General features: G+C 50.1%; 1 protein-coding gene across 1 annotated transcript; it reads right to left on the bottom strand.

Moving 5' to 3' along the window:
* Nucleotides 1–6,413: 6,413 nt before the first annotated feature.
* GPR26 (G protein-coupled receptor 26) lies at nucleotides 6,414–32,375 on the bottom strand. The gene is made up of 3 exons (XM_042908779.1): nucleotides 31,708–32,375; nucleotides 22,196–22,309; nucleotides 6,414–6,645 (listed from the first exon to the last, which is right to left on the bottom strand). Exons 1-3 carry the CDS (start codon nucleotides 32,373–32,375, stop codon nucleotides 6,414–6,416), a joined length of 1,014 nt encoding a protein of 337 aa, XP_042764713.1.
* Nucleotides 32,376–66,992: the final 34,617 nt, after the last annotated feature.

The raw sequence follows: 66,992 nt of genomic DNA, 5'->3' as shown, positions 1-66,992 counted from the left end.
AATGCAATGCATTTTGGTCCTTCCTTCCTTCCTTTGTCCCTTCCTTCCTTCCTTCTCTTCCTTTTCTTTTCTGGTAGCTCAATGCATGTGGATTTCCCCCACGTTTTCTCTTTCTAAGGGACCTGATTTTGGTACTCCCTAACTTCAAGACTTGGATCATCTCCCATGGGCCACAGATCACATTCATTCTCTCGGGAGACACTTTCTGTCCTCGGCGCTCACCCGATATCATTCCCGGACACACACGAAGCTCTAAGCCCATTAGACTCCTTCCCAGGCATGTTCACGTCCCCTCTGTGTCCTGTCATATGTTCTTGCCGACTGCAAGTTCTGGGCCGATGTCATTACCTCTAAAAATCCTTCCGGGACCCGCCCTTCCCACTGGCCAAGAGCTTCAGCCCTCCTCAGCACCCCCCAGCAGGGTGCACACCCCCCCGGGGCAGCCCCGTCTTACACTATAATTTCTTGTCTCCGCCAGAGGCTGACACAGCACAGGGCTGGGCACACAGAAGGTGCTCCATAAATGTGTGAGGAGTGACAGGCAAGTATTTCTGCCATTGCCACGTGCCACTCCCTGAACTGCTCCAGGACTCTGATTTCCGGGACTCCCCCGCTTCCCGAAGATCACTGCTTCTGCTCAGTGATGTCTGGGTCAGGCTGCACAAAACCCTGGGCTCTCACCACGTCCCTCCCCCGATACAGATTCCCTGGAAAGATGGGCAATCAATCCCATGCCGTGGACTTCTCTTTCCTAGAGAGCCGACCTCCAGAAGGGTCCAGGTCTGGCTCCTTCACCCTGTATTTATGGAAGGAGGCATGAGGAGGGCTTTGACTTCGTGGCTACATCCGCCCTGCAGAGGCAGCAGCAGGCCCGAGGCCCCCGCGTGTCTTCCAGGCCAGGGCTTCGGCCAACAACGCAGCCAGGGCAGCTGGCTAAGGGGTGGACCGGCTCTTTCCGGGCTAACAGGCCACTTGGCCTGGAGAGAAAGTGGGAGCCCGCTGGAGACGTGAAGAAGCTTACAAACCACACTGCTCCCAGCCAAGTTCCTCCTCTGAACCCCTAACAGCAAACCAAGGACACCGCCTGCGCCCATCCTCTCCTCGTGGCCAGCTCGGCCCGGGGTCCTAAGCCAACACCGGGGTGTTCCATGAAAACCCTTCTGGCTTCAGGGCACGAAGAGGCTGACTTTGGTGCCGGGACAGTGCTCCGCTCTATTAATGTCATAAAGGCTCTTGGCTCAGGCTTTCAGGAAAATTCAGGTTGGCGGTGAGCCCCTCAGACACCTGAAACACCGAGTCAGGTAGGCTTCTTGTGGCTGAAAAGGGCCCGTGAGCCATAAATTCCGGGTACAGAGGATGCTGCTCAGCACCAGCCCCCACCCCACCCCTCCCATTTCCCTAGAAACAGGTACAGAGAAAGAGGAGTCTGCGGGAGTCCTTTCCAAGCAAGTGGTGGCCGGACGATGGGAGGGGCCCCAGGGCCCAGCTGGTGGGTGTGGGTGTTTAGCACAGAAGCTGGAAGGCAAGGGTGTTCTGTGCTGCTGACGGACAGACGCCCGCTGCGCCCACAGCTGCCCCGAGTTGGGTGCATTTGGAGACTCCCCATTGGCACCAACCTACCGTCCTGGAGACCATGGCCCCTGTTTTGTGCTGCCCCTCAAGAGTCTCTACCTGCTGCCCCGGGACTCGCAGATTGTCCCAGATGTCTGAAAAGGACACACTAAGAGTACCTGCATCCTAGGATTATTATGAGGGTTAATGGAAACACCACCCCAGAACACTCAGCATGGGGCCTGGTACATACTCTGTAGGGCACACCAGCTGTTAGAGGACTATGGGCCACTCATTACCAGGAGCTGCTCCCGGGGGACCCGGCAGGGTCAGCCTTGCTGGAGGAAGCGGGGAACCCAAAGCAGACCCACCCCCAGAGCTTGGCATTCAGCGTTGTCTCTCTCTGGCTCTGCCTCAGCCTGGCTCCACTCCCGGGGTATGAGGCGGGGTGGGAAGGGTGTCGGGCTAACTGTGGTTAGCGGCCGAGGGGCCAGATGCCATCGGCTCCCACAGCCAGGCTGCCGGGGGCAGAGGTGGAGTCGGGACCCGAGCAAGTGTCCCCGTGGGGCCCTCTGAGTACCGGCTTCCTTCTCTCGAACCGAGCGTCCTGGCCCCGAGCCAGCCAGTGCTGACATCCTCTACCAACAGCCTTGTACATCTGTGTTCACGACCTGAACACAGTGTCACCGGATGGGAAGAGGCTGCTTTGTAAATACCTTGGGAGGGGTGGGTGGCAGCTTGTGTTGGTCCCTCAGAGTCTTCCGAAGACAGGTTTTGAGAATTTCGTGGAATGAGCACTCTGTGTGCGGCTCTGAGAACAAAGTGAGTCAGCCCTTGAATGAGGCTGCAGACTGAACTATCTGGAGAATTAGGGAGAGATACAGGCCGACTGAAGCGGAGATACTTAGGAAGGCCCAGCTTTCCGCAGAGTTTTATCCCGGTGTCCAAGATCACCTTTCTCAGGGAAGAGTGGGGAGGCCGCCCGCAGCAGTCCCCTGGGCACTGATGTTTGAAAATGCAGAATCCCGGGTCCTTCCCAGACCTTCTTGGACAGATCTCCGAGGAGGGAGTACAGGAATCTGCATTTTGAACAAGCGCCCTTGGTGATGCTTGTGGATAATGAAGTTCAAGAGCCAAAGGCTCTGTTCCGGGTGCTTTAGACCTTGCACAAAGGTGGTGGGAGCCACAAATGTATCCAGGACCTCACTCTTCCCTGTGGTGCTCGTGGTCCAAAGGATATGAGCTGATGCAGGGAATATCTGGCACCTGATAAAATATCCTCATTAAAACCACAGGCAAACTGGTTATCCTGCATTTGGGTTAAATTCTAGAAATGCACAGCCACAGGCCACACCACAGCACTGGCTACCTGCTCCCATGTGTGTAAAAGGGTGGCAACCAGACCATGGGCACGGTCTGTTCCTTCTGTCTCCTCTCAGAGAGAAAGGCACCATGAAAAAGAAAACTAATCTCACAAACATGAGGAGAGAGGTTTACTGCTCAGGGTGATAGAAGGCTGAGCTGAGAGGCGCCTGGGTGGCTCAGTCAGTTAAGCATCCGACTTGAGCTCAGGTCACGATCTCACGGTCTGTGAGTTCGAGCCCCACGTCGGGCTCTGTGCTGACAGCTCAGAGCCCGGAGCCTGCTTCGGATTCTGTGTCTCCCTCTCTCACTGCCCCTCTTCTGCTCATGCTCTGTCTCTCTGACTCTCAAAAATTGAATAAATGTTTAAAAAACATTTTTTTTAAGAAAAAGAAGGCTGAGCTGAGTCCCACAAGGAATGTTCCATTGGTATCAGGTGGCTGAAGTCAACTTCCCTCGTGACCCGGCCATTTCTTAGTAAAAACAGGTTGGCTCTTAGTGAAACATCTTTGGGAGGTCAGCCGAGCATGTGATATACAGACCCTAGAAGCCACGACCCTCACCTGAGCTAACAGTTCCTTTAGTGGGTCTTAGGACCCACTTAGTGGGTCTTACCTCCTTCCAGAAGTGTAAGAAAAAGCTGGAATAATTGCAGAGTGACTGAAAAAGCCACCAGGGGCTGGGATTAAACCTATATTTCCGATCATGTCGGGCTAGAAACAGAGCCCTTAAGTGTGGGGTTAGGAATCGGATGGCCCCTCCAGGCCAGGCTTGATTTCCAAGCTTCCTGGCATGTTCTCCCACCTGGTCCGGCTGTCCCCCAGAGTCTGGGCCTTGAACCTTGCGCCTCATGCTAGACTAAAGTCAAGTAAGTAATCCTAGGCCCCCTGCTCTCGCTGTTTCTGAGTGTTTTACCTGAGAAACCCATGTTACTTTTGATAAATTAAATCACCAAATGAGGTAGATAATTCGCCTGGGAAAAATGAAGCCAGGGGAAAATTTTATAGACTGCGTATGGATAAATACCAACATCCAGGTAAAGGTAATTATAACAGAGTTGGTTGGTGCTGCCCGTCAATGTGGTGATTTTCTCCTTACTTCTCCTTGGCTTTTAATGCCTGTCTAAATGGTAATGAAAACACCCTCTCAGCTTATCTGGCCTTTTGTCTCCAGGATGCCAATATAACTGGTTTTATTGTGGGGTTGTTGTTTTTTTTTTTTAGCAGTCCTAGGGGTCTGGCAAAAGTTATGACACGTATCTTTAAGATACACGGGGGTGTGGGCGACACGTCTTTTGTTTCTTAGCTGAAGAAGAGCTAAAAGAGATCCAGTTGCTTCCAGGAGCTTAATACGTTGCCCACGTGGAATAAGCAGGAAGAGGAAGTGACATTGATGAAAACACATTTTGCTGCTTGAACTTGACTGTCTACTAACCTCACCCACTAGGTCGCTACTGCTCTGTTGGCCAAGTTTGAGGATATTTGTGTGAAAAGGGAGCTAGGCGGATTCAATTGTGCATATTTTCCTGGCTCCTTACTTGTTTTCGACCTCATCGGTACTTGTTTGGCGTTGGGACAAGGCGGGGGCGAACAGCTACCTGTCACTAGGAAAGAGCCGCAAAAATGAACGTCTACTCGTGCAGCCCAACGTGCCCTGTATCAGGGAGAGTTTCCAGTAACACACAAAGTCACGCCTGGGCAGTGGTGTGCTGGTAGACGCTTCGACAACCAGCTCTCAGGGCAGAAGTCCTTCCTTGTAGCCTTTGTGAATTTTCTTGGTGTAAATATTCTCACCACGGCTGATTTCAAGCTACCAACGTGAGATCCCTGAACATGGAATTGGGAAGGGACGTGCCCCACTGGCCCCCCCAGGCAGGTGTGAGCACACCTCCAACTATAACCGAACGGTGCCAAGGCATCAGAGGCTACGTCTATTCCCGTTCTAACCTGCATGACAACCTTGAAACTAGGCAAGACGAGGCCGGGATCAGCTCTCTGTTTGTCAAAAAGGGGAGCTGAGGTGAATAAGACATCTTTGCAAATAGATTCACACAACATTTCCCTGTCTTTCCATACGGGGGCCACCTGGCAGTAAAAAGCGTCGGGCTCTTCCCAGTTGGTCCCTGTTGGACCGTGTCCTCCCCTCGGTACTTCCAAGGTCAGAACACACAGGGCTGGGAAGAGAGAAGGAGCCATCGGAATCTATTGTTCCCCATCCTTTCCACCCTGGAGGCATCAGAAGGGAGCGCTGAGAAGTAACTGTTCTTAGCCTCCACAGGTCATCTGAAATGGTAAACAAAGATGGATGGGCAGAAAGCATGGGCCACACACCTTGGCTTTTAGTCAATCAAGAAGGGGCTGCGAATGGATTGGCATAGTTCTTGAAGTTACAGTTTTCAATGAAAATGTCACTCTCCCTTCATTAGCACAGGGCACTTTCTCGATCACCTGGGACAGCCTCTACTCTCTGTTGACAGACTCAGAGAATAGGAATGGAACCCATAGGATGATGGAATCCAGTGCCTTAGAATCAACGCTAAAACCCTGCTCAGGCCAGTTCTTGGGGGTGCATCACACAGGATGTGCCGGACAAGACGTGTGCGACACGAGGTGAAACGCCTCCTGCAAATTCAGGTCACGACCAGGGGTGGGGGCACCAAACAGCTGCCTTCCTCCTGCCTCTCCTTGGCTCCAACAGTTATGACATGTGAATCAGAAGGTGACTTCAAGGTCAGACCTCCAAGAACATTATTACATGTATCGCCTGCCTATTTAAGCCATTGTCATGCTAAGATTGTCTACACACACAAACATCAGCTTTTGGGGGGAAAGAGAGGGACCAGAGTTTAATCCAATATAACCGTGTCTCAGACAACTGCTTGGCCACAATTGGGTAGCCACGAGTTGCTAAACATTTTCCCCTTGGGCTCAGGGTCCCAAGAGTCCCGGCTGAGCACAACTGAGCAAGTACCAGCTGGATGATATTTGGGTCAAAGCAGCCACCGCGACCATGTGGAGAACAGCAGCCATGCCAGACGTAAGGCCAAACGGCCACTGCCAACCTTACTTGCAGCACGACCGATGTCCCACGGAGACCACCTCTTTTCTTCAGCATGGAGCCCAACGCCTACCGGTTAGGAAGCAGGTGGACGCCATGCTTTTCCCACCTGCCACCAGCACTGCGTGTCCTTGATCGTGACTGGACTCAGTGTCACTCCTGGGGAGCCTCTGGGGAGCCCAGGCCCTCAAAGGAGCTTCTCAGAAAGAAAAGCCAGAGGAAGCAGCCACAGTCATCCTTTGGTGCAAAATAGGGACAGTCCAGCCTCTGCCCTTGAGGAACCAGGAAGCAGGCTTCAGAGCCCCTACAAGCCAGGGAACCGGGACCGCTGGGCCGGCCAGGTGGGTGGCGGCTGGGGGTGCCCACCCAGGACCCCGAGCCCCCCCCATCCCCGCTTCTCACCAGCTGTCTCCTTCCTCACTCTCCAGCAGGAGCGGCGGCCTTCACTCAGAGACCGGCAGAATGTTCTGGCTGTGGGAGTCGCCGGTGAGGCCCGAGGAGTGGAGGGAGCGCCGGTGGAGGATCCGGTTCAGGATCTCTTTGCAGCTTTTGCGGTACTGGTGTCGCAGCAGGGAGTACACAAAGGGGTCAGACGCGGCCTTGCTGTAGGCCAAGCACTTGGACAGCACCCCCCAGTGGGAGCCGATGGGCACCGAGGAGGACAGCTCCACCAGCCTGCGGAGACACGGGGACGCCGTTACTGAGAGCACAGCCTCCTGGCGAGCCTCAGCTTCCCGGGGCTGCGTCCTCAACAACAACGATGGCGACTGCGATTTACAACAGTAACAGTAACGGGCGGTGGACATTCGCCAGGCACTTAGTTTGTTCCGGCTACTGGACTCACTGCATACTTTACACACGTGACTTCTTGGACCACCTGCCCCCCCCGCCCCCGGAGATGTGACTATCTCTGTTTTACGAGTGAGGAAATAGATGTCCAAGGAGGTTAAGTAATTTGCCTAAGGTCTCACGGCCAGCAAATTATAAAGGCAGGATTTGAACCCAGGTCTGTCTGACTCTGGAGCATAAGCTTACCTGAGAAATAGGCTAGTGGCTAATAGTGTCCTGGCCGCAGGCTCCGACTCGCCTGCTGTCCTGCTGTGTGACCCTGGGCAAGTCGCTTCCCTTCCTTGGGCCCGGAGATTTTAGATGAAAACCGAGGCAGTTAATTAAGACCATCTCTACACTGTAATCGGAAGAGGCTGATTCTCTGCTTCGAGTCCAGCTCTGCCCTCCTGAGAAGGTGGCCTGGGAGGGAGGTCTGCGAATAATTTTGCAACCATTCTGCCAGCTCCCAGTACATCTTGCATCAGGAAGAATCTACAGATGGGGAAGGCCTCTTCCTAGGGTTGGGATTCGGGGGGGCCCTTGGCAACGGCAGCAGTCAGGTACCCTAAAGTGACCCTCACTCTTTGGGAGGGGACAAGGGGAGACACAGCCCATGTTTCAAAGGGGTATTTTTCTGTAGGTCCCCCAGTGCCCATTGAACAACTCCATTTAATGGTGCCAATGCGAGACTGTGAGGAAATAAAGGCCTTCCTCTGTGTAATGGAATCCCCCCCCCCAAATCAAGTCCCTTACTCTCCTTTCTCTACTGTGTCCAGCACCGTTGGCCATATTTGGACATTATGCAGCATTGGCACAAGGTAGAAAAGGCCACAGACTGAAGATCATAAGTTACCCTCTGTCCGCTGTCAAATGAGGAAATTGAGGCCCAGAGAGGAGACGGGGTTGCCCAGCGTCACACAGCAGATTGTGAGAGAGGAAGGTCCAGCGTCTGTGCCTTGGGATCTGGCACCTGTATTCTCCGGGGGGGGGGGGGGGGGGGGGGGGTTGCAGGATGACGGGAAGCAGTGGTTCTCAGTGTGGCGGGCCGCCCAGGTTTGGCCCCGGCTTCAGAAAGGACTGAGCTTGGGCTGTCACTCTGTGCGGCCAACCTGCGTGCTTTTCCTGGCTTCGGGCCGAGGCTGTGGGGACAAGCTCACGAAGGGAAGGAGGAGAAAGCCGGCAGGATCTGAGCCTCCTGTGCAATGCCCCTTTTTTGAACAGCCCCTTAACGAGCCCGTCTGAAGCCCCCCATTTGGCCTCCTGTTTCTGGTGCCATTGGCTACCCTTGCCCTCTGACCTCGTGGGGGGACGTGGCCTCGTTTCTGCCCATGTCCTTGTTAGCCCGAATGGGGAAATGGAGTTGTTAGCATTTGGGAAAGCTGTACTTTAAGAAACCTATTTTGGGAAGTGAGGACTTGAAGGGGACAAAAACCCTGAATTTAGAATTCACACCTAATAATGACAATGGAGTAGCTGAATGCCAACACATTGTCGCTACACAATGCCAAACGGCCTTTCCAAAATGTCTGCTCTTCTATGTGTCGCTGAATTCAGTTCTTTGCATCCCTGGCCCTCCCAAGAGGATTCTTGAAATCAGAGCCAAGTATCATTAAACCATCCGGCAAGATCGGCAACATTATTATTTTGTAGATTTCACAGGCTAAAACTATTCAGGGCAATGTAAGATTTCACCACTAGATAATTAAGAGATAAAATGTACTTCAATCGCTTCTCGGAGATTTTATGTGAAGTCTGAATCCTCTGCCTGGTTCAGTAATAATCATCGCCAGCTGAGTATCTACTTTGAGCAAAACAACTGATGTGCACAATCTCTCCTCTTCCAATTATCCTGTATCCTGTGTCCTGTAGGAGGTATCATTATTCCCATTTTACAGACAAGGAAATCAAGGCTCAGAGAGCCAGCGAAACCCGGTTCCACGCTACTGCTGCCCAAGTCCTGACTAAAGGCCGCGCTGGGATTCAGATCCAGCCCCGCAGACGGGACCCGATGAGCTCTGCATCTCTCCCAGCCCCGGGACCGCTTCTCCACGGTCACGCGCTCCCCAGAACCTTGTCGCTTGCCCCCGTCCACAGTACACACAATGACTCCTGTTCCAAAAAGCCAGTGTGTGGCCCTTGTCAGGGCACATCTCCGGGCAAAGAGATGCTCTGGATCAGCACAGGCCTGGACACTGGTGTGGCTACTGGGCCAGCCTGAAGTGGGGACACCCCTTCCGTGCTCGGGTGTGGCTGGCTGACCCACTTCCTGCCTTTCCTGTGCACATGGGACCCCCCGCCCCATGCTGTGCACCTGCTGTGGCTAGCTTTGCTCGGACCTAGCTCTGACAATTCCAAGTCTCCGTTTGTTTGAGGGCACCGAGAAGGGGCAAGGATTTCCACATTGCCACAACGGCTTCTTTCTAATTCTAGATCTGGGCAGGGATAGCACGTGGTTCCCTCCAGCTGACCTTTGACAGAGGGAATCCCCCAGCCCATCTCACACCAAGTCTAGCTCCGCTCACCCCCTCCGAGCGCCCTCCCCTCCAGGAGAGGGAGATTGCCAGTTCTGATCAGTCATATTCTCCTCGTGGGCAAGGTCACTGCGTGCTAGAAGGTTCCTGCCATGCTCTGCCTCTTCTCTCTTTAGTGAAAGAAAACTCCACTTGGTGGATTACTGAACTCCCCTCTCCTGCCCCTACCGACAGCTCTGACCCACGAGCCCTGAGTTTAGGGATTATCGGGCTTACGTGTAAAGCAGTCCTTTGTTTCCCTTTGTTATATCGCCTCCTGGGTTGAATTATCTCCCCCAAATTCATATGTTGAAGTCCTAACCCCCAATACCTCAGAATGTGACCTTACTTGGAAATGGGGTTGTTGCAGATGTAATCAGTTAAGATGGGGTCAGACTGGAGTCAGGTAGGCCCCTAACCCAGTGCGCCTGGTGTCCCTATAAAAGGGGGAAATTTGGACACAGATGCACAGGGCGAGAAGGCCATGTGAGGATGATGGCAGAGATTGTGTGATGCTTCTCTAAGCCAAGGAACGCCAGAGACTGACAGCAGACCCCCAGAAGCCAGGGGGGAGCCCTGGAACGAACTCCCCCTCATCCCTGGCCTCAGAAGGCGCCAACCCTGCCATCACCTTGATCTTGAACTTCTAACCTCCGGAACTGACACGAGGCATTTCTATCGTTTAAGCCACTCGGTGAATGGTAGCCTGAGGAAGCCCATGGGCATGTAGGAGGCTGTTAGGCAGGACTGGTTGTTGTTGCCTTTAACAGCACAACGTGGCACCGAGCCCCCACCCCAGTCCTAGAGCCCCGTGTGCAGCAAGGTGGATGCCAGGGTTACAGAACCGTGAGGGCACTGCCTCTTCTTCTCTGAGCCTCCTGCCCCCAGCCCCTGACCTTCCGTTAAGCACCGAAGTGACTCTCCACATACTTACTGTCTGGGATGTGAACCAGAAAGACCTCTGCCAGCAGGCCCTGTGCAGGGGGAGACATTTATGCTTCTCTGCTCAAAATGCACCCAGGCCTCCTCCCAGAGCCCCCCCCCCACCCCGCACAGTTCCTTGTGCATATCCCCTGGGGTGAGAGCCCACACTCTCATCAGCAGGGCAGGGGGAGGAGAGGGGAAGGGGGCCAGGAATCTGCTTTTCCAAGGGTTCCAGGCGACTCTGAGGCAGGTCGGGTCAGAGTTGCTCTGTGAGCCCCTGGGGGCGTCCCAGGATGGTGGGAGGTGTGAAATGCTACAGGGTGTGGGCCCGTTCACAACTCGGAAGCACAGCACAGAGATGTGTATTTTTCTGACTCAGGGCGCTGCAGAGCAGATCCCCGCAGATCCCCCGCCTCCACTGGTCCAATGTGCCCGCCCCCCTTCTACACCCCTTTGTCCTGCATTTGTTGCAGGGGGTGAGGGATTCTTCCTGGGAGCCACGCTCTTCTCTCTTGGCAACAAACCCTCTGATCTGGGTCACTGGCAGGTCTCTGTCCTGGCTGTCACAGCCGAGGGCTGGAAGCCCTCCCCTCTCATCCCTCCCCTGCAGGCCCCACCCCCACCCAGCGTCCGGGCCAGTCCCCGCCTCTGGAAGGAGGATAGGGGTACATTTGCCAGAACTCCATTCTCCGGACGCCCAGAGAGACCAATGTCTCAATTCTGCTCGACAGTGAGAGTCCCCAAAGAAACCAAGTTCTGGGGTGAGGATAGGAACAGTAATACCGGCAGCTGTAGGCCCGGCAACACTTCTGGGTCCCCCAGGGCTCAGTGCTTCGATAGCCACTTCACAAACACTGCCTCAAGCCCCTGAGAGTGCTCCCCCTACGGTACAGAGGAGGAGCCATGGCAAAGTGATGCACCAGTCCACATGGCCTGGACGTGGAAACACCAGGATTTGAAGCCGGGGCTGTGGGCGCCAGGCTGCCCCTCCCACCTCCTGGACCCCGTTCCAGGGTACCGTCAAAGACCTTTACCTTCAACTCTCACACTTCACGTGGTAAATTGGCTCTTTCGTCCATTTTGAGCTTATTTTGTGTCGGGTGTAAGAAAGTGGTCCAGGTTCATTCCTCTGCCTGTCGCTGTCCAGTTTTCCCAGCACCACTTGCTGAAGAGACCGTCTTTATTCCATTGAATATTCTTTCCTGCTTTGTCAGAGATTGGCTGACCATACATTTGGGGGTCCATTTCTGGGTTCTCTATTCTGTTCCACTGATCTAAGTGTCTGTTTTTGTGCCAGTACCACACTGTCTTGATGATGACAGCTTTGCAATGCAGCTTGAAGTCCGGAATTGTGACGCCTCTGGCGTTGGTTTTCTTTTTCAACTTGGCTTTGGCTATTCGGGGTCTTTTCTGTTCCATACAAATTTTAGAATTGTTTGTTATAGCTCTGTGAAGAATGCTGGTGTTGCTAGATTGCTTTGGGTAGTACAGACATTTTTTCTTCCAGTCCATAAGCATGGAATGTTTTTCCATTTCTTTGTGGCTTCTTCAATTTCTCTCATAAGCTTTCTACAGTTTTAAGCATATAGATCTTTTACCTCTTTGGTTAGGTTTATTCTTAGGTATTTTATGGGTTTTGGTGCAATTGTACATGGGACCTATTCTTTGATTTCTGTTTCTGCTGCTTCGTTGTTGGTGTATAGAAATGCAACTGATTTCTGTATGTTGATTTTATATCCTGAGACTTTGTTGAATTCACGTATCTGTTCTACCAGTTTCTTAAATACAGAGAACTAGCTGGGGGTTCCAGAGGGGAGCTGGTTGAGGGGATGGGCTAAATGGGCGATGGGCATTAAGGAGAGCACTGGTTGGGATGAGCACTGAGTGTTGTACGTAAGTGATGAATCACTAAATCCTATTCCTGAAACCATTATTATGCTATATGCTAACTAACTTGGATTTAAATAAAATTAAAAAACAAAAACAGAAATAAAATATCATTGGACATAAAAATGAAATAAGTGGTAAATTGGCACCCTCTCTTTCTATCTTACATGCCTCCATCATCTCTCCTGCCCCCACTGCCGTGTGCACACGCACACGTGTATACACACACATGCACACTGGGCACCAAAAGCAACACGGGCCTCAGAACATTCTTTGGGAAGCCAGCCTCAGGTCTGGAGAACCTGGTTTGTGTATTCGAAGACCTGTAAGTAATAAGCTGACACTTTACATTTTCGTGAGACATGAGAACGGAAGGCATTTTATTAAAAGAATATTAACACTGGACAACCAGCTGCATATTAAACCCCTCTGCCATCTACATAATTCCATGACTTTGAAAAGCCACAACAATGGTGCTGTCAGATCCACTAATGCTTCAAAGCCCCACTCTGGTGATTTGGGACAACCATAATTGTTTCTAAGCATATGTTGCTGCAAAGATAATAGCCTTACAAATGCTTCTAGACATGTGAATTTTAATTCAGAAAAATTTAATTAGAGCTTTTGGACGAGAATCCGTTGCAGATCTTCAGACTCTGCTCAAACACTTGGAAAAAGTCAAATGTGACCTAGCAGGGCTTTGAGGGACACAAGAGCCAGTGTCTGTAATAGAAGGTAGTGGGGGCGCTTGGGTGGCTCAGTCGGTTAGGCGTCCGACTTCGGCTCGGGTCATGATCTCTCGGTCCGTGAGTTCAAGCCCCACGTCGGGCTCTGTGCTGACAGCTCAGAGCCTGGAGCCTGTTTCAGATTCTGTGTCTCCCTCTCTCTCTAACCATCACCCGTTCATGCTCTGTCTCTCTCTGTCTCAAAAATAAATAAACGTTAAAAAAAATTAAAAAGAAAAAGAAGGTAGTGACTCCTATTTAGAGTGAAGGTGGAGATTTCCAAGTGTTCTCCACGGTCATCCGACATGCCCCAAGGTACAGGTGCCAGTGGCTCTTTGGTAGGTACAGTTCAGGGACCTGTCTTTCTGAAAGGTATTTGCTGCACAGCCAGCACTGTGCCAACCAAGTCTACTGATGGCTCCAGCTGCCAGAGCTGATGGCCTCTGGGTCCTAGTCTAGGTCTACCCAAGCTGCTGTCAGCCGTGTGGGAGGCCAGAGGTGACTCCATGCAAACCCACCACTTCTTCTAGTGAAAGGTCTCACGTGCCTACCTATCTTCACCTGTGGGTGCTGTAGGTGCTACGCCGGGTTCACACCGAGGTGCTTGGGCATAGGAAGTTAGATGGGTACCCACCCTGCAAATGGGCATCTCTGTATTTCCAGTTGCCTGGTCCCCAGGCTTTGGACATGTAGCATGGCTGCGAAGCTAAATGATTGCCAATAGGCTCGACACTGACCTTTAACCCTCGATTCTGCCAGTAGCTACTCTTGTGACCATAGATAACTCATCTCACCTCTCTGAGCCTCTGTAAGGTAAGGATTCTAGTGCTTACCTTGCAGGAGAGCTGTACTAGGTGCAACCAGGTAGGCATTGGTACCTCCTAGGTGCGTTACAGGTGTCCAATGACAGGTGACAGGTGCAGTTATGAAGACTTTTTGTTCTCCAAGAAGGGAAGCCTGAGAACCTATTTGAAGACCCGAATGGTTCTTGACTCAAGACTGATGCTTTCTTACCTGAGAAAGTTATCAGGCGGATGTGACTGGGGACAAAGAGAAGGACCCCCTCCCAGCCCACCGGGTCTTGATCAACTCAAAAAGGTGGCAGAGGTCACAGCAGAAGCCCCCTCTCTTCTCCAGTGTTCCAATTCTGCCAGCTCCCGGGGTTCACCACAGGGGTCCTGATGTTGACCTGAACTCTTGCCCGTGTCCTCACTTGTAAGGCTGGAATGGGTGGAAGTAGCAAGACAGGCCACCGGGACAGTCACTGCAGTGGTGGGAAATATTAGTGTCTCAGCTAGCGGCTCAACGTCGGGTTTAAGTGACACTCGAACAGCTTGCTCCCAATAGTCTCCAAAACTGCACCATTATGGTTCTGAGCGGGTCAAGGCACAGCGTGCCTTCCTACAGCCTTATGGGAGCAGAGTGGGAACCACCATGTTCCCAGAAGAGAAGCAGATCAGTGCGGCGTGAGGCTTTGCACAGGCTTTGGTTTCAGGCAGACCCGAGCTGGAACCCTGGCCGGGTCCATTGCCAGGCAAGGCTAGTTCCCGTCTGAGCCTCAGTAGCCTCATCTTGAAATGAGGAGGTTATCGAGGCACGAAGAATGGCACAGCCCCGGGCACAGAGCAGGGACTTAACAGGATTATTCTCGGAGACACGGGGCTGGTTCTTTTCCTCTGGATTCCACACGGTCAGCCAGTTACTGCCTCAGTGGTTTTGACTGTTATTTCCATGCACAGGAGGGAGGCAGAGCATAATCCAGGAGACATCTAAGCAGATTGCCCTCCCCAACTGGGTGGTCGTTAGCCATTCCGTTGACGACTTGAATAGAGCCAGCATCAGAGGGAAGAGGAATTCGCCCCTTGTTTCCCCCTGCCCCACTGGTTGACTCGAGATGTCTTAGCTCAGCTTCTCCAGCCCTTGGACCTGGTCCAGCCCTTGGACCAGGACTTATACCATCAGCTTTCCCAGTTGGCTGGGCCTTCAGATTCAAGCTGATGTACACACACCAGCTTTCCTGAGTTTCCGGCTTACAGAGGGCAGATTGTGGGACTTCTCAGACTCTTTCTTTCTCTGTCTCTCTCTGTCTCTGTCCCTCTCTCTCTCTCTCTCTCTCATCTATCTATTATCTATCTATTATCTATCTATCTATCTATCATCTATTATCTATCTATTATCTATCTACCTATCTATTATCTATCTATTATCTATCTATATATATTATTTATCTATTATCTATCTATCATTATCTATCTACCTATTATCTATCTATTATCTATCTATCTATCTATCATCTATTATCTATTATCTATCTACCTATCTATTATCTATCTATTATCTATCTATATATATTATTTATCTATTATCTATTATTATCTATCTATCTATTATCTATCTACTATATATCTATTATCTATCTATCTATTATCTATCTATTATCTATCTATCTATCTATCCATCATCTAATATCTATTTATTATCTATCTACCTATTATCTATCTATTATCTATCTATATATATTATTTATCTATTACCTATCTATTATCTATCTACCTATTATCTAGCTATTATCTATCTATCTATCTATCATCTATTATCTATTATCTATCTACCTATCTATTATCTATCTATTATCTATCTATATATATTATTTATCTATTATCTATCATTATCTATCTATTATCTATCTACTATCTATCTATTATCTATCTATCTATTATCTATCTATTATCTATCTATCTATCCATCATCTAATATCTATTTATTATCTATCTACCTATTATCTAGCTATTATCTATCTATCTATCATCTATTATCTATTATCTATCTACCTATCTATTATCTATCTATTATCTATCTATATATATTATTTATCTATTATCTATCATTATCTATCTATCTATCTATTATCTATCTACTATCTATCTATTATCTATCTATTATCTATCTATCTATTATCTATCTATTATCTATCTATCTATCTATCTATCCATCATCTAATATCTATTTATTATCTATCTACCTATCTATTATCTATCTATTATCTATCTATATATATTATTTATCTATTATCTATCTATCATTATCTATCTATTATCTATCTATCTATCATCTATTCCACTTGTCTGTTTGTCTGGAGGGTCCTTATACAACACAGTCATTGACAAGCCTTGGTAATCTACCCCTGGTGGGTAAGAGGGTTCTGGGCCAGGGGCTCACGGAGCCATGTCTGCGCGCCAGGCACTTCTCTGCCACAGCCACAGACATGAGTGAGAAGCAGGGGAGGACCTTTCTGAGAGCTTGAAGAGCTGGTAGACAGCCCACTGAGGTTGGAAGCCCAGCCCCACCACTGACTCAGTGTGAGACTCTAGGCGATGCCACTGCCCCCCTGCAACCCTGTCCTCGGTTTCCTCCTGGGTGAAGTGTGTGTGTGTGTGTGTGTGTGTGTGTGTGTGAATGACAGAGAGAGACAGAGAGAACTGGAGCTGTGGTTCTCAACACCACTCATGACTGGAATCTTCTAGGAGATTTTGAAACCACCAATACCAGGAGCCACACCTGGCGATTCTAATCTCCAAGTTGGCAAACCACCGTGCCAGATTAGGAACTGAAGACGGCACAGCCCGTGTCTCACCTCCTCAGGCAGGGGAGACCTTCCTTCACTGCGCGCCCCCGCCACTCCCAGCCCGGCTTCACGGTGCCTCTCAACACATGCTCAGGCTGGCCACCGACGCTTGGTCCCAGCTGGCCTGCAAGGTGCCACCGGCTTATGCTCCCTGGATGAGACGCCCACGAAGGGACCTCCCACTTCCAGTACCCACGGCTCTAGGTTCTCCATAAGGAATCATTTCCTGCGAGAAGTTAAATTCTCAACTACATTTCCAGAGCAGGGCCCGTCTTCAGCTTCTTCTGAGATGGGGGCTCGAGTCTACACTTGGAAACCAGCTTGCGAAGAACAGAAGAATCAATCGCCCCCAGAAGCGCTAGCAATCTCCATGCCAGTGTTGGCGGGGATAGACTGCGCTGCGTTCCCTGCATGGGTTATCTGACATATGCCCTACCAGCGATTGAGTTCTGCAGGCAATCCACGTGTGGTTCTCAGCCTGGACCCTCAGTAACATGGGACACTTTGGGGCAGGTTCTCTGGGAGTGAGCATGAGAGTGAATCCTGCCCCACTCTGACCCCACCACACTCTGTGTGGCCATGTGGACATCTGACAGTGGAAATGTAGTTCTGATGGGACCCTGGCCATGCCCGACACATGCCTAGAGCCCAGAGAGCTCCCTACGTGTGATGAGCACATTGGCATATGTCCATCCCCCTGGGGTGTGCCTGGGACCTCCAGTGACCATAAACACAATACATCTCACTAGAATCTCTTCTCCCCTCAGTCACAGAAGGGATGTAGGGGAGGGGTGAGGAGGGGGTAGGTGGTTCCAAGAGGGGTGTAACTTCAGGGGGACTAACCATGAGGATCTGCCAGCCACAAACTCCCCTGACACCCCTGGCTGGGATCAGATATGTCCCCTCATTCAGGCCCTCCAAGAGCCCCTGCCTCAGTGCACCTGTCCTGGTGGAGGGAGACAGTGATGTGGCCACTCTGTATACGCTCCTAGATAAACTCTGATACTGAGAAGGACATTGACCGTGGAGGGAAGGGAGGCAGGGAGTTCTGAGCACTCTTGCAGGGCATCAGGAATGGAGATCCCAGGGGGTTCCTGGTCAGTGAAGGATGAGTGATAAGAGCAGCCAGAGGTCAAGGGAAAGAGGGTGCTGGGAGGAAGGTCATCGACACAACTCATACCCCAGACCTCCCTGACTACAGACCAGTGCTGTTCAATAGGAAGAGAAGGCAAGCCACAGGTGGGAAAAGACGCAGGTAAAATTAATTTTAGCTGTATATTTTATCCCAGATATCACCATTTCACTGTGGAATCAGTACAAAAAAGCGTATGTATGCTCATGCCAAGCCACGAAACCCAATATGCATTTACACCTATGGTACATCTCAATTCAGACAGGCCATGTTCAAGTGCTCTAAAAGGACCTGTGACCGGTGGACCCTACACAGGGCTCTAACTGCCTCATGCTGTCCCTTCTGCTTGGATTGTCCCTCCTGCATAGCCGAGCCCACTTCACAAGCCTGGTCCAGGAAGCTCCCTCCAGGAGAGCCACTGGACCCTGTCCCTATCAGATGACATGACATGGTGTTCTGTTTGGGTATGAGGGCCATGTCTACAGGGTCAATGTCCCCTCAGAGGGCATCTCTTGCAGGACCGCACCAACCCATGCCTCCTCTGCAGGGCCTTTTATACGCTGCGCACAGAGAAGGTGCCAGAAAAAATGTGTGTCAAAATGAAATGAGGGTATGTTTGCATATTGGATGAGGTTTGCTTAGGATGGCTCCTTTGTGCCTATAAGAAAGCTAAGACAGGAGCCGGATAGGGTAGTGACAGCGGGGGAAAGATAGTGCCTGCAACGAACGGTCCTGGGAAAGTTGGGCAGCCACGTGCAAAAGAATGAAACCGGACCGCTTCCTTACACCATACCCCAAAATAAACTCAAAATGGATTAAAGACCTAAATGTCAGACCTCAAACCATAAAACTTCTAAAAGAAAACACGGGCAGTAATGTCTCTGACATCAGCCACGGAAACACTTTTCTAGATCTGTCTCCTCTGGCAAGGGAAACAAAAGCAAAATTAAGCTCTTGGAGCCACACCAAAATAAAAAGCTTCTGCACGGCAAAGGAAACCATCGACAAAATGACAAGGCAACTAGGGAACGGGAGAAGATGTCTGGAAACGGCATATCTGAAAAGGGGTAACATTCAGAGTATATAAAGAACTTCTATAGCTCAACACACAAAGAACAATTAACCTAATAAAAAAATGAGTGGAGGACCTGACTTGACATTTTCTTTTTCAAAGAAGATACACGGATGGCCAATAGACACGTGAGAAAATGCTCAACATCACCCATCATCAGGGAAATGCAAATCAAACCCACAATGAGGAATCACCCCACACCTGTCGGAATGGCTAAAATCAAAATGACCAGAAACAGCAAGTGTTGGTGAGGATGTGGAGAAAAAGGAACCCTCGTGCACTGAACTGGTGCAGCCGCTGTGGAGGTTCCTCAAAATATTAAAAGTAACAAGTACCATTTGATCAAGTTATCTCACCACTGGGTATTTACCCAAAGAAAATGAGACCACTAATTGGAAAAGATATATGAACACCTGTTCATAGCAGCATTATAGGTTCAACAGTCAAGATAAGGGAGCAGCCCAAGTGTCCATCGATGGACGAATGGAGAAAGAGGCGATATATACGTACAATGGAATATCACTGAAGCATAAAACAGAATGAAATCTCGCCATTAGCAACAACGTGGATGGATCTAGAGGGCATTGTGCTAGGTGAAATAAGTCAGTGAGAGAAAAGTACTACATGATTTCACTGATGTGTGGAATTTAAGAAACAAAAGGAGAAACCAAGGGAAAAAGAGACAGACCAAAAAAAACCAGACTCGTAGGTACAGAGAACAAAGTGGTGGTGGCCAGAGGGAAGGCAGGTGGGGGGACAGATGAAACAGATAAAGGGCATCAAGAGTTCATTTGTCCTGGGGCGCCTGGGTGGCTCAGTCGGTGAAGCATCCGACTTCAGCTCAGATCATGATCTCACAGTCTGTGGGTTTGAGCCCCGCGTCGGGCTCTGTGCCGACAGCTCGGAGCCTGGAGCCTGCTTCGGATTCTGTGTCTCCCTCTCTCTCTGCCCCTCCCCCGCTCACACTCTGTCCTTCTCAAAAATAAATAAAAACATTAAAAAAAATTAAAAAAAAAAGAGTTCACTTGTCGTGATGAGTACTGAGTAATGTACACAATTGTTGAATCATTATACACGTGAAACTAATATAGCACGGTATGTTACTTATAACTCAACAAACAAATAAAATTAAAAATTTGCCACCTCCCCAAAAAAGAAAGAAAGGCAACAGCTGGGTAGATGGTGGTAGTGACGCTGAGGGTAGCTTCACCAGAGCCATATTTTGTATTTGTGAGGTTTTCTCGGCATATCTTTTTCTCCTTAGTACGTTGCCATTCATCCCCATCAAGGATGAACGGTTCTGTGAATATTTTTAAAAATCCCAAATGCATCAAATCCATTTGGAGGGAGCATATTGCATTGCGAATCTACCATCAATTTTACTGAAACGTTATTTTCTGGGCACCATTAGAGCAACCGAGCTATAATCAGAAAAAAGGAAAATTTTGTTGGGAAATGAGATTAAGCCAGAGAAAAAGCCAATAGTTTAAAGTTGGAGCCACATTACCTATTCTCCTCTGAGGGTTCAAGTTCCCGTCATTAGCCCACAGGTCCCCTTTCCTGTGGGATCTAAGAGGAGGGGCGCCTGCCTGCCCTCCCCTCCCGGTGCCTCTCTCCACAACGGATTTGATCCCCTCACTGCACGCACCAGCCAGTCCCAGGTCGGCCCAGGGGTGGGCGGAGGGGGGGGTGGGGGCTCCAAGGACGAGGGAGGGAGCGCCAACCAACCATGCCAGGTCTGTGCTGCCCACGCTCAAATCCCATCAGTCCTCAAAACAACCCTAAGAGGCAGGCACTGCTCACTTGGATGGGACTGGAGGCAAAGAGAGGCGATATCACTGGCCCAAGGTCACACAGCAGGAAGGAGTGGAGCTATGGTTTGAACCCAGTGGGCACGTTCCAGAGCCCATGCTGGGAACCGTGCTGTGGCCCCGTCCTTGGACAGCAACAGAAACCTTCTCACCTCTGTAACAGCCTGGGTTTCGTGTCCCCTGGAAAACCTGATCTACGCAAGCTCTGGCGTCCTGGCTGGATGTGGAGTGTCTAGACCAAAGGTTCTCCACCAGGGTGGAGGCTGATCCCCGGGGCCGTGTCTGAAGACATTTCTAGTTGTTAAAACTGGGGAGCAGGAGGGAAGTAGTGGGTGAGTAGGGGACACGGTGCCCTTAACACCCTACGATGCACAGAGCGGTCTCCCCACAAAGGGAGTTCCACACAAGATGTCAGTAGTCTTGCGGTCTAGTGGACGGTTCTAGAAGGAAGAATTGATGGCTCTGCTCTTTCTAGATCAGACCTATCCAGAGACCTGCAGACGGTCCTAGGTCCTTCGTTCAAAGCGAGATTTCGCCCAGAGGAAGCATCTGTGAAAAGACAGTGAAAGACGCTCCAAGAGAAGACAGGGTGGGGGCTGCCGTGGTCAGGGTGGGGGGGGGGGGCGGCAGGACCCCTAAGAGGAGGGGACAGATGCTCCCCTGGGCCAAAGAAAGAGGACAGCACCACAGGGAACCAGATATCAGCTCAGTAGAAGTATGGACGGGAGAAATGGGGAGACCTGGCTATTGTGGGCAAGCCCACTCTGGGAGCCAGTGAAGCCGGGAGTCCCTTCCAGGTCCCTGCCAGCTGGGGATGCCGGGATGCTAGGCTGTGTTCTCTTACAATCTCTCTCTCTCTCTCTCTCTTTCACACACACACACACACACACATACACCCACATACACACCTGCACAGATCCTACTTCCCAGGCTCAACATCCGCTTCCTACTCAAACATCAAAATCCCTTTTTTTATTGTCAACTTCTCAAATAGTTAAGCCATTTTGGATACAGAGTCATGGGGCTTTTTTTTCCCCCCTCCAGTGTGCAAAATTGATTGGGTGATACTTTTTTTTTTTTCCCTCCCCCTGGCCAGACCACGGGAAGGAAATTCTGCAGCTAGAGCAGGCTGGCTTTTGGTACACACAGCCCTGAGGCCAGCGTGTCGCGCCCCGGCAGCAGTGGGCGGGTCGGTGAATGGGAGAGAAGGTCACCAGCTCACAACACCCGTACCAGAAGCAGGACACCCCCGGTGTGGCAGAGCAGACGGCATGTGGCCCCTGCTGTTGACCAGGGTGTCCTGGCTGAGGATGCCTGGGGGCTGGGCCGCACTGTGCTCAGTGGGCAGCGGGAACCCAACCGGGGCAGGGCGTTTTCCTCCTTCCATTCTCCCCTCCCCTCCCCTCCCCTCCCCTGTCCTCTCCTCTCCTTTCCTGCCTCTTGGGGCCAGAGCCGAGGCCAAAGGGTTAGATGATGAATGAGCTGGCAATCAGGGGGAGACTCTTTCACCATCCCCTTCGGTTCTGAGTCACCATCCCCAACTGGAGGCTGAAGAGGCAAAGCGCGCGCCCTCCTTGTCACCAAACCCGTCCCGTGTGTCGCCCCCAACACGCTCTCTGGAAACGCGAGTCCGAGAGAGGCGGGTGCCTGCTCCAGGTTGCGCGGCTCCTGCTTTGCCCTCCAAAGCGAGAGGCCCGCAGGTCAGGCTCACCTGGTAATCACGTAGGGCGCAAAGCACACGAGGAAGGTCCCTATGAAGGTGCTGATCTTCTTGGTGGCGCGCTGCCGTCGCCTCTTCTGCTCCTCCAGACAGCGTTCCCGCACACTGCACGGAGAGGGGGCGAGAGGGCTTGCCGTTAGCGAACACAGGCCGGGCGCTGCGTGCAGGGACTCAGACAGGAGCCAGACAGACCCGAGGTCAAGTCCTGGCCCCAGGCGCGTGACCCTGGACACGGGCGTGACCTTGCGAAGCCTTCAGGGTCACCGTCTGTAAAATGTGCGTAGTAATAGAATAGAATGCCACCAAGGGCTCTTTTGAGACTTGAATGCAAAAAAGCACACAGATGCGTGAAGGCGTTCAACGCAGAAAGCACAGAAAGCAATTAGCACAGTGCCCACGTGCAAATAAACTCATCCTTATTCCTCATGAAATGTCACCGATCACCTGCAATATGCCAGCACCGGAGTCCGTATTCTCTAAGTTATATCCCTAATTCTTTTTTTTAAATGTTTTAATGTTTATTTATTTTTGAGAGAGAGAGAGAGAGGGAGGGAGAGCAACTGGGGGAGGGGCAAAGAGAGAGGGAGACACAGAACCCGAAGCAGGCTCCAGGCTCCGAGCTGTCAGCACAGAGCCCGACACAGGGCCCCAACCCACAAGCCGAGAGATCGTGACCTGAGCCGAAGTCAGATGCTTAACTGACCGAGCCTCCCAGGCGCCCCATTAATATCTCTAACTCTTGTCTTTACCAACATAGATCCTTCCAGATGTGTTTTACCTGCCCTGTTTCACAAGGAAGAGCAGGAACTCAGAGAAGCCCAACGATTTGCTCAGCTGGTAAGTGGAGACGTGACTTGAACCCTCGTCCATGTTTCTCAAAGCTGGTCCTTTCGACCCGGGGTGGGCTGGACTCTGGGCACGCAGTGTGGCATGGGGCTTCCTTTCCTCCATGTCTTCAGCCCTGCGTCTTCCATCAAGAGCCTCAGCCTTGCCTGGAGCCACAGACACTACGTTCTGGGGTCACTGAAGGAGAAGTCACTTGATTCCTTCAGTGAAGCCAAGAGACTGTCCCAACGAGGGACACGGCGTTGAGGATGGAATCAGGAGCCTGCTGTCTATGCTTCCAACCACACCCTGGTCCTGATTCCACTTGTGCTAGGACCTTTCGGGAACTGACATCTCACGCCAGCTGAGAGAAGTGGTTTGCGTAACCCCTTTCCGGCAGCCACGGGGTAATTCATGAGCAACAGCGAGCTGTCCATTACCACCGTCAGAGAGCCAGAAAGGCAAGGCCAGCCACGGGCTTTCCCACGCCCCATCCCCTGGCATTCCACGTGGGCATGTGTTCCTACCGTTTCTTTTTGAAATAAATCACATCACTCCGAAAATGAGCAAGGAGGAAGACCGTGGACAGAGTTGCCCAGGAAGTGGAGATAACCTAGCAGATCCAGGCCCGTGCTGCAGTGACCTGGCTCCACAACGAGGCCAAGTGTGTTCAAGGAAAGCAAGGTGCGGACAGAAGGTGCACGAGCCAAGTTCCCAGCAGCATTAACGCCGGGGCACCCTCCCCTGCCCCCCGCCAGGACTATCATTTTAACACGGAATCAAAACCCTTCTTCGCCCTGTTTCTGATCACAGGTGGGCAATTCCACATTAGACTGGATTGAAGGCGCTTGAAATTCTTGCAGGATTGTTTCCCCTCGGCTCAGAATGTGGAGCTGGGAACTGGAGTTTGGCTCGGTAGGTACAGGTTTCACACTGGCTGAAAAATGATTACTGTTAAGTCACGTTACTCATTTCTAACAACCAACGTTAGTAACAACCCACGTTCCTTGCGTCTTTAATTCGTGCCCTTTGCAGACACTGTGATGGAGGCTCAGGTGCTTGAGTGTGTTTGATGCTCACAATGTCTCTAGAAACGGAGGACTGGTACAATGGTAGCCTTCTTTTCGGATAAGGAAATGAGGCACAGAGAAGATAAGTAACTTGCTCAACATCACACAGCTGGTGAGTAGTGGTGGTAGGGTGACCAGCTTGTCCTGGGTAATCGGGACTGTCCCAGTTTTTTAAATTGATTGATTGATTAATTGGAGAGAGAGAGAGAGAGAGTGCGCAATCATGGGCACGGGTGTGGGGGAGGGGCAGAGGGAGAGAGAATCCCAAGCAGGCTCCACACTCAGCACAGAGCCCGACACGGGGCTCGATCCCACGACCCCAGGATTATGACCTGAGCCGAAATCTGGAGTCAGATGCTCAACCGACTGAGCCACCCGGGTGCCCCTGGACTGTCCCAGTTTTAAGACGGAAAGTGCCAAGTCTGAGGAATTCACCCCCCACCCCCCAACACCACCTAGGACAAACCAGGACAGTCGGTCGTCCTAGGGGATGGCAGGATCTGAGCTCAGGCCATCTGGCTCTGGAGCCTTGAGTGTCACCTCCCAAGTAGTTAGGGTCATCACATACCCCTAGGGAGGCCCCAGGACATCATCTCATCCAGAAAAATCTGAAGAATACAGCTCATGGGGCAGGAAGACTGGGGGGACTTTGCCTGAGGCCACAGAGCAACAGTCAGTCTTAATCGCCTCGCTTTCCATTTTTACGTGGGTCTCTGCAGATTCTCCTACCAATGTCCTCTGGCTCCTGTGACATGTGCGTGATATGGGTGGGTGTGGAGAGAAAGCGTAGGTCCCTACCCAGGAGGCCTGGGTGCAGTGAGGTAACCAACTCATCTTGATCTGTCTGGGATGTCCTGATTCTAACACCCAAAGCCCTGCATCCTAGGAAAGCCCGGTCAGTACTCGGCAAACCGGGACAAGGGTCGCCCTAGGGCACAATGTGTTTGGCCCAGTCTCCATAACACAGGCCTGTTTGTTTCAATATTAAGGTATTGCCCTCCAAACGTTCACGTAATTGACTCGAGAACCGTTGGAGATTTGAGACCTGAGCCGGATGTCCTGAGCCATCATGGTATACTCACCCCACGAGAGAAGCAGAGCATTCTGGGCATCCCCTAAAAAACGAGCGCCAAGTTCATATAAATGAGGGTGGCACCGGGGCTGGGCCCTCCTCCAATCCTTGGCCCTGACGATGCTGTCCATTTCGCAGATGCTTTGGAATAACCCCAGTGAATGAAAGAGCTGTGGGTTGGATGTCCTAGTCCCAGCTCCGCCCTCACTGCTGTGTGGCCTTGGGGAAGTCACTCAATCTCTCTGAACCTGGTTCCTCATTTATCCAAGGGGAATCTCATAATAGCTGTAAGCAGAGCCACCATTGATCAGGGACAGAAATGACTCACCAGCTACCAAGCTCTGGAGGAGTGAGGAGCTTCCTCCAGTACTCCCCCGGAGGAAACGAGGTCGCTGCTGCTGCAGGGCTGAGGACCCCGACGGTCTCCCCTCTCTCCCTGCGGCACCAGATAATCCTGCCTTAACCCCATGAGGAACACTTAAAAGCAGATGTTGGCAAAAGCTTTGGAGGCCTTCAGAAGGACAAACGGACGCATTGCAGTGACCCAGAGGAATAAAATGGACACTGTACAGGCTAGAATGATCAATGTCACTCCCGTTCACTGTAAAAATCTACGGGGAAAATTTTTATCTGTTCCTGCAAAGTTTTGGCAGCAGGGAGAATTAAACAGCAAGCACTCTGCAGACATGTTACTTCCGTGGGTGCCCCCAGTTCAAAGCTCGACATCTCACACCCAGAAAGCACCCAGTGAGTATATGTTAGGTACGTACACGTGTACATTTCCTCACACCTCTTAGGAAAAGTGAGTCTCCACTATTTTTTTAAGTGACTTCCTCAAAAGAGATGCTAGAAACCTGTCTCTAAAACAGATTCTTTTAAGGGAGCCTTAAAAGTCTTGAGCCTATTAAAGGACAAAGCACGGCTCATCGATGGATGTTAAGGCCATCACTAATAGTGAAGTACTAAGCATGTGGCACCCGGGCCAGACTTCTGGGTTCAGATCCAGGCTTCACCCTTCCATTGCTGTGTGGCTGTAGGCAAGTCACACAGCCTCTCTGTTCATCAGCTGCCTCATCTCTAAAATGCTGGTTATAACAGTACCCATCTCACAGGCTCCTCTCGAGGTGAACACCCACAAAGTATCCAGGGCGGTGCCTGACTCAGAGTAAGCACTCAGTAAGGGCTAACCATGATGAGTATGTATTCAACACGTTTACTGAACAATTACCATGTTCTAGTACTACCTTGAACTCCAAAATCACAGGGCTCCCTCCCACTGCAAAAGTTTTCTTTCTGCCCTGTTTGAGGGAGAGACAGACAGAAACAGGTGCACCCGGAAGCTTGCCAGAGGGGCTGTGAGCTGATCCTGACTCTTATGCTGCCTCGGTGACCCTCTGTGGCCTCCAGGAACCCGGTGGCTGCTGTCCTAATGGCACCTGGCCATCAGCACCTGGCGGGCTGTAGGTGTCTGTGCTGGATGTTGGCTTCCGGTGAGCATCCACGCGGGCCGGGTCATGTCTCTGCTCTGAGACAGACTGGCTAGACTCCACGGTCACACAGTCACGCGCGGTACGGAAAATCCCGCATCCACCCAACCCAGCTCACGGATGGGGAAAGTGAGGCTCAGAGAAGACAGGGACTTGACCCTGATGAGAGAGTGAGGTGCCGACAGAACTAGAACCTGGTTGCTGACGCCCAGTCTGGCGCTCCTGGCCAGGAACCACACGGCTGCTTCCCTGAGCCCCTGCAAGGGGACGGACCCATCCTCCCTGCTCGGAGCTCCCCCGATTTCTGGGGAAGGACGGGGGATGGCAGGAGAAGGAGGGCAGGGCAGCAGGGCAACCCTCTTGCTTATCATTACTGTTAAGCGCAGTAGGAGAGCAGCTCGCCCAGAACAACATCATAAAATCATTCCGCTCTCGCTCTCATTTTTTTCCCCACCATAGATTCCCCTGGCCAGGAGCATTCACCCAGAGTCCGAGCATGTACATCAGTGTGGGGGTTCCTGAGGGCCGCGACAGGACACAGGGCTTCCTTGTGACAGAGAGATGGGCTCTCCAGCATTGTGACATGTGGAGCCGGACAGCTGCTTCCCAGGAGGCTTCAATAAACGGCAAAGGGAATGGAGAAGCCAGGTAATGTCTGAAAAGTGAGTAAATGAGGAAGTCACGGCCAAAATCTTCCAGTCCCAGACACCTCCGTGCCCAGCACGATGGTCTGGGCCTTCGGTGGCCCCCGGATGACTGGAGTCGGTCCTGAGCACACGCTCCGAGTACTCCCCGGGTGGTCCAGATTTGTGTTCTGGGCTTTTAGAATAAAACAAAAGGCAAGGGGACAGGCTGAGCCACGGTGGAGCAGACCTTGAGGCTGGGGTCAGCACACTAGTGCGAAAAGTCGTGTCCTCAGACCTCACACGAAGGGGCCCTGTCCTGGGTCCTGGACATTGGAGGGACGACGCCCCTCTCATGAAATGAAGACTTCATGTGCCCACCCAGAGCCCACAGCATCCATTCTAGACCAAGTACCTGGAACCTGGACCCCACGTACCTGGAACACAGAACTCCCTGCCCAGATGCCCTGATCCTGCGTCCAGAATGTGTGCCGGCATTCCTCCCCGGGCCCATTCATCCTCACAAGGGTGGACGATGCCAGATGCGTGCCCGGCTCGGGGCCTGAGGAGCGGAGGCTCCCTGCGGTACTGGGTAGGGGTGGGGAGGAGAGGCAGGGGCTGTGTGCTCGGAGCCCGTCCAGCTCTCCCCGCCATGTACGAGGCTGAACTCCAAGGAGCTCGAGAATTCTAAATTTGAACCCAGGCTTGCAAAGTGTTATAAATATACACTTGTCAAGGTAGGAGGATAGAACATATTTCATTTAACAGTTTGTAAGCTTAATTTAGAACTTCTAAATATTTATATAGATGGTTTGTGAGCCTCTATGGGCACTTTTGTCCCACCCATAAATCTCAGGGGCAGAACTGGGCACAAGTTTGGACTTGAGCCACGTTCTAGATCTGTTCAATTAGGAAGTGCCCTACCTTCCTTCCCTGGGTCTCCCAATTTCCTCACCTATAAAATCAAGGGCACAGTGGGGGTCATCTCTACAGGCCCTCGCAAGTCTATGCCACAACTCCAACGCCCTCCAGGGTTGGCACTTAACCGACCGTTGGCCGACCCTGACCACGAGGATAAGTATGCTTCACCAACATTCTGCTCTGTGAAATCACTGACCTGTGCCAGCCAAGTGGCAGCCCTCAGCTGCATTGGGAGATGCAGGGATCCAGCCTCGGTGCCCCAGCCCCCACCTATGTCCCACGTCAGAGGACAGCCCAAGTCTCTGGCAGCATGGGGGACAGGACCGGCTACAACTAGTCCAGAGCTATGGTCTGGGAGAACAGAACCACACAGTCTGAGCAATCAGAGGACCAGGTAGGTAATAAATATTAGGAATTCCTAATTGCTTTATGAATGTCACAACTTGAGACACCACGGTAGAAAGACAGGAGTGGGAAATGTCTCTTGGGACAGATTTAATTTAAGACAGAGGGTCCCCGACCTTTTGACGGTATCGAAACAAAGGAGTCCAGACCGCCACTTGCTGCTACGTTAAACACTCTGTGGGAAGAACAGGCACCACTGGGGAGCTTCCTGACATATGTCACCCGGGCCTCAGGGAATTGAAAATGGGTCCCTTCTAATTAAGTCCCAGGAGGCCATTAGTGTGGTGGCTGTTAAGTAAAACCTCCACCGAGTGGAGCCTCCACCTGCCGCCCTGGCCGTCCAGATAAGGAAACCCGGGTTCTGCTGATCCCCAGGTGTCCTGGCTGTCAGCACTAAACCAGCCCAGGAGGCTTGGCTGATATTTCTGGAGGCTTTGCGCCTAGGACCTGGAGGTTCTAGATGCAGCCTTCTCCATCAGACCACGCTAGCTGCACAGTTTCTCATTTGTGGCGAGGAAGAGTTTGGAGATGCCAAGAAAGAAGGCTGTGGATCAGCTGTCAGGAGGCTGTTGCCCTCCTCTGTGGCCCATTACCTACCCTCTTGCTCTGGGGACCTGGGGACAGAAGGCAGATTGGGTTCATTGAAGGGACAGTGCCATCATATCTGCCCACTCTGCCGTAACCTCTTGCCAGCCCTCAGCCAGTGGGGCCTGTCTGAACTGGCCAAAGGCAATTCCTGTCCCAGAAGCCCTTCTTTTTCCCAGTACGGATTAATGCAGGCCCTGCAGGCCCCATGGCATCAGAAGTAGGAGCTTCTGAAAGCATCCTGGAGCTTAGAAGTGTTCAAGGTTCCCCTCGAGGGGATCAGAGAGAGCATAGGGGACTGGAGGCGAGCAGAGCAGCAGCCTGGAGTCAGTGACAGATCTGCAATGTTTGCGAGAGTGGAGATGGCCCTATATCCTACATGGGCTAAAAAGGAGCCACAGCCCCTCCTGTTCTGGAACATGGAGGGACAGGAGGGATGGGATTTGTACTGGTCTGAATAAGGACAGATTCCTCTCCTGATTCAAACCCTCCTCTACTTAGACTCATGGTTAGGGACCCTGCTATGGGAATCTATAGTGTTCAGCAACATTGCCTACAGCATCTAAAACAGCCCTGGTCAAGTCCTAAGGATGCACCTGTTTTTTTTTTTTTTAATTAAGTTTTATTTATTAAGATTTATTTATTTCTTTATTTATTTAGAGACATGGGGAAGGGCAGAGAGAGAGGGAGAGAGAATCCCAAGCAGGCTCCATGCAGAGCCCGACACAGGGCTCGATCCCACAGACCCTGAGATCATGACCTGAGCCCAAATCAAGAGTCAGACGCTTCACCGACTGAGTCACCCAGGCGTCCCCTAGAGATGCACCTTCCAAAGCAAGGTCCTCACACCCCAGGAGGTCGGAACGGGAACAGCTCTGCAATTATGGCTGCAGAATATTTCCTTAAGCGACTCTGAACCATGAATAGACACAGGCAGTGAGTCAGCCCAGGTCAGTGTGCATGTATGTCCCCTGGGACATGTGCACATGTGGTGCCCTGTCTGCTCGACACGCGGTTTACACATGACCACATGCGATTGGGCAAGTGAAGCTCACACATTTGCACACATGGGTTCATATGCCCTGGTGTCTGTGCTATTGGTCATTCACATGTACATACTGTGAATGATTCCATAAGGAAGATTCTGTGGCTAGAAGCTTTGGCCCAGCATGTAATGCGGAAGGGCCATTCTGGGGGGTGGGGGGGGGGGGTAAGCAACGAATACATACACGCATGCCTGTGTATGTGCGGGCACAGTGAAGTTTAAGGACTTTTCTTTCTATGGCTCAACGGGCAGAAACAACTCACACTGAAGGAACCCTCGCTCAAACTGACACCTCCAGTCTGACCCCTCTCAGTCACGAGCCTGCTTCCCCTTGGATGGGGAGGGGCATTCACACCCTGAGGACGGAGCTCCCTCACTGCCCCCAGCAACCCTCCCCCTTAGGAGCTCTCTGTCTACCTCACTTTCTGCACCATCTGGAAGCCACAGCCCCCTTACTTAGGACCCGGGCGACAGAGGGGGCGCCCGTCCTTCCCTGGGACGATGGGATCGAAAACAGCAGAGAAATCAGAGACACCACCAGCCGTTTCCTTCCTTGGTTTCCTACTCTCATAATAAAAACCAAGGTGAGCTCAGGACACCTCGGCTGAGAGTCTCCCCCTTCCCTCCCTGAGATGCTCCCAAGGATGGCAGGAGCTCCCAGGGCGTAGCCGCACCTGAGCCACCCACCCTGATCTGCCTTTCTGAGACAGCGGCAGGTGACGGTGGAGGCGGTGTGGACAGGTTTTGTCCCAGGAGCCTCGTGGGTGACGCTCTCCCTCTGCAGGGACCTCCGGGCTCCAAGTCTGGGAGACACGGGACAGTGCTGTCCGGGAAGAGCAAGATCCCCCCTCCAGTCCCCTTAGAGCCCCTCAGATGCTCCTTTAAGGTCCCACAGAGGAAGGTGCAGCCTGAGGACTCACACAACAGGGGATCTGGAGACAGCAGCCGCCCCCGACCCCAGAGAGAGGAAAGACCCAGAAGAGCAGCACTTCCTTGCTGGAAGAGCTCTAGAGGGGCTCCTCAAGCGACTAGGCCACACTCTCGGGGCCTGATTAGAACCTATTCAAGCAGTGAATAGAGATCACTGCCCTCTCTGCAGGCTTTCTAAAGTGAAAACGACAAAGACACGCAGGACTCTCCGAAGCCCGACGAAGTGCTGACTCTGTGCTTTGTACCCCGATGCTTCAAAAACTGCACACACTGTGTCACCCCTGCTTTTGGTGGCCCTGCTTTGTGGACGTTCTAGGCACCTGTCTCAAGACTGGCAGCATTGGGCCCTCCCCCCACCTCAGTTTTTCGAAGAAAGAAGGGAGGCACCGTGGCAAGGGGGCCTGCCCGAGGTCGCACGCTGGGGCGTGGGGGGTGGGGGGTGGGAAACACAGGGACCCCCCTTCCTCCTGCCACGAGCCCTCCCGGAACCGAGTCCCCCGCGGCCCTCCCCAGGGCCCTCCCCGCGCCCCGCCCCCTCACCTGGGGTGGATGTCCACGAGCAGCACGAGCGTCTGCATGGTGATCACGTCGATGCGCTTGCAGTGGAAGCGAGCCACCTTGAGCACCTTGAGGTACGTGCAGCAGAGCACGACGAAGGACAGCAGGAAGCTGAGCGCGTGGAAGGCGCCCGTGAAGACGGCGAAGCGCAGGCGCTCGTCCGGCCGCCGGCTGCACAGCGTGCACGACGCGTACAGCTGGTGGAAGCCGAGCCAGGACAGGGCGAGCGCGGCGGCGGGGAAGGCGAGCGCGTGCAGCCACGTGTAGGCCACCATGAGCGCGGCGTCGCGGAGGCGCATCTTGGCGCGGTAGCTCAGGGGGAAGACCACGGCCACCCAGCGGTCGATGCTGAGCGCGGCCATGCTGAGCATGGAGTTGGTGGCCAGGAAGGTGTCGAGGAAGGCGGCCAGGCGGCACAGCCGGTCGCCGGCCGGCTGCCGCTGCGCCACGACGCCGGCCAGCGTGAGCGGCATGTTGAGCACGGTGCACAGCAGGTTGCCGCACGTGAGGTTCAGGGTGAAGAGCGCGGGCGCCTGGCGCCGGATGTCGGCGCTGTGCAGGAGGCAGAGCAGCACCAGCGCGTTGGCCAGCAGCGAGACGCCCATCGTGCCCACCAGCAGCCCCGCCAGGCCCGCGTCCCACGAGTTCATGGTGCGCGCCCCGCCGCCGCGGCGCTCAGGGCCCGCAACCCGGCGCCGCCATGGCGCCCCCGCCGCCGCTCGGCCCCGCGGCGCCGCCCCCGCCCCGCGCCCCCCCGGCCCCCGCCCCCATGCCCTCCCCCCCCCCTCCGCGCCCGCGCCCCGAGCTGGCCGGCAGGCGCCCCCCGGCCCTCACCCCATCCCTCTCCGCGCGCGCCCCGCCGGCTCCCCGGGCTCTCGCGTCCTGCGCTCTCCCTGCTCGCTCTCCCTTTCTTCTCTCCCCTCCGCCGGCTCTCTCCCTCCCGCCCTCTCCCCCTCTCTCCTGGCGGCGCTTCTCTTCCCTCTCTCCCACTGCTGTTCTCTCCGTCTGTCTCTCCCACCCCCAATTTTCTCCTCCCCTCTCGTTCTTCCCCCTCCTCTGCTCTCCCTCTCTGGAACCTGGCTGCCTCTATCACAGAAATCCCCGCTGATGCGCACACACTCGCTCACACGCCGCCGAGGGAACCGGCCCTGAAGGCTCCGGTGCAGGGTGATTGGCTCCTCCTCGTGGCTCCCCCCGCCCCTCCAGCCCTCCAGCGGCGTGTGTGTGTGTGTGTGCGCGTGTGCGTGTGTGTGTGTCTCGAAGACAGGCTGAGTCAAGGAAGTCTGTCTGAGAAAAGGGACGGATGCCTGGGCACCTTCACGCCTCAGTGCCACCTGCCCCGGCCTGGGCACCGGCCCAGACAGACCTTGACGTGGAGGTCCCACCCCCCTGCGCCGGCTGAGCTTCCCAGGGCTGAGGCCCTCCCTCTCCAGGCTGTGCTGGGGGGACTCGGTAGGGGTAGGCTCCTTTGCTGGGGGCGGAAGGAACCCGTGTTCCTCCGTCCTGCATGACCAAGGGCCCAGCTCCAGGGCAGCTGCTAAACTCCTGGGGGCGCTCCGTTTGCTGGGGCCTTTTTCTATCACCTTGCGGCCAGAGCTTCTCAAGTCTGCTGCAGGGAGGCCGAGACTCACTGTGACATCCTCTGGGCGTCCCCTCAGCCAGGATGAGCACTTTATTTGACCCTGAGCGCTCACAATTGGGCCGGCCTGTCTGTCCACAGCCAGCCTCAGCAGAGCCACGGGGTGGCTCAGCATTCCCGGCCTGAGTTCCAGCTGCTGCCATCTGTCAATCACACGCCATCTGCCCTGGGTCCGGTGAGACAGCAAGTTCCAGTTTGCCAAGGACCTGGACAGCACCACGTGCCAGAGCTCTTCAGAGAAAGGGGAGCATGGAGGGTGGCGTGGTATGGTGGCAGCCTGGGGGACTCTGGGCGTGCAGGGGTCTAAGCCCACCCTCAGGAAAGTGCACAGAAATGGCAGCCCTTGTCTCCTTTTACCAAGACCCTGTGAGGAACGTGTGGGGGTCAGGGCTTCCTTCCCCCACCCTGAGAGCCTGCTTGAACACTTACCGACACACCACTGCCGTCCTAGGACACTGGGCAAGTCACGGAAGCCGGCTGAGCCTCAGTTTCCTTCTTTACCTTTCAGAGCTCTGGTGGGCAGTAGCTACGACGTGTGCAGAGCTCGGCCTTCCAGAGGCAGAAACGGAACCAAATGCCAGCAGCCCCCTCATCGCTTGGCCCCCTCGCGTGGCCCACAGAGTTCAGAGTTGGATACGTGTGTTCATTAGATACTTGGTGTGTGACATCAGAGTGAAGGGCTCACCGGTGCAACTCCCCTGCTCCCAAAGACTGCCCCCATAAATAGCCCGTGGCGTGAGACAGGTGCCCATGTACTGCTGTAGAGTAAATGGACCAAGGAATATGTTTCTGGGGGCACCATTGGGTCCACGATTCTCACACTTTGGTGCTTATCAGACTCACCTGCTGAACTTGGGGTGCTGGTTATAGATTGATATCCCTGGGTCATGCTCGGGGTTTCCAAATCAGCAGGTCTGGGGCTCTGCAGTGTTAGCGGGCTCCTTAAGTAACTCCGGTGAGGGTGGTCTATGAGTATGCTTAGGGGCACATTCTCCGAGAACTGGGCCAGCGGGCCAGCTGGATGTCTGCACATCCTCTGGGCACATCCTCCAACAAAGGCCTGATATTCTGGCCTGGAGGCGCTCGCTGAAGGGTCATCAGTATGTGCAGGAAGCACAACGTCAGGTGCTAACTAATACCCTCATAGCACGTTGGCATTTACAGAACACATCTGTACATCATCACACTGTATTTCATCTCTGCAACAGTGACAAGAAAAGGACACTGAAGCTAAAAGAAGTGAGAGAGTTGGTAAGGACAGAAGCCAGTACCATTAGCTTCATAGATTTGCTCCTTCTGCATACTCCAAAAGTTCCTCAGTCACCTTCTTAAGCAGGTGTCCTTGGTCTGGAACTTGAAAGAACTTAACAGCATTCAAATGATGTCAGTGACCATGTAACCAGGTCTAAGAGCAATAAGTGCACACACACGTGCACACACACACACACACACACATCATTTTGAAGATCATTTGCTTTCTGAATTCTTAAAGGCAACATTGAAAGGTTAAAATGCCAGAAAAATACTCTGAATATTTTAACTCTATTTCCTGAAGAACAGAGTTGATTTTCTTCTGGATGTGAACAATATTTCCTGCTTCTAGTGGGGCTAAGGGAGGGCTGACCTCCTTGGTGACCAAGTCCCCAGCCCCCGTGGCTTCATCCAGGCTGGACCTCACCAGACACAGGTCGTGACATAGCCCCAGACACCAACAGTATGGTCATAGTCACCAAGGAAGGGAGAGGCCTGTCCCTCTCCAGGCCTGGATGCTGGATCCCCCTTGCCTCTTGTGAGGGGACTCAAGCATCTGGCACATCTGATCAGGGGACATGAGGTGTCAGGGCTTGGAGTATGTCCTCTGGGGGCCACACTGTGGCCAGGTTTGTGTGTCTGCATGCTTCTCTGAGCTGGACAGAAGTGATGGGATGTTTGTGACAACATTAACATGAGCCATTAAATAGTGCAACTGGGCCCGGAGGGCATGCTCAAAACCAGAACTGAGTCTCATCCCTTTAGATGGTTGAATACAGTTCTACGTAGAGGCAAGCACATGCACACGTGGCTGGGAATTGTTGCCAAAACCGTTCAACATAAATATCATGATTTCATCTCAACAAGTGAAGGAGCCAAGACCCAGAAAGACCCACAATTTGTTCAAGGTCGCTCCAGGGAGGCATCAATAGATAGGGCGGAATGAATTAAGATGGCAGAGCCATGATTAGAATCCTTATCTATCGGACATTAAAACTCATGTTCTTCTCACTGGGACACTATATTTATCACACACAATTTGTCACACAGGTGACGCGCACACACAACACACATATTCACAATGAGAGGTGGTCCTTTCCATAGCTATCTTTAAAAAGATGTGAAAGATTTATATAAGCTGAACAGAACCTGGAACACCACCAATGCCCTGAGAGGGGTCTCGCTGAAGCGCCACAGCCACAGACAGCACGTCCCTTTAGGGAATTGGAGGATTCTGGATTTTTGCAAGCAGAGGAGGAGGGCCTAGGAGCTGGGGGGAGGGAGGCCCATTAACAAATGCCTAGAGGCCAACGTCTGGCGCATGTTCGTGGTTCTGAAGAGAAGGTGGGACAGAAAGAAAGGGGGTGGCAAGTCCTAACTGCCAGGCTGAGGACAGAAAGGTCAGTCCCTTCCAGATGATGACTTCTAGGACCTGGAGCATCCAGCCATCCTGGATAGACATCTCTGCCAGCTCTCCACCAGCTGAGCCCACCAGCAGGTCTCCATTTTCAAAGCACTTACACACTGCTAATTCCAGCCTCTCTGCTGCTGACCTCTGCCCTCTCCCAGAGCGGGCACTACCTCTGCGGTGGTACCTCTCCTGGAAGGATGTTTATGCATACCCCATGGCCCAGCCTCCAAGCTGGGCAAGCAGAAGCAACCGAACCAAGTTTTTCCAACAACACCATCGGGCCTCTGGCTTACTTGCCTATTAGTAGGGAAGAAAGGAATTGGCTGTCTGGACAGAGTTTTGCCACTCATGAATCTCCATGGGTGTCCCAGGCCCCACAGGCCAGGTATAAAAGGATGTGGGCCCAGCAGAGAGAAGAGGAAGGCTGCTGCCTGGCAGTCTTAGCTGGTGATCTGCAGGGAGAGATGAGTTGACCTCTGTCTGAGGGGACTCATGATGATAAAACATGTATCAGAGGTTGGCGATGATCCAGACCCTCTGCCTACCTAATCTCATTTGATCTTCACAGCGACCCTGTATGAGAGGCTATAGTTCCTGCCATAATACAGATGAGGAAATCGAGGTTTAAAAAGTTAAGCAGTGTGCCCAAGGTGTCAGTTAATGAGGGAAGGGAAGGAGGCCCTTTGTATGTAATCACTGCGATTCTGTTCTGCTGCCCAGATTTGGTCTCTTCCGATGATGTTCATCAACCATCCCTCCCATTCTTCCCTCCTCTACCTTTCCTTCCCAAGCTGGACCCTTGGGGTGAATGTCAGCTGGGTGGCGTAGAAAGTCAGTGTGTGAAACACGTAAACTTGAGAGCTCCTTGTGGGTCAGGAGCTCTGCTGAGCACTTTATGTTCATTTCCCAACCTAACAGCTCGTAGGACAGAAATAATCGTCATCCCACTTGTGCATGAGATGACACAGTCTTGCAGCTAAGTAGCTTACCTGAGGTCTCCCAGATAGCCGCAGTAGGTGTGAGATTACAGCGCCAATCCCCGCCCCCACCCCAGCCCAGGGCTCTGCTATCTACATCACAGTTGCCCCCGCACTTGGGCAGATAGAAGGAGCCATAGTCCAGCTAGCTAGTCTGCCCGGCCAAAATATGGAGCCTTTCCTCTCCTCTGAACTCACTGTGCCTACACAGCCAGCCTGTGAGGTTTGCACTTTGCCTTGAAAATCCATGAAACCTGCCCATGGCAGCAGCAACTTCTTTATTTGCAACCCATACTGGCTCCAGGAGGACAGAAGTGTGTGATTGATCTTCCTGAGTGTTAGACTGTGAGGCATTGAACCGGTCCATGAACAATGGCTTCTTGGAGTTTGGACTGACTTCTAAGGATGTCTGGCTTCTGTTCATTTCCTGTCTCTGAGCTGCAGTGGAGCAGTGGAGCTTGTCTTATATCCCCAGGACTAGAATATTCAGCAAGAGCTATTTCTCCCAGTTTCTTGTCCCACTTCTGTCCTTACTCCCCCACAATTGCTGACTGGAGGTTTACCAGGGGTCCTGAGCGGTTGGAAGGCTCTAGGCTCTTGCCCAGCATTGAGTTCTGGACCGATCAGCACTGAGACAGTGGACAGCTCCTCTCCTGCTGTCTGATCCCTTTCAAGAAACACTGGCGGTGGAAACCCAGAGCTGGCCTCCTGGTGCTGTGTCTTTTGAGCTCCAATACCAGGTCTTTAAAACAAGACGGATTCAACTACCATTTGTTGAGCAGAGCAGATTCTAGGCTATTTTCTTCCACTTAGTAGACTCAGAAACCGAGGCTATGGCCACACATTTAGTGAGAGGCAACATTTCAGCCTGTTGGATTCCAAAGCTCATGCTTTTAATCACTGAACTATACTGCTCTATCATTTTGGAAGGTGGACTGTTTGGAAACCATGTCTTCCACTTTCTCTGCCCATCAGCAGCTCCGGTGACATATACAACCCTGAACACATACCAGACTGCCCCCTGTCCTATGTGTGGCCTGATTTGATCTGACTCCACCAGGTTTCCTGAGGGCTGTTCCCATGACCTGTACCTCTGTGGGTATGTTCCCTGTGGCCTGAAAGGGAGACCTCCTTTACTGGTGATTCTGAAGGTCTTCCAGGATTGTGCCTACCCCAAGTCTGGGGCCACAGTTGCATGATACCCTCAGCAAACCATGGCAGGAAACCCTGGTCTAAGTACCACTTTCCAGTAATTCCCAGTGGGAATGAGCCCATCTCTCTGATGAGAAAGAGACCTTGGGCTGACAGTATCATACAGCAGACAGTACCTTGCGCTGGAAGACAGGAGTTCAGGATTCTAGTCTAGTCACTGCACTAACTGACCATATGCCTTTGGGCAGTTCTTTCCCCTCCTGTGGCTCAGACTCCCCATCTGTGAAATGGAGTGGGTGGATGAGGCAATCTCACTTGTGAATTTAGGCTGCTTGAAGATGCCACACCAGGGATTTAATAAGGGGAGAAGGAGCAGGGAAGGGGGTGCAGAGACAGGCATCGTGGGGCTTTCCTTCCCCACCTGGCTGGAATTCAATCTCTTCCCCTGCAGTGGCATCAGAAGCCCATGCACCACTTTAGTTTAAGAGGTCTGTGTGGGCGGGTGTGGGGAGGAAGATTCACTCCCCTCTGACTGTGTACTGGTCAGAACAATCACGGGGCTCATCTCTCTGCCCTCACCACACCTAAGGGGACTGTGTATGCATATCAGGTGCTGTTCTGTATATGGTTCAGGAAGAGAGCCTCCCTGTGAGTGGGACAAAGGCTATGTGTGTGTGTGTTGGTGGGGATAGCGGGGAGGGGGGTGAGACAGAGAGAGAGGGAAGGAGGGAGAGAAGGAGAGAGAGGGAGCTGGAGAGAGAGAGAGAATGAGTCAGACTGGCTAAAGATGTGAAAATAATCTTTTCTTATGGTTTGAGAACAAGGGAAACTGAGGCAGGCATAAATCTCTTCTTAAATGACTCAACTCTTTTGGGGGCTTAGCAAGATTTAGAAATCAGGAAAAACATCATTTATTTTGCGTGGTTACTGAAGGGCACTTCATGGGAAACCAAACCATTTGCTCTTGGTGGAGAAATAGGGAAGGGGATGTTACAGAAAGGAGTGTGCCTCTCTCACACCCAAGGCTGATCATACCCTCTCAATTACCACTTGGTAGCACCAGAAGTCACTCTCCCAACCAGATGTCATAGTTTTGGCACTTAGGGATCCTACCAAAAGGTGTCATACTGGCCTGGCCAACCCAGATGGGAGTGGAAGGCTTTGCCCCCTCTTCAGCCTCCTGCATTGGTGAGGCAGCTCTGTAGCCAAGCAGATTGCTGGAGGCATTCTGCTCATGTGCTGTGACTCTGATTTTGGAAGCTTCTTTGTTCCTGTGTAGATTCTTTTTTTTTTTTTCTGACCAAGATTTTATCTACATAGTGAAAGATACAAATCATACTACTGATGAGTTCTGATAAACGCATCATCCATGAAATCCACACACTAAATTCAGAATGTTTCTATTGCCCTAGAAAGTTCCTTCATGCCCCTTTCCAATCCTCCCCTGACCCCAGCTAACTCCTGCCCTACTTTCTATCATAATAGATTAATTTTTCAAAGAGTTAGAACTTCGTCTGCATGAAACCGTATGTGTGTGCTCTTTTATATCAGTCTTCTTGTCTTATTTTGTCTCATTTCATTCAGTATAATATTTTTTAGGTTGACCCATGCTGTCGTGTATTTAAGTAGTTCGTTCCTTTCTGTTGTTGGGTAGAAATGGATTATATGAATGTATAACAGTTTGTCTAGACATGGTCCTATTAATGGGCATTTGTTTTATATACAATTGGGGGATATTCTCAATAAAACTACTATGGACATTCCTGTACTAGTTTTTTTTTGGGGGGGGGGTTCTGTTGCCTTTTTTTTAGTATACATATGTTTTAGTTCTCTTTAGTAAATACCTACATTTATATTTAACTTTTATGAGAAAGTGCCAAACAGTTTGGCAAAGTGTCTGTACAATTTTGCAGTGCAACAACCAACATTAAAATAGGCTGTTTGTCTTTTTCTTATTGAGTCGTAGGAGTTCTAAAATCTATTTTGGATATAAGACACTTATTAGACTTATCTGTTGCAATGACTCTCCTCATCTGCAGGTTGTCTCTTCCTTTTCATAATGGTGTCCTTTGATGACATAAAAATTTTAGAATTTGTTTGCCAATTTTTTTTTAAACATGCTGGACTTTGATGGGGATGGCAGTGAAACCAAAGATTAGTTTGGGAAGAATGTCACCTTCTGTATTTTCTCCTTCATAATGTTAATCTAGTGAAAAAAATTAACTTTCTAATGATAAACCACCTCTGCATTCCCAGTTGGCCTTTCTTTTTCCTAAGATTTCAAAGTTTTTTGCATCTATGTTTTTGAGGAATATTAGCCAACGGTTTTATTTTCCTCTGCAGGCTTTGTCTGGTTTGATATCAGGGTTGTGCTTCCCCATGGAAAGACTTGTGAAATGCTCCCTTTATAAAAAGCTGTCATACTGTTTTTCAAAGTGGTTATGATATTTTTCCATTGTCATCTAAAATATATGAGAGCTCGAGTTTCCCTGCATGCTTCTGAGCCCTGGGTATGGTTGGTTTCAAAAAGTATCCAATCTAGTAGTGTATAGAGAGGCATCTCACTGTGGTTTTAATTTGCATTTCTACATTGAGTAATTATATTGACCATCTTTTCATTCCTTATTTACCTTTGGTAAAGTGTGTGTTCAGATTTCACTCCTTTTAAATTGGATGTTTTTTCTTCGGATTGTTGAGTTTTGAGACTATTTTGTAAATTCCACATACAAGTCCCCTGCTAGATATGTGACTTACAAGTATTTTCTCAGGATCTGTGGCTTGTCTTTTAGCAATGTATTTCACAGAGCAAACATATTTAACTTTGATAAAGTACAATTTCTCATTTTTTTTCTTTTATGGATAGTACATTTGTTGTTCTAAGAACTCTTTGTCTAATCCCGAGTCACAGAGATTTTTCTCACACGTTGTAAAGTTGTAAACTTTTTTTTCATGTTTATTTATTTATTTTGAGAGAGAGAGAGAGAAAATGAGCAGGGTGGGACAGAGAGAGAGGGAGAGAGAGAATCCCAAGCATGCTTCGCTGTGTGAGCGCAGAGTTTGACATGGGGCTCAAACTCATGAACCGTGAGATCATGACCTGAGCCGAAGTCAGATACTTAACTGACTGAGCCACCCAGTCAGTTTGATTTTTTTATGAGGTGTGAGCGATAAGTCAAGATTCATTCTTTTGCATATGTATATCCAATTGCCCAAGCACCCACATGTTCAGAACACCATCCTTTCTTCGTTGAATTGTCTTTGCGATTCAATATATTTTCATTGATTTGTGGGTCTTATTTTGGATGCCCTATTTTATTTCACTGATACACGTACGCTTTCACTAATATCACATCTCAATTCCTATCATAAGTCTTGAAATAAACTATTGTGACTCCGCTTTGCTGTTCTTGCTTCTCAAGGTTATTTAGACTAATCTGTTTGCTTCTTCCCACACAGATTTTGGAATTCGCTTGTTGATATCTACAAAACAATCATATTCAGATTTGATTGGGAATGTGTTGAATCTGTAGAACATTCAAGAAGAATAAATATCTTATCAACATTGAGGTTTCTAATCCATAAACACAATATATCTCTGTATTTAGATTTTCTCTGATTTCCTTCATTAATGCTATCGAGTTTCCAGATACAGGTCCTGAAAATATTTTATTATATTTATACCTAAATTCATTTATGCGTGAGTTCATATTTTGACGCTATTTAAGTTATGCCACGTTGCTATGTTAATTTCATATTGTTCCTTGCTTTTAGATGGATAGGCTAGATAGGTAGATAGATGGATAAATAGATAGATGATAGAATTGATTTTGTATGTTGACTTTGAGAACTTCCTAAGTTCCTTTATGGTTTCCAGAAGATTTTCTGCAGATTCCATGGGATTTCCTCCTATGTAAGCACTCTTACCGTCCATAACATGGATTCCTTTTATTTCTTTTTGGTTGTCATATCTCACTGGTTTGGAGTGAGCACACTCACCTTGTTCCCAGTCTGAGGTGGAAACATTTAGTCTTTCACCATCCATTGTGTTTACCTGTAAGTGATTTGTAGATGCCCTATCTCAGGCTAAGAGGGTTCCTTTATATTTCTAATTTACCAGTGGTATGGATCATGAATGGATGTTGAGTTTTGTCAAGTCTTATCTTGCATCTATGGAGATGATCATATATATTTTTTCTTTTAATCTCAATATAGTGAATTACATTGATTTTAAATGTTGAATCAGCTTTACTTTACTAGGGAAAAATACTTGGTCTTGATATGCTATTCCTCATATATTGCTGAATTCCTTTTGCTTGTGTTTTGCTGGGGATTTTTACATCTATGTTCATGAAGGATATTAGTCTACTTTTTTTCCCTTGTAATATCTTTGCCCAGTTTTGATATCAGGGTAATACTAGCCTCAGAAAAATCAGTTGTGGGGACACCCGGGTGGCTCTGTCAGTTGAGCGGCTGACTCTTGATTTCGGCTCAGGTTATGATCTCATAGTTCCTGAGATCCAGCTCCGTGTCAAGCTCTGTGCTGACCTCTTGGAGCCTGCTTGGCATTCTTTCTCCCTCTGTCTGCCCTTACCCCACTCACACACATGTGCCTTCTCTCTCTCTCTCAAAATAAATAAACACTAAAAAAAGGAAAATCAGTTAGGAAGTGCTCCTTCTCTTCTAATTTCTGAAAGATATTGCATAGACTTAGTATTACTTATTTGGTTTTTTGTTGGAAGGTTTTCAAGTGTGGATTCAATTTATTTAATAGAAAGAAGATGTTTCAGGTGCTTTGCAAATGTCATTTCATGAGCCCCTCCCAGTGCTCCATGAGAGTGTTAGAGAGAGGCAGCCTAGATGGGAGAGGCAGTAGGGAAGAAAGCAGCAAGGTTAGAGTCTTCCTTGAACTTGTGGTTGGGAAATGCTGGTCCACCTCACCACACACACTTCATTGCCAGGCCAAGCCCTCTATGAAAACTGGTGGCAGAAAGTGTCTGTCCCCACGCCTGACACCACAGTGTAGGGGAGCCAGGCTGCACTGACCAGAGAGGACCACCATAATAGTATAAAATCAAGCATGAAAGAGAAGAGCTTGGGGGCCAAACACAGCAGCCAGGGACAAGCATCCTTCATGCCAGGCTGAGATAATTTGGACTTCGTATTGCTAAGCAGCTCCTGGACCCCAGAAGAAAGGCTCAGGACTAAGCTCACCTGCTGCGTAAAGAGGCAAGTGGGCCACACACAGGCTCTCAGGGATTCCTCCTACATCACACTCAGAAGACTTTCCACATACTGACCTTCTAGTGCATGCATTCTCCAATAAGATTAGGGATCTTATTAAATTAAGTATTACTAATCCCATTGGCAAGCACTGCTTTCACTTTGATTGCCTAGCAAAAGACAGGCTGGTATTATTATGCCCATTTTACAGATGAGCTGGGATTTGAACCTTTATCTGCTCTTCCCACCCCGTCAGCATCATCCCCTGAGAGGGTTTGATCTAATGTACCACCAGCAACAGCTGACCTAGGAGAATGCAATGTATTGGCCAGGTTTGGAGCGGGGAGCCTCATGGAGAAGTGGGCCTCAGGAAAGAGCAGGGTTCTTGGCAAAGCCCTTCCATGCTTTGAGAGAAGACTTGCATGCCTTTGGAAACTCTGATTGTTCTGGCCAAGCCAGCACAAAGCTCCAACTGAAGCTTTCTATTTTGTCAATAAAACCTTTTTTTGTTTGTTTTTTTTAGCAAAACACTTTTGTTGGGGTTGCGTGTAGCAAGAGCCTTCTGGTTATTGTTGGCAACCCACAGTCTTTCCTTGAACGCATGGTCTCATAGTTCCATGCCCAAATTGCTGGGGAGGTGAAGTCTGGATTTTGAATGATCTGGTGCCCCCGAGGCATCTCCGGCCTCCTCCCCTTCAGATGGCTCAAAGCTAAGTCCTTCATGAGGCAAGCCCATATCATGAGAGCCATGGCCATAGAAAGCCAATATGACCCTGAGAATAATCTACAGCAGCCTCCAAATTTTACAGATGGAAATTATGAGACTAGTGAGGGTTGCACTGGGATGTAGAATCTAGTCTCCCCACCCACACCCCCCGGCATCAATGGCTCTCTCTTTACTTCCATTTTATAAAAGAAAAGACAAGACATGAAGTGAATTGATCCCCCCATCCTAGTCCCATAGCTCCTGAGAGATTCGGGATAAGAGCTACATTTCCCATGAAGAGAGTGTAACTTACTTGCCTTCAAAAAGAACACCCTTAGTAATGCTGAGATAGTGAGATATGCATCAAAACAGCTGCCAATGAGAAGTCTCACAAACAGGGACCATCAGGGGCCAACACTGATGGATGAAGAGGGAGAAGGTTGGCCAGAAAGCACTTGGGCTCCAGGTGAGTCTTCTCTTCCTTTTGAGTCCCTGTCCTCCTGGGTGGTTCGCTTCAGGGTGTATTAGCAGCAATGAAGGACTCTTTTAGGAATGGACCACGTGTCTGTGGACAGAGGCCAGAAGGGCCTGGTCCCTCAATGCGACCCTGGAGGCAATCAGGAAGTGATATTGTCCTGGCTGAGATGGTCCCAGGCCCCCAGAAGAGCTCATCTGGCTGCAGCCCAGGAAAATTGGCCTTGAGACAAGTTCCTGGCTTCTTGTGGATACCAACCTCCTTCTGTCCCTTGCAAGACCCTCTCTCCTTCCCATCTGTTACACGCCCAGCACCCAGATTCCCCAACTCCCATACTAGGTGATTCCATTCTATTTTGTCATTCTACTTCACAGCACATTATTGTCCCCATTTCACAGATGGAGTTTGGGAGAACAGGTCCAAGTTCTGCAATAAGAATTGGCAGGTCCAACATTAGGACCGGGGTCTATTTAGCTCCAAAGCCCATATCCTTTGCCAAGTGGCCTCTAGGCTGGGCCACCTCTTTTGTCGACTAAAAGAGGGAACGGGAACAGTCAGCTGTGAATTCGGGAGAGCAGGCTCACGGCCGCCGGCCAGTTCCTCCCACTACTTCCAGAAGCTTTCCACTCGCTCTATCCAGGCTCAGGTCAGTTGGGTCCAGGTGGACTTGGCAGTGGTTTCAGATATTGCATCCTGTCCATCAGTGGGTACGCTGCCCACAACAGAATTGCAGGCCAGTCTGATGGTCCTGAAGTCCTGCAAAACTGCCCTGGGCTGTCTCCTACCCTATCACTGCAGCTTCCAACTACGGGAACCCAGCAGGGCCAAAGCCCTGACGTTGAGTCACACGGTACTTGGGTCAAGACCCAGGGCCTTGGCTCCCTGAGTTTGGTTGGGTTTTTGATAAGGCTTACTGTACAAATCCATTGGGAAATCAAGAGATTCTTTTCTTGTGGAAGGGATTGAGCTCATACAAGTAGGCTGGGGTGGGGTTCCTCAGGGTGTGGGGCTTTGGGATTAATCCTATAGAAAGTCTTGCCCTGTAAGAGTGTTTGTTTGTCTCTTGAGAAGTTCACAGTTAGTTTTCATTGATTATTTAGGGCATCAGGTCTGTGTTCATAAGCTAATTCTAAGAAGTCATTATAAAGCAATTCCATTCACTTTCCCATGTGGCAAGGGTGCGTTCATTCTTCCCTTCGGCACAGTACAGAGGGTCCCTTGACCTCACTGAAGGCATGAGATAAAGGTGCTATAATCCTGGCCCTCGAGGCTGATATGTGCCCATAGTAGGTGCCTGCTAAGGTGGAAGGCACAGTTTATGCACATGCACTGTGAGAGCACCGACAGCTGTGGGGAGTCTGCAGTATCTCAGGTAGAAAGACCACACTTGTTACTCTTCAGCCTTGCCTCAGACTTAAGGTGCTGGATGCCAGTAGCCCCACACGGACGGCCCCAGTAGATACTGATCCTGTTGGAATGAGGCCACCTGTCGACACAAGGTTCAGGTGTGTGGGCAACGTGTCATGTGGCAGTGCCCCCTCTGATCAGAAGAGGACCCCCTCGCCTCTCCCCATCCCTAGCTGGGAGGGCTTCCATTTTTGTTCATCATACCAGTCTTTGTGTGAAATACAGTTAGATACGCCCTGAAGAGCTGACGAGGGCTGAATTTAGCAAACACCTGTCACCATCAACACCTGAGAAACAAAACCCTGGACGACTTAGCACATTGTTGCTCTTGAAGATTGTTCGGCTATTTCTGAACGTTCAGCAAGGGCTGACAGGATGCTGTCTTTGTTTGTGTCTGATCTCACACACACACACACACACACACACACACACACATGCTTCTTTCTTTGTTTTCCTTCCTGTAGCAACAGTAGAGCCTACATTAAAACCCAAGGCAGTAGCATCAAACCTCACGGTCCCTGAAGTTTCTCTTTTTCATAGTTCTGGTCACAGATGGAATCATTTATTTTCTCTTTTTCCTCAAAAAAAAAATCTGTCCCAAGAGAACAGGCACTACACCCCAAGTCCCAAGCATATAGCTGGTTATTTTAGGAAGAGTGTTGTGTTTTCATGGACAGGAACCCAATGTGAACTCGTTTGGCAAAAGAAGAGATTTATTGGAAAGAAACTGGGGTGCCACCTAACCTCAGTTTGGGGAGTATCTGCACCTCACAGACCCCTGTAAGCAACCCCGGGAACCCTGCACCTTCCTCTGCCTTCTGTCCCCATCTTCCCCCTGCCTCTCTCCATGTCAGCTCTTTTCTCTGTGCTGGTTTCATTTGTCTGGTAGACAATGTGATGAGTGAAGAGCTATAAGCCTCACATGTCATCCACTACCTCCCAAGGGGACCCAGTCCTTTCTGGCCGTTGGACATAAACAAATCCAAGGGAAGGGCCCTGGATGACCCAGCTGGGTCCGGCGCTCACGCCCGAGCCGTGAGCACCACCGTCTTACGTCAGGAATGCTGTTGGAGAAGAGAGATTAGCTGTAAGTTGGAACGCAGTGCCCATCAGTTGTCGTCTTTGAGTTGCATACTTGTGCGGAGGACAAGATGACCAATGAGAGTTCTTCCGGGGGCTGAGAGCAAATTCCAGAATGTAAAATATATTTGCCCCCAGTTTAGCTGAAAGCAGATCAGTCTGAGGTGGTTTTCCAACGGGGTCCACTGCAGCCTGCGGGGCATGGCCATGGCAGGATGAAGAGGGCACTAAGTTTCCCTTTTGAAGGGAGCAGGAGGTATAACAGTGTGACCCTGGTTTTTTTTTGTGGACACCTGGTGTGGTTGAGCCCCTCAACCTGTACAGGCAGGGTGTGGCTGCCAGCAGGGAGTGACAGCATTTTGAGAAGCAAGAAGGGTGATGGGGCGCCTGGGTGGCACAGTTGGTTAAGCGTCTGACTCTTGATCGCAGCTCAGGTTATGATCTCATGAGTTCATGAGTTCAAGCCCTGCATCGGGCTCTGCGCTGATGGCATGGAGCCTGCTTGGGACTCTCTCTCTCTCTCTCTCTCTCTCTCTCTCCCTCTCTCTCTCTCTTTCTCTGTTCCTTCCCCCAGTTGTGTGCATGCATTCCCTCTCTCTTTCTCAAAATAAATAAATAAACCTTACAAAAAAGCAATAAGCGTGACCCAAGAAGCTGGGCCACACCCCCACAGAGGTGAGGGTGGCCCAGTGCAGACCCGAGGACTACAGAGGCTCCTGGGTAGCCACCATGCACCCCATCCTGCTGTTTTGCGTCTTTGAATATCTCCCTATGAGAAGGGAAACTTCCAGAAGGCAGCTTCAGACTTCATCTGAAGCATAATCATCGCTTAGATGGTGCATTCTACATGTCAGGCATTGTTCTAAGCACTTTTACCTGTACTAACTCATTTAAAGCTCAAACAACTGCATAAGGTAGGTGTGACTAGTGTCTCCACCCGCACAGGGTTGAATAGAGTCCCCCCCCCCAAATTCATGTCCACCCTGCACCTCAGACTGTGACCTTATCTGGAAATAGGGCCTTGGCAGGGCTAATCAGTCAAGATGAGGTCATACTGGATTGGGGTGAGCCCCCAATCTAATGTCCACTACCCTCATAAGAAGAAGGAAGTCTGGGGCACAGACGCACAGACATGGAGGAAAGACAGCCATGTAGAAATACAAGCACAAGTTTGCAGTGATGCTGCCACAAGCCAAGGACACCAAGGACCACCGGCGACTCTCAGAAGCTGGAGGAGACAAGGAGGGATCTGAATCTGAACCTCTGGAGGCAGCACAGCCCTATCAACGTTTCTGGCCTTGAATTTAAATTTCTGGCCTCCGGACCTGTGAGAGAATAAATGCCTGGTGATTGGTTAGGACAGTCCTAAGGAGTGAATGCACCACTTTATAGAGGAGAAAACATGCCTTGCCCAGTGCTACCCACCAGAAGGCGACAGAGGCAGCAGCATGTGAGGGGGGCTGGGGCGGGGACTCAGAGCCTGGAGCAGGCCACAGGGGATGCAACCATGTGATTCGGTCCTGCCTTCCAGGCCACCGTGGCGGGTGCTCTGGAAGCCCTGGTGTCCTGCGGACAAGGGGGCGGAGTCTCCTCGGCACCCCTCTGCCCACGGTGGCTTTGCTCTGGCATGGGGGCTGACCACAGTCACCTCCGCAAGGCCTGCTCCTATACCTCTGTGGGACATCCATGTCCTGGGCTTCCCTTGACCCCATGTCCTTTCCCTTGGTTGCACGGGAGCCCCTTGACCCCATGTCCTTTCCCTTGGTTGCACAGGAGCCCATCCTGGATGTGAGGCCCCCGAGGCTCCCAGGCATCTGAAGAGCTGACCAGCAGGTTGGCAGCAGTCATTCGTGCCTCTGGCTGGGTTGATCTTCCTACAGTGAGAGCTTTCTCAACTTTACTGGAAAAAAAACCAAACAAACAACAAACCTTCACGATTGACTTTTTTCCTTTTTCTCTAGCTCCTCACGATGGAAGGAAGAGGCATACATCCACATTTGGAAATAAGGAAAGAGCTGACCACACACCTCCCTCCTCCAGGCAGAGATGGAAAGATTCCTGGGCATTTCTTCATCAGCCTTTCCTAGGCGTCGTGTTGCTGTTTTGCTTTTCTTGATGAGGATGAAGTAGTCAATTGCCCTTTTTACTTGATGTTCTAATGACTGTCTCACATATCAACGTCCTTGGGTTGTCGATTGAATTGTCATTGTCCACCTGAGCATCCTTCACACGCCAGACGATTGGAGTTTTAATTCTTCAGATGTTGTAACAAGCATCCCGTTTTTTCATATTATGATTCTTTTTCAAAGAAAGCTCCTTAGCCGTGGAGTTCATGAACGCAGACAACTTCAAGGATCCTGAAGTTTACGGTCAAATTACTCTCTTGATGGAGGCAGCAAGGGGGCGAGCACACCAGCCCCTCTTCTCTCAGAGCCTCAGCACTGGGTTATTCTTTTTCTTTCCATTTTTCTTAGTAATGTGATGGAGAGAGATTTGGTTCATGGTTCTAGTTTGCATTTCCTTGATTACTAATGAGGCTGAACATTTTCTTTTTTTTGTTTATTTATTTTTGAGAGAGAGAGAGAGAGAGGGAAGGAGAGAGGGAGAGAGGCAGAGCGCGAGTGGGGGAGGGGCAGAGAGCGAAGGAGACACAGAATCCGAATAGGCTCCAGGCTCTGAGCTGTCAGCACAGAACCTGATGCGGGGCTCAAACTCATGGACCGTGAGATCGTGACCTGAGTCAAGCCTACTGAGCCACCCAGGCGCCCCAAGGCTGAACCTTTTCAAATGCTCTGTCATTTACATTTCCTTGTTTGTGGATTTTCTATTTGTGTCCTGGGCCCCCAGTCTCCATTTTCCCTGTGGAATATTCTAACCAGTCCAAGGGGTTATTAACCCTTTGTCTGCCATGCTTAGAAATACTGCCCAAACCGTTTGGCTTTTAAACGAAACTTTCGTTGTTTCAGAAGTTTTGCAGGACCACTCGGGGCATATCATTTTGTCTCTAGGTCCCTGTTACTTAGCAAAGTAACAGACTTGTTGGAGAGACTGGGCCAGGATCCCTGCATGTGCATAATGGAAAAGGGGAAATGCAGTCAAGCAAAAGTAAAAATGAAAAGTTATCACATTCCTACCACACAGAGCTTTCCACCCCTAACACCTCAGTACATACCCTTCCTTTTTTACTTCACCCAAATGAGATCATTCTGCACGTCGTGTTTTATAATCCAATTGTTTTCAGTAACTAATCTCTACTTTGCTGTTGGCTTGGGAACATTTTTTATACTATCTAGTCCCCAGACCATATTCTCATTTCCCGGATTGACCCAACAGTGTTCTCTGGAGCTGGCTCGTTCAAAGCAGAATTTGAAGGAGGATCACCCAGGGAACATTGCTATGTCCCTGGGTCCCTATTACCTCAGCCAAGTCCCCATTAAGGGACAGACTTGTGGAGGACACCAGGTCAGGCCCCGTGCAGACACACCCACCAGCTGGATTTGTCCGGCTGCTTCCTTATGGTGTCTTTAACTTATTTCCCTCTTCCCGCATTTTCTGTAACCAGTTTTCTCACTTTAATTTTGATCAGTGCTTCTTAACAAATGCAGCCATTTTTTCTCTGATTTCATCCTTCCCCTCTCTGGGTTGTGACAGCCTTTCTCTGGATCTTCTGGTCCCTTCCTATACGGGTTGGACCTGTCATTCAGCCCCTTTTGAACGTGAAGGGGTCTTTGCATTATCCTAGCTTTTGAACCACCTACAAAAGATGGGTATTTGCTGCCCTGGAACTCGTTAGGATGCCCTGGGGCGGGAGTGGGGGGGCGTTTCCAGGCTGGCTGCGGGCTGAGGGATGCAGGGATGTGCCTGTCTCGGGCAGGAAGTCTTCCTCCAGAGTCTAAAGAATATATTTTACACATTTCTCTAATTTTAGGGATTATCTTGCCTCAGCCACCTGCCTCAAAATCAAAAATATCCCAGTCCTCGAGCATTCAATCTGCTTGAGCTGCACAGACCCTTCCGCGAGGGCAGCGGGGTCTTTTCCTGGGAACTGCGTGCTCCCAGGAGCAATTACTCACAGGGTCTGTTCCAAAGAAGAAGCTTGGCATAGAAAGTGGCAGAGGGGGAGAGAGGAAGCTGGGTGAGAGGGAGGGAAAGAGAACTGCAGATGGTTCCCCCCACCCCTCTGTCTCTACCCTCTGGGCACTCTGCAGAACCAGCCACGATGCCCCCGAGACAGACAGGCCGGGCTGGGACCTCCCGAGCCTGGGGACGTGTTGCTCATCCCTCCAAGTTCCAATGTCCATGGTTCCGGTGCACAGTGGAGACAATAATGACCACATCGCAGGAATGTACTTTGGCAGGAATAATGTTAAACCCACATGCTGCGGTTGCTGGGTCGGCCGGTACCTGGACAGCAGGCTCTCCATCGGTTCCCAGCGCCGATGTCCGGGGAGCCAGCGGTGCCAGGAAGATGCACTGGGGAAGGGGGATGCCAGTTCTGCCCATCTTTGCAAGGGGTGCGTCCGCGGGGCTGGTCCTTTCCGTACCCAGATTACAAGGAGATTCTTACTTGTGACCACACGCTGTCATGGCTCCTTCTGCCGCTCCTTCCCCGCTGCCGTCACAAATGCCCCATGATCCATGGCTTCCAAACACAACCGGCCGTCTGAAAAGCACACAACACGCACAACCACTGAGGTGCCAGTGTCTGAAGACATCTTCACTAATGGCCCCTCTGGGCATCTCTGTCCCTCCTTCTTGGCCTCCTTCCTTTCTCTCTTCCCCTTCCACTGAGAGAGACTCTGGTCCTGTGGTCGCTGCGGCATCAGAAATAGAATCAAGTGAAGTGAGTGGCTAATTCTCTGGGTTGGACTTTCCTGGACACTGGGGGTGGACTTGTGTTGAAGTATCAGTGCTCCCAGAGTATCTGATGTCCCTCCGCTTCTCAGGGAACCCGGGGGGACAGAGTGTGACTGCTGCGTATTCGGGCACTCATGCCCTCGTTCCGCAAGTCCATAGTTCTTGCTGAGCCAACACCACTGCCACAGGCATATCAGCAGAAGCAGCCCTTACTCTCCTGTAGCTCACGTCTGGGTGTGAGACCTGCAGGTAGACAGATGCCGTCTAGGCTGGGAGTGTCTGAGAGGGACACAAGGAGGTCTCTTGGGGGCACGGCAGATCAAGGTGACTTGAGAGCTGAGGGCAGTTCACCTAGTGACCGGGGGCATAGAAAAGGAAGTTCAAAAACAAGGGCCGTGCAGGGGTATGGGAGGAGCGCCAAGAAACATGGAAGAGGCCTGCCCGGCTACTCTCAACGGCAAGAGGCATTGGGGATGCACTGGAGGGGTGAGGGGCTGCGGGTCGCACAGACTTCCGGCGTAGCTGAGACTCTGTGCTGAAGGCAATGGGGGCAGTGAGCAGGTTTAAGCAGGCAGTGGGTCGTCAGGGCTTTGCTGTGTATGGGGTGACAGGAGGAAGTGACCTGTGCTCCGAATTTCATGTGGCAGAGAGAATCGTTCCCTCTGCGGAAGTCTGAGAATTCTGAAGAATGAGAGCATTGATGGAAGATTATAAACACCCATGTTTTGGTCCCAGCAAACCCCTTCAGCTCACCCAGCCTCGTTTTTCTCATCTGTAAAATGGTATAATGCCAAAATTTTTGTACATCTACCCAAAGCCCAAGGTCTAGGAGTGGCCATTGCAGCATTATTTAAAATGTAAAAGAAAAAAAAAAAAAAAAAAGGAAGCAATCTAAATGCCGGTCACTGGAGAACTGGCAAAATAGAGATCAGCCACACAAGGGATCACTGCAAAGCCCTTTAGAATGACACTGGTTTAGAAGGCTCTCCCAGACATATTACTGAGATCAATTCTCAGAATGATATATGTTGTGTGGCAACATTCATATGAAAAAATATATATGCATGTACGTGCATGGAGAAGCTTAGCAAGAGGGCTGCAGAGATGTTCCAGAACCTTCACGGAGGCAGGCTGGGTGTGGAGAATATTAGGTTGGGGGCTGATGAGGGACCTTTCTTGCCCATTCCAAACACACTCACGTTTTTTGCTTCTTTTGCAACAAGGTTCATTAATGTTACCTGTGTAAAAACACTGAACCGTGACACTAGGAGGGCATACATTCGGGAAAGGGATGGCCGTTCTTCACAGTGAAGCAGGGGGCTGAGGGCTCATGGAGGGGTGGGGTGCAGTGCAAGAGGGGGACCCTCCACTCCCACTCCCACAGGGAGCAGCAGAGGGCACAGCCCAGGGAGCTTGGGCTGACGAAACTCAGCTCTGGGACCTGTGCCCAGTTACCTCCCCTCTCTAAGTCTCAGTTTCCTCATCAGTTACACAGCAATAATAAGCCAGACCCACCCCCCTGCCCCAGCCCAGTTTGGAGGATGATCCTTTAAGGTGATGTGCGTGCAAATCATAAGCAGGCATAAAGTAGGGGATGATTGTAACCAGATCAGGAGGTGAGGAGAGCACCCCTCTGGGGCTGGGGGGAGAGTTGAGGGCAGGGAGGCAGTGTCACTATTTACCATCACGATCTCATCCCTAGCCATTGTTATCTTCACTTTATGGATGAAAACAGGGCTCCGTAACTTTCCAGGCCATGTAGCTAATAAGGGGCAGAATATGACCCGAGCCAGTGTGCTGGATAGCTCCTCTCCACATCCGTGGCAAGAGTCCAATACCTGTTTGCAGATTGCTGGGTGGCATTGCCTAGATGCCAGGATCCCGGGATCACCCATGCCGGGGGCCTCCGCAAGCGGGAACTCAGTAGAAGGGGTCTCCTATCACCCGGGCACGCCAGCCCGCTCACGCTGCCTCCCAGATCCTGGCCCAGGTGCTGGGGCACAGAACACCGACTCACCAGGATAGAAAACTGTGCCACAGAAAACTCTCCCCACCGCCCTCTGCCCCCCGACCTGCCAACCCCCAATCTAGACTCACCCCTGAGCTTCCCAGAACCACAGCAGCTACACTCACACCTGCCTTTTGAAAGCACAATGAATGCTGTCATATGTCCTAAATACAAAAGAGCATTCTGGCTACCTGGGCTCCTGTTCCCGGGGCATCCGCACTGAGAGAAGGGGATAGAAAAGCACTGGAAAGGCTTGGGCCCAGGAGGGGTCTACAGATTGGACGTTGGCTGCGCAAGTTGAAAACACGCCAGCACCACCCCACCATTTAGGTTGCTTAAGAGAGGGAGTGATGTCTCAGTCCTTCTTTATCCAGAATGTTAATCAGCGGCCTGGCATTCAGCTCATTCAGTTGGTTTCTCTCCCTTCCACCCCCAGGAACCAAAGAAGGTGTGGAAAAGCAGCAGGCCCGAGGCCTTGGCCACAGGCCAGCCCCTCTGGCGGCTCTTTGGAAGACTTCTGCTGCTGGGTCGTGGGCTGTGCCTTCCAAAAGGCTCTTTGTGTCTGTTCGTTTTCTTCTTTTTACCTGAAAATGGCTGGAAATCTCCGGATGAAAGCAAAAAGGTCCAGGGGCTGCCTCCAGAGTCTATTAAGGCAGAGTTGATGGGGCAGCAGGGGTGAGAGACATGTTAGCACTTAAACTCTCTTCCTCAAATCCTTCTGGCTTAAAGCCTGGTTCCCCCAGACCCCCGCCCCCCACCCACCTGCAGTGCCTCACTCTGGCCCATCTCCCTCCAGTAAAGCCCCCAACCCAGTATCCCAACAAGCCCACGGACCCATTTTCTCCCATGCACCTTTGCCTTTATTTTCACTGTCTCCCTTCCAAACTCCTGGCACCATAAACCCTTGATCTGAGTTTCTTTAATCAGGTCTGAGATTTCTCTCCAATAATTGTGTATCTGTATGGGCATGACAAACATGTGTGCCCGTGTGCGTGCGCGCACACACACACACACACACACACACACACACAATTTCCAGGGAGGTCATCGAAAAACCTATTTCTACCCAAGACTTGGAATGTCACCACATGTGTTTATAATCACATTTGGGCCAGGTAAGGACCAGGGGATATGAGGATACCTGTATAGACGGTTTGGTGGACAGAAAAGAGGTGGGCAGCACCGGGCGCCTGCCCACGACGGTGTTTGAGAAGAACCGAATCTTCCCAGCCCTCGTGTGCGACGGTCTTGCCAGAAAACCTGCCCAGTGTGGGGATTCCTCTCCACGTGTACCAGCTTTCAACGACGATAGTAAATATGTTTTGTTCCCACTTTCACCAGTCATCAGATTAGGCACCCATTTAATTTCCCGACTTAAATAATTTCCCCAATGCTAACCATCCTCGATGCCCTGAGATAACTTTTGAGTTATCAAGGGGCACCTCATTAAAATTGACGTTTATGGATTGTTCATGGAAAGTTTCGGTTTTATACCGAGGCTCCATATCCAGCCCTAGAAAACAGTGTCTGGGTGTCATTAACACCACTGGATACAACACCTTTATTTTTTTCAGGCATTCTGGGCAGGTGTTTTCTTTACCTTTTTGACAGTTTTATTGAGATATAATGAACATACGGTACAATTCACCCATTTAAAGTTATAATTGAATGTTTTTTGGTCTATCCAGGGTGGTACGACCATCACATCTAATTTTGTAGATGTGTTCCCTGCCCCCACCACAGTTAGGAATCCCCATACTCAGGGTGCCTGGGTGGCTCAGTTGGTTAGTGTCCAATTCTTGATTTTGGCTCAGGTCGTGATCTCACAGCTTATGAGATCGAGCCCCGTGTTGGGCTCTGTGCTAACAGCATCTCTCTCTCTCTCTCTCTCTCTCTCTCTCTCTCTCCACCCCCCACTCTCACTCTCTCTCTTAAAAATAAATAAATACACTTAAAAAAAAGAAACCCCATACTCATGAACAGTGACTCCCCACCCCCACCCCAGCCCACCCTAGCCCAGCCTAGACAGTCACTAACTTTTGTCTCTATTCATTTGCCTAATGTCTAAGGACATTTCATATAAATGGGATCCGGCAATCTGTGGTCTCCTGTGACTTCTTTCATCTGACATGTTTTTAAATTCATTCATGCTGTAGCAGGTATCAGGGCTTCATTCTTTTTGATGGCCCAGTAATATTCCATCGTATGGATAGACCATTATATGCATACAATCTACACCATGTAAGGATAAACATGTTTTGTGTGTCCATTAATCAGTTAACAAACATTTGGAAATTTTCACTTGTTGGCCATTATGAACCACTGCTATGAGCACTTATGTGCACATTTTTTAAAATGTTTATTTTTGAGAGAGAGAGCGCGAGCAGGGGAGGGGCAGAGAGAGGGCGACAGAGGATCCAAAGTGGGTTCCCCATGGACAGCAGAGAGCCCCACATGGGGCTGAACCCACAAACTGTGAGAGCATGACCTGAGGTGAGGTCGGACGCTTAACCGACTGAACGGCCCGGATGCCGCCATATGCACATTTTTACGTGAACGAATGCTTTCAATTCTTTTGGTTACATACCTACAAGTCGAATTGCTGGGTCCTATGGTAACTCTGTGTGGAACATTTCTAAAACTGTCTAACTGTTTTCCAAAGCAGCCACACCACTTAAAATTCCCACCAGAAGTGCGTGAGGGCTCTAATTCCTCTACATTTTTGTCAACACATGTCATTGTCCAACTGTTTGATTATAGCCATTCTAGTGGTTTCTCTTTGTGGTTTTGATGTGCATTTCTGACGACTGAGGATGTGGGGCGTCTTTTCACGTACCTGTTGACCATTTGTACATCTCCTTTGGAGAACTGTTCAAATTTGTGCCTGTTTTTCAATTGGTTATTTGTCTTTTTATTATTGACTTGTAAGAGTTCTTTATATATTCTGGATAGAAAGCCCTTATCAGATATATGATCTGAAAATAATTCTTCCCATTCTGTGGATGCATATATTTTGTTAAAGTAAATATTCAGATTGAATACAGACGTGAGGCAATATCATTCTACTTTTAAAACCCAAATTAGGCGGTTACTTTCAGGAAAACCACATCAAATGTCACTTCAAATTGTAATGATTAAAGTGCGATTTGTTTTCCAGTTTTATTTTATTTGTTAATCTGTTTTATTTCCTTAGTTGTGTAAAAGTTACCTACAAAATTAAGGAATTGATATGTAGTTTTATATTTTAATAGATTTAAATGACATTAAAATAAGAATAACTTAAATCAACACTTTCATTTAGAACTCAGCTCTTGGGGAGCCTGAGTGGCTCAGTCGATTAAGCGTCTGGTTCTTAATTTTGTCTCAGTTCATGATCTCACGATTTGTGAGATCGAGCCCCGCAAAGGGCTCTGCACTGACAGCACAGAGACTGTTTGGGATTCTCTCTCTCTCTCTCTCTGCCCCTCCCCTGTGCTGGCTCTCTCTCTCAAACTAAAGAAATAAACTTTAAAATCAGCTCTTTAATATAATGCTAAATGAAAGAAGTCAGATAGAGAAAGACAAGTTCCATATGATTTTCACTCATATGTGGAATCTGAAAAAAAAAAAACCCAAGAAATAAACATACTCACGGAAAGCAGAATCAGACCTATAAATACAGGGAACAAACTCGTGGTTGCCAGAGGGGAGGGGGGTGGAGGATACGCAAACATGGGTTGGAGGTGGGGGCGGAGACCCAGGCTTCCAGTCATGGAATTGATAAGTGATGGGAATAAAAGGCACAGCGTAGGGAACACAGTCAATGATACTGTAAGAGCGTCATATGGGAACAGATGGCAGCTACACATTTGGTTTAATATGCGGAGAAGTTGAATCACTATGTTGGGAATACCTGAAACTAACATAACATTGTGTGTCAACTGTACTCAAATAAAAAAACCCAACTTTTTAAGAAGTTTATTTATTTATTTTGAGACAGAGAGAGAGCACATGTGCGAACAGGGGAGGGGCAGAGAGAAAGAGAGGAAAAAAGAGAATCCCAAGCAGGCTCCACGCTGTCAGCACAGAGCCCAACTCAGGGCTGGAGCTCACAAACCATGAGATCATGACCTGAGCTGAAATCAAGAGTTGGACGCTTAACCGATCGAGCCACCCAGGAGCCCCAGGAAACAACTTTTAAAAAGGGTCAGCTCTTTGTTTTTCAAACACTGCCTTAGCCTGTAAATTCCACAAGGCTGGCAGCATGGGACGTGCTCACCGTGGCATTCCCCGAGCCATGTACCATCGTAGTTGGCACAGAAAGAGCACTCACTAAATAATATGTGAGTGCGCATAGCTGATTGCCCCTAATTTCAGGGGATGACCCTGAGGCTTCTGGAGCTGCTCTCCTCCACTGGCTGCCTGTCACCAGTCCCGGATGATAGCAGTCTGGCCTGCCCTTCCATCCCCAGCACTTGGGTAAGAAGACCATATTCCAACCCCCACAGAGATGGCCCCAGTTCTTCTATAATCTTAAATATTTTTTAACATTTATTCATTTTGGGGAGATAGAGAGAGACAGAGCACAAGTGGGGGTGGGGCAGAGAGAGAGGGAGACACAGAACCCGAAGCAGGCTCCAGGCTCTGAGCTGTCAGCACAGAGCCCCACGCGGGGCTCAAACCCACGAACTGAGAGATCATGACCTGAGCCGAAGTTGGACGCTTAACCGACTGAGCCACCCAGGCCCCAAGATGGCTCCAGTTCTGACTTAAGCTCTGCCAAGAGAAGTAGAAACTCATCTTAACTGAGCTCTTCCTAGACTTCAGGACTTTCTCCATCATCCTCTCCACAACGCTACAAGGGAGTTATTAGCATCTTACTTTGTGAATGAGCATACTAAGGCCAGGAGAGATGAAATCTCCCCTTCCCTCCTGCTGGGGAAGGGAGGAGCTGGGATTCCAGGTCAGATGAAATGACTTGTAAACCCCACTCTTTGCTCTTTGTTCTGCTGCCCCCGGACAGTCATGAGGTCTGTCCTTTCACTTGACCTATTTGCAAGTTTACTTTCAGGGAGTTCAAGACTGGAATCCATCACAAAGGCCTATCAGCCTGGACCCCAGCAGAGTTTGTAGCTAGAAGTCTCTGTTCCCTACTCTTTTAAGAGAAGAGTTAGCTTTCCAGTAAGATCTGAGAGGCATGGGGTCTCTCCAATGTCCCCAATTCCATGGCACGTGTCCAACTGCGTGAGCAAGGAGGAAACCCACATTGAGAGCTGTCTCTGCATGTGGCTCTCATTTCCCTCTTTGTGCTGGGGGCTAGCCAGTGAACCACACTGCCATCTTTGTGTTGCCTCAGAAAGCTTTGCACTGCCATGGGAGCCACCTCACCTGCTATTCTACTTTCCCCAGAAGGGTCATCCCCAGGGGCAGAAGTCATCTGGCTCGACAGTGCCATTTAAGAAAGGTCAGTAGCAAAGCCTCATATCAGAGATCAGAGAAATTCAGAGAAAACCTCCTAATATTTAATGCTGGCCCATCCTGCATGCGCAGCAATCGGAAGGTATGGATTAGACGGACCGCATGGCCAACCTAATTAAGTTTGTAGAAACTGGCTGTTAAAGCAGCCGAAACTTCCCTCATTAGGGGTAGAATTCTGACAAATGGATCCCTGAGTTTTGCGTGGGCCCAATCTCTTCTAAAGGAATAGGAACCCGGCAGTCACTTCCGAGAGGAGGCTGTCAGGAGGAAGCGGGAGGGATAGCCTTGGATCTCCACACGTCACTTTCTACTGACAGCCAAAGCCACGGAAGGCTCAAATCATGGCAACAGAGCCCTGCGCCAGGGCACTGGCCTCCCTCCTGACTGGTCGCTGCTTCCCAGCTCAGGTCCCCTCAGACAGCAAGAAGAAAGCTTCGGGTTGTGGTTCCCAGAGTCCAGAGGGTCCAGCCCCACCTGGGGAGCTGACGGCACGTATCAGTCCCAGCCCCGTGCAGAGCACCCGGCCTGCAGCCCCCGAGGAGATGTAGATGTGGGTGCCTCTGACACCTCCTGGGGATGCACTCGGGCTTCAGGTCTGAAAAAAAGCAAAGGGAACCTTCGGAAGACTTCAGGTTTGTAGGCAGAGACCATCAGGGAGCTGTTGCAAATACGCTTCATATTCCATTTTCCAGTGGCCAACTGAACTGCTTGGTTCCATTCTTTCCCCAGTGCAGGCAAATGCTTCTTTTCTCTTCCTGGCTTTCAATTATTTTCCATTTCTTAATGCCAGGGAAAAATACCAACTTTGTGTGCCATTTGGACTCTTCAAATAGCTTGTGTTTGGTCTGTGCCCAGTTTTGCCGTAGCTCTTCGGACAGAAAACATTGGGTCCGACCTGTGAAAATGTAGCCAATTTTATTTCCAGCACTTAGGCAAATTCTCAGTGTGCAAACAATTGACAGGCCGTTTCCATTTTCACGAGGCTGTTTGTTTTTGTCATCAGAGGCAAAAGTCCCGGACCACGGGGGTTGAAGTATGTGCAGAGTTAGTTCCAGCCCAGAGGTGTTGGAGGAGAACTTCCTGCCGCATTTATTTCCCTTGAGTGGATATCATCTTTACATGGATTTTGCATAATGTGAAAGGAAAAAGGAATTTTTCATAAACTGAAAGGACACTCATTTTGATAGCAGTATTAAAGAAAATTGTAAGACTATGCCTGTGTATAATAAACAGAGTCTGTTCATGATCGTGTTGGTTAACCCATTGTGCCTTTGGAGGGAACTTCCACAGGTAATATATGCCCTTCGTGGAATGTTCCAGTCTCCAGGGATCTGAGGCATGACTGTGTGCTGGAGAGTCTAGTCATCATGACCTGTATTGTCATAATCCTTACTGAAGTGCCTACTGTGTAAGAGGTACCACACATGGAGCTAGAGATATCGATTTGGATAAGATTCTATTTATGACCTCAAGGAGTTTGTGGAAACGATATGGGACATGTATCTGGGTCACTGGAGTATGGGCAGAGAGGTTTCACTGCCTCAGTACAGGTAGAACATGTTGTAAGAGCTCCAAAGAGAATTTCATTTCAACCAAGGATTAGGAAAAGCCTTCATGAAAGGAGTGGCCTTCCAACTGGGCTTCAGAGGAAGGGTAAGAAGTCAACAGTATGAAACGGGCAAGACTGATGGCTCAGTATGAAGAGAGACAAAAAGTATGAAGGTCTGGGGGTGTTTGGAAGAAAGGGGTGAGTTCTTAGTGACTGGATTTGCAGGAGATTGGCATGCCAAGGAAGGGGAATCTCAGAGGCTTGGAGGGGCATGAGGAGCAAAGAGTGACCCTAGGACAGGGGCAACAGGAGGAAGACAAGGCAGGTTACAGAGCATGGTTGGGGCCAAGGGTGGCAGGTGCACTGAGGTGATGAGGCAGCCCCCACTGACTTTACTACTTCCATCATGAGGATCATTGGCTGATATCAGCTGAGAATGAGGACAAATGTCAAGTTGCCCTCAGTGCTCCCAGGAGTCAGGGGACAGTTGTCCTCTCACTGACCATCTGGATGTGGACCCAAAAGCCAGCATGACAGTTTTGAGAATTGTCTGAGCAAATTATGATCATTGTGCTCGATCCTGAGCCATGCTGTGCAGGCCAGAAAATATGGAACCCCAGGAAATCTAACCTCAGCTCCAGCAGGGAAGGAATCTTCCCCACTTGCCTTCACTGTCTCCTACTCAAATGACCCTAGTCATCCAGGGGAACAGTCCCACCCCACACTGAGCTGGTGGCATTCTAGTCACCTCAGGCTCCACTGGGACTTCCTTGCTCATTTTAGAAAAAGATGTTGCACAGGAAATGCTGACAAAGGCAAGAATATGTCAAATGTGGCACAAAGAAAACTGAAGTTGTCTTCGACACTCTCTCCCCTGCCTAGTTTCTCCTTCTGGGGGTGAACTGTGTACCTCACCCTTGAGTTCCTGCAGCTCAGAAAGACATTGCAACAAGATGAGTCACCAGTAGCACTGGTTTTCACTGGGAAACTTGTCATATGCAGTCACATCACACAGGCTCCACTCTGCCCCAGAGCTGCAAGTGGAAGTCCTCAGAACATGAGCCCATCAAGGGCAGGACTTTTCTTTGACCGTCTATCTGGGCATTTGAATCACAGAATATTATGTCTTAGAGCTGTAGGGATCATCCAATGTAGCATCTCCCAGTGGAAAAAACTCTCAAGTGTCCCCCCCAACTTTTGCTCAAAAGCCTCCAGCAGTGAGTAACTTATTGAATGAATCACCCGTGATGGGGCCAACCTGATGCAAAGTCAAACCACAGTCCAAGTTTTTGTGTCTCCAAAGCTACCTAACCAAGGAAATGATGGCAATTTTGATCTTTTAAGTTCATCCAGTTTGAAGTCCAGCTGACCCAACCTAAGTTTGTAGTTAAAGAGGTCAAGGGTACCAGAGAGATGAGTAATCCCTCCTCTTGATGGACACAGCCAAACCAAGGTACTTTTTCCTTTTTCAGCCTGGCATCACTACTCTGATTCAGAACTCAGATTCTGGTTCAGAATTCATCTCAGGCCTGGAGGTATGTAACAGTCTCCTGATTTCCTTCCTTTACCTTTGTCCCTTCAATTCCTGACACTGCCCACAGCATCATTAGATTGTTTCCCTCCTTCTCTAGAAGCTTGCTCACCCCACTGTCCCTACAATGGAGTCTGAACTCCTCAGCGTGGTATCTGTGGCTCCAGCCCAACAGCCCCAAGGCCCAGCTTCATCTCCCCAGCCAGCCTCTCCTCCTTCCAACTCAGGCACCCATCCTGCATTACACGCACATGAAATCACTTGTTCACTAACTAATAATCTCATGCACATCTCTGTAATTTCACAAGCCTTGTCCTTCTCTTCCCTGGCCATCATTTGAGACCTAAAGCAAAGGTCACTTTTTTTTAAAGCCTTCCTTGGCTCTTCAAGCCCCTCATCTCTGGACTTCCTTCCCTGGGTCCCTTCTCTGGGCTGCACCACACTGAGCACCATGCTCTGAATGCACCTGTCCTTGCACCTGCCGGTTTTGGTGCCCATCTCTGCATCTTCCGCTGAGCTCTGCTCCTTGAATATTAAGTCGGGTCTTGTTCATTCTTATGTCCTCAGTAGCTGGCAGAGTTAGTGACTATGATGCATTTTTTGAATCCATGAGTAAATGAATAAATGCATAAATATGCGTTCAATGTGTGTTCATGGAACTATCAGGCAGAGGTCGGTGATAGCCAACCCCCATAGCAGGTAGTGCTTGGCTCCTCAACAGTTAGTAAAGGGGATTAGACACAGGCTATTCTGTCAAGAAGTCTAGTTAAAAAGACAAGAGATAAACAATTAAAGAGTGTTTGTCTCGACCAAGGCTACCTCTGTCTTGTGTCTCTTTTGAAGTTAAACCAGTCTAGGAAAACTGTAAACATGCAAAACTCAGCCTGGCCCATTCACCTGGTAGGTGTTAAAGCCACATCTTATCCTTGTGCCGGGAGCTATGAAGGCCACCTGGGGCCAGCAGGTCTTCTGGATGAGTCTTTACTTTGGAGAGCCTTAGCTGTGACCATCCACTCTGTCTTTTTTTTATCTCATTTTAACCCTACAAAAATGAGGGAGGTGGTAGTATTACTGTTTCCACTTTGCAAAGAATAAATAGAGCAAATAACTATAACCACTTTGCATGAATAACTATAGCAAAAGGCTTCTAAGTGAGTCGGATGAGGGGGCTTCCCTTCCCCCAAGTCACTTGCGTGTTCCTTAGTTCTGATGTGCCCTGAGCCCCTGTTTGATGCCATGCACTGTGATGGGTGTCAAGACCATAGACAGACATGGATCTGGGTCCTCTCCTGGAGGGAGATATAGTGAAGTGTGACACATGCAAGCCTTCTCTAAATGCCATCTTCCCCTCCCTAAATACTGAAGCAGGTGCTGTGTCTATTATTCATTTGTTCTTTCATGTGACCTTATGTGGGATATAACATTGGCCAGTAACATCCAATCATTCTGACCTCTCCTCCCTGTTCAGCTGTGCCAAAAGCCCCCCAAGGATAGACTAGATCTTGTAAGTCTTTGGACCTGTCGCTGGATTTGTACAATGTCCACCACTACAAGTTGTGGGCTCTGCCGATGTGGCAAAAAGAGCTTTGCATCCCAACTCAGGAGGATGTCAGGGCAGCTCCACTCTTCTCTTACTGTGTGACTTTGGCCAAGTCATGCCCGCTTTCTGGACTCCAGTGTATTCATCTGTGAAATGGAGATAATTGTCTCATCCCAAAGAGGAGATGTGCAGAGAAAACCCAGGGTCAAAGCAGTGAGTTTCCATTCTGCAGCATCTTTACTTTCAAAAGTAGTGTTGCAGGAAAGGGGCTTTAGGGCACTGGTTTTCCACTGGGATGCACAAGTCCTCTTTCCACTCTCCTCCCCAACCTCCAGCCCTCATCTTCTCCTCATTGAGAGGGACCGTCTCTGTCCACTGCACTGGTATCCTAGCTGCGGGTAGCACTAGTGGGTCAGTGTTGGAACTGCAAGTTGAATGCCTTTGTGTTTGGAAAATGCTAGGATTCAGCTGACATATCTGACCTTGCTTCGGGCTCTGATGAATCTAGAGACAAGCCCCACCCAGTTATACAACTATGTTCAGAAACCGGTCAGTTAGTGAGGTCAGAGCCATCTATTGACTAAAAATTCAGTTCAGTGTCAGCAGTGGGGAAACCAACCAGGATGGCTTTTTGATGGAAGGGCAGTCAGTTCACTCTTAGTCTACACATGCACCCAGTGTAACAGGCAGGTGGCTTTTAGAGAGTGGTGTTCAACCAAATGTCGTAACTGAGGTGGGGCGACTGTGTCCAGCCTTACTGGTCAATTGCCCAAAGAACTCCTAAGTTCAAGAGAAATCGTGGGCACTTTTGAGTCGGCACAGAACAGCTTTTGCTCCCTCTGGGATTTTCCTCAATCATGTTTTTCCAGATGCCACCATCCAAAGTGAAAATAGCATTTCTTCAGGAGCTCATGCCAAGCCGGCATATTCCTAGGATCCCCTGGGAGATCCTGCAGGTCCCGCTGGCTCTGGGCATGCAGCTTTCTGTTTGAAACTTCTCTCTCGAGTAGAAGACTGGTGGCACAGAGTCTTGGCCCTGGGCTTTGCTTTCAGTTTGTTTGCCTGACCCCCAACCCCCCTGCCCAAGTCTAACTCTCCACCATTTTTGCAGCATCCCATGGTTGGAGTACCCAGAGCTGGGGAATCAGAGAAAGGGTGGGCAATGGGAGAGCCATTGGTCACAGATGTCCCTGCCCCAGTGACCATCATGGACCAGACTCTGTGCCCCTTCCCTGTCTCTAAGGGAAACAAAGACACTCCCAGGAACTTCTCTACCAACTGTGACAGGTGAGGGAACAGAGAGGGAACACTGAGATCCTGATTCCTCCAGCTTCTGTGTTATGCTTCTTCTACCCTACTCATGGCCTAGATCCACAGGCAGACAGGTTCATCGTCATATAGTATTCTCTTCACTCTCTAATGCTGCTCCCTCCCCCACTTTCCACACCTTATAAACACTTCAGCTCTAGGGCAGCCTGGCATCTGAATTCTTTATTGAATGTCTGAGCTCTGTGGTGGGGGAGAATTCACCTTTCTCCTCACCCCGGGAAACACCTGACACATTGCTGGTTCTGTCTCATTCACGGTAATGCTCTTCTACTGGAAGAAAGGGCAAAAGGAGCCCCTCTGCTTTGCAAGATGCAGAACATGACCCAGAACTTGGCCAGCCTCACATGATGATGAGAATCTACCCATGCTGTTCACAGACCTGACTGCACACACACTTGGCTGCATTTGCTGGCCTTGGGTGTGGGGGGTAGGGATCCTCTCCAAGTCCTCTTTCTCTACCTGAAGAGTGAGGAGGTGGGGGAGCACCACAGATGATTGAAAAGGTCTCTTCCAGGTGCTCTCTCTGAGTCTCCTAAGGGGAATTTCTCCATGAACCTACTTTGGACTTGCCCTCCCCCCCAGTGCACCTATTCCCAAGCGGTTGTGTTGAGTGCACTCCAGAGTGGGCACACTGCCTGCCAGAACCACATCTCCAGAGGAAACGCTGGTGACGTCTGACACGTGCCCAAGCCCTGAGATCCCCCCATCCAGGGATGCAGGCATCCCTGTGCCACCAGTCAGAGGAAGTGTTATGCAGAAAAAACAACACAATAAACCATCAGGGCTTCTGTGGTGGTTCAACATTATGTTTTCAAGATTCCCCCACCTCATGGCATGAGGGTCTACTCATTCACCTTAGCTGCTGTGTGTTAGCCGGTCGCGTGAATATTCCAGCTTTCTCCATTCTCCCGCCAAGGGGCACTTAGGCACTTTCCATTTTTTTCCTCATTTCAAGCAAGATTTCAGTAGGTGAACATCCGTGTCCTTACCCACGTGCAGATGTTTTCCAAAGTCACTGCAGCTGTGGCTTCCTTCAGCTATGCTCCGCATATAGAAAAAAAAAAAAAAAAAAAAAGAAGGCTTGTGCCAACCTGATGGATGGATTCTTATTCTTTCTGTTTTGGTTTTGTTATCTATTTTGAGACTATATGACTGGAAACATACCAATTTAGAATTGTTATTTCTTCTCAGGGAACTTTTTCTTTTACCATTATGCACTGACCTTCTTTACCCTTCATGCCATTTTTTTTCCGCCTTAAAGTTATTTTCATTTAAAACTAATATAGCTATTCCAGCTCTCTTTTTATGAATATTTGCCTGGCAAATTATATATTTTTTCCTATCTTATTACTTTCACCTTTTTTTTGGTAACCTTATGTCTTATTTCCTACTAAAGATTCCTTAATGATTAAAAAAGAACTTTCAGAAATCTTATTAAATCATTCCACTCAGTCACAACACTCAGCTGATATGGAGGAAAAACCTTCTGTATTCTTTTTCCATTTAGCTTGTGTCAGCAGCTTAGCTCTGCACTGCTTTTCTAGAGTGATTTTTTCTGTACCCAGGAGAAACAACTTTATAAAAAAAAAAAAGTCCATCTTTTAAAAATGATGGTGATTCTAAAAAAAGCACCCATAAGAGATAGAGAAGAATATGGGAACAATTAAGCGTTAATTAC

This window comes from Panthera leo, chromosome D2 (genome assembly GCF_018350215.1).
Source record: "Panthera leo isolate Ple1 chromosome D2, P.leo_Ple1_pat1.1, whole genome shotgun sequence".
NCBI classification, from domain to species: Eukaryota; Metazoa; Chordata; class Mammalia; order Carnivora; family Felidae; genus Panthera; species Panthera leo.
This window is presented reverse-complemented; position numbering and strand designations above follow the sequence as displayed.

What these genes read in the sequence shown, in the direction of transcription:
- GPR26 (XM_042908779.1), bottom strand. Translation starts at nt 32,375, where the DNA reads ATGAACTCGTGGGACGCGGGCCTGGCGGGGCTGCTGGTGGGCACGATG. An exon ending in CTCGTGGACATCCACCCCAG is followed by an intron (nt 22,310 to 31,707) that starts GTGAGGGGGCGG and finishes CTCTCCGTGCAG; the next exon opens with TGTGCGGGAACGCTGTCTGG. An exon ending in GCGCCCTACGTGATTACCAG is followed by an intron (nt 6,646 to 22,195) that starts GTGAGCCTGACC and finishes GTGTCTCCGCAG; the next exon opens with GCTGGTGGAGCTGTCCTCCT.